Raw genomic sequence first — 59,225 nt, 5'->3', positions numbered from 1 at the left:
TTGAGAGAGAGAGAATGAGAGACAGAGAGCATGAGAGGGAGGAGGGTCAGAGGGAGAAGCAGACTCCCTGCCGAGCAGGGAGCCCGACGCGGGACTCGATCCGGGGACTCCAGGATCATGACCTGAGCCGAAGGCAGTCGCTTAACCAACTGAGCCACCCAGGCGCCCTGCCCGTGGTATTTTAATTTGTGGAAGTACCTGGGTAACAACAGGAAAGACTAATAATGCCTTTAAAAGACTTCTTAATGCTCAGTTCCCCCTGGAAATGAGGGGCACAGCATGCCGCGGGGGGCCACATGACGCCTGTCACATGCGGGGGTCCCGAAGCAGGAGAGGAATGGGGACCATGTCAGACCACAGTGGCGAGAAAACACTAGGTGCCAGCGGCCCGTATTTGGCAGGAAACGAAACACTCCATAGTGTGCGGCTGGGAGGTTTGTAGCAGGGCTTCCTCGCGGCCGAGACGCGCGCTCCGCGTGGGGGCGGGAGAAGCTCGGACGCCGGGCCGTGCGATGCAGATGCGTCCCGCTGACGTTCGCGCCGGCCGTCTGCGCCATCGGGGGGCCGCTCTTGCACCTGCTTCCCCCCGGAGCTCCGGCGAAATCGACAAGGGACGGGATTTGGCCGCGACACCCGAGGCGGATTCCAGGAGGCCGGCGGCGCTGGCGGGGTCGTCCCGCTCTCGCCCGCGCATCCCGCACATCCACTCGCTGGAGATTTGGATGCGCAGGTCTGCGGGGTGGTGGGGGCCGCAGCCGCAGGGAAGAGAGAACCTGTGGGGGCGCCCAAGGGGGCTCGACTAGCGCCCGCGTGGTGTTTCCCCGCCCGCGGGAGCTGAGACTCCGCGGGGCAGGGGGAGGGTGCCCTGCGCGCTGCGCCGAGACGCCTGCGGCTCCACGGGTGGAGACGGGCCCGGCGCGTGCGGGAAGGACGGGGTGAGGCGCGGAGATGTGGCTGCGGCTCCTCGGGGGGTCCGCCGATCCTTGGCGCCTCCACGGAAGTTCTTCCAAGTCCCAGCGCGTAGACGTGGTTGGACCGGCCCCAGCGCCCGTGCGGTGGAGGGAAGGCGGCCCGCGGGGGTCCACATCCCGGGGCGGGCGCGGGTCGCGCTCGGCCTTTAGAAGTTGTGCTCGAGGCGAAAACCGTCCCGGGCCTTGCGAGGTGGCGCAGATAAGGTGCTTAAGGCCTTTCAGCAGTCCCGCGTGGGGTCTGCTGGGGGGGCAGTGCCGCAGGGAGGGTTTTTCCCAAATCCCGAACTTCAGCGCCCCCGGTGTCAGCCCCGCCGCGTGCGCCCGTGGGCAGACCGTAACCAGCCCGCAGGGTTCTCCGTTCTGGAGACTCCCTGCGGGTCGACCAGATGGCCCCAGGGGCTCTTGGCTGGTGGTGGTGGTTGTTCTGGGGGTTAGTGGGCGGACCAAGCGTCCAGGAGGCCCCTACGATCCATAAATAGGTTCCTTCTTAAGAAACGTAGTTTTTTCGCTCAAAAATGGCATTTTTTGCTATTAGGTGAGCAGTGGAACGGCTTTCCCTGTGCTTCAAGGGGGTTAATCCAGAGGAGCTCGAAGTCTGACCTTGACGATAAGCCCGATCCGTGTTAGGGGTTGCAAGTCTGCCCTTCTGTTCCAGCCGTTGTGCACCCGGATCTCTAGTCCGTGGGGTTGATAACCCTGATTCACGTTGAGTTACTAGTCATTTCGTGGCAGCCCTTGTGCACCATGGGCCCGGATCTCGGGCTGCGGGGTTGTCTCCAGGCTCCAGCCTCCAGCACCCGGGGGCAGCCGGGGTCCTCTGGCCGGTTCGCTCCTGCTGCGGGCCCTGAAATGCGGTCCTAGGCAGCTATGCCACCCGACACGGTTAAGCGTTATGTCAGGTGGAAATCTCCAGACTACGGATCGTACTCCGGCGACAGAAGGGGCCTGGGGGCTGAAGCAGGCCCAGGGCTGTTGTCCGTGTTGGGCTCTCGCTGGGCGTTTTCACGAGCGGGCCGCGTAGTGAGCGCCCTCTTCGGCACCGGACGCAGCTCCAGGCGGAGGCGAGACGAATATCCGCGGCAGGGGAGGCCCGGCTCCTCTCCCCTGCGGGGCGGGTGCGCGGTGCGCGGGCAGGGGTGCGGAGCCTGGCCTGCCCCGCTCTGCCGCACGGTTGTGGCCGGCCCACGCTGGCCTTCATCTCTGCGTCGTCTCGCCTGCGGGCCGCTGTGTGCTCCCCACCCGGAGCCCCGACGGTACCCAGGTGCCCGTCTGCAGTGGCCTCTGAGCCCCCAGTACTCTGTAGGGCGGGGGTCGAGTGGGCGCGGCGGAGGCGCGCGTCCCGTGTGCGGTGGGCACCTTGCCTGCGAGGCCGAGGCCCGACGGGTGACACGGCCGACAGACGGCGGTGGTTCGAGCCCCCACAGGGCGCTGGCGGTGCTTCAGGTGGCTCGTGTTTTGCCCTTTCAGGGGCTTTGGGACCAGACGCGTCTCCTTGGGATTTATAAGCCTCGAGTGGCAAACGGATGAGCTCCCGAAGCACCGCGGATTGCCCGCCGGGCTGAGCCTCAGACGTGCGGGGCCGTGAGGGCCAGTGGGCGTCCTGGGTACCCGGGCACCACTCTGTGTCGGGGGCTCTAGGCCGTGAAGTGTCCTGGTGTAACCGGCCTGCAGCCGAGCTGTCCCCACTGCGTTGCTGTGGCCCGAGGCCTCCCGACCCCGTCGGCCTCGTGCCTCCCCGCCTTGCTGGCGGCGCTCCCGGGCCCACGGGGGTTCCACGGGGGTTCCTCTGGGCCGTTCGGGACGGCGGCCGTGTGTGTCCCCCCCCTTCTGATCTCGGAAGGCGGCGGGGTCCCGTCTGCCGTCCCGGCCCGTGGGCACGCCGCTTCCCAGGGAGGGGACCTTGCCCTGACCTTCGTCCTTGCGAGACGCCGGCCTGGCTTCGGAGGCGCCCCCGGGGCAGCTCTGGGGCGGCGCGCCTCGCTTCCCCACGCTGGCTCGGCAGAGGGGCGAAAACCGCCATCGTTCCTTTAGGCGCTCGCTTCCTCCCGTGAGGAGCGGATTCCGCTACATCTGCCCGGGCTTGGAGACGCCGTCGAGGGAGCGCACAGGCCGGCAGCAGCGCCCTCAGCCCCCGGGGCCCCTGGCCGTGCGCCTCTGGCGTTGGGATGGGACCTCAGGGTGGCCACACGCCCCCGGGGCGGCGATCATTCCTCTGATGCCCGCCCCTGCTGTGTGTTCTGCTGTGGCGGTTCCTGTGGCTCCTGGAGCTGGTCACGAGCGACGGACAGGGCGCCTGAGCAGCGAGCGCCCGTCCACGGGATGCAGCAGGGGCTCCGACACCTCAGTGTCGCCGCAGACCAGGGTGAGACTGAGGCCCCTTCCTCGGAAGGAGTGCCCTTGAGATCCTCCAGCGGAGGCCCGCGGAGGGTGACTCTGGGGCCGGCAGCCCTGGGGACGGCAGCTGCGGAGGCAGGTGCTGGGGAGGAGGACCAGCTCGCAGTGGGCGGGACGGCGGGAGGCAGCAGCCATTGTCCCCACCCCCTGCCTCTGGGTGCCCGCGAGCGGAGGGTCCTTGTTGGCCCCCGAGGGGCAGTTCCTTAGAGTCTTGTTCCAGGCGGCCCTGGATCCTGCAGCCGGTACCGTGGGCTGCGGACCGTGGTTTTGGTGGCTGGGTTTCTGGGCCTGAGGCGCTGGCTGACGAGGGCCGGTGCGGGCTGTCGTCTCCTGCGGCCAGAGGCTGGGATCGTCGCCGTGCCCGACGGCGGGCTGCCGCCGGTGTTTGCCTAGACGGTTGCCGAGAACGGAAGCCGGCGGCTGTGGAGGGAGTCCCGTCCTAGCTGCGTCCCAGCTGCTGCCCTGTGACAAGGCGCTGGGGCCTCCACGAGCCACTGAGGCGGCCGCTGGGAAAAGGCAGCCTGCGTGTGGGGCGTGCGTGGCCGGAGCCGCCTCAGGGCTGGAGCTGCGACCCTCGGGCTCACCAGTGGGGGCGGCAGGCGCGAGCCGGCGCTGGGTGGCGCCCCAGGGTCTCCCCGGGCGGTGCGGGCCGCGGGTGCGCCATTGCCCTGCGCGCCTCCCGCACCATCTCCCGCGAGGCGTGTCGAGGCCCCCACGTTCGTCCTCCGTGCTCCTGCCACCAGGTTGTCTCCAGCCCGGGCGCGTCGTGGCGCCTCGGCTGCCGGGGGCTCCGTGTGCGGCCACCTGCCGGATCGCGCCCCCAGAGGCTCTCTCCGCTCTCGCGCCCTGGGGCCCGGCCGGCTCCCCCCAACCCCGGCCTGCCTGCGCCCCTTCCCGCCCGAGTCCCGGGCTCTCCGCGCGGCCCTCACCCTCTCAGCGGCAGAGGCTCGGCCTCCGCGAGGCTGCGGACACTGGGGCCCCGCCCACTCCACGAGCTCACGTGCTTCTGGAAGGAACCGACTTCCGCCGCGCTTGGCGTAGTTCTAGAGACGGGAAGGCGCTGGGAAACCAACCGACCAGCCAGGCAAATACGGAAGCTGAAAACCGTAGCCTAGAAGGTTGCTCAGGGGGCGGGGCGCCCGGGTGGCTCGGGTGCCCTCATCCCACCCTTGGTTTTGCCCCGCGTCATGATCTCGGTGTCGTGAGGTCGAGCCCCAAGTCCGGCTCTTCACTCAGCTCCTCCCCCCACCGCGGCGGGGTTTAATTTTAGGCATCTTGGCTCCCAGTTTGTAACGTGTCTGTTTCAGACGTAGGAAAAATTGTATTCCTTTGGATAAAGGTGACATCTTGAGAACACGCTTTTGTATGTTAACGGCTTGTTTGTAGGTGCTTAGGCTGTGTTCTTAAATGAGCTTGCTTTTCTGCCATGATGACCTCTAGTGTATATTGTGCTGTAGTGCCGTATCTGTAATAAGGTGGTTTTCTGTTTTGAGTTTCTGATGGTGTGCAGGACACCGCCCCCCACGATGATCCTAGCACTCTACAGCACTTATCCAACGGGGTTGCTGCAAGAAGCAAAATTTAGAATGTGGAAATTCTTAGGAGGTTCAATGACCCTAGTTAACTTCAAAGTAGAAGAAAGACTAGCAGAGCCCTTTGATAGGTGATGTGGAACTTCTTTTCTGCATCCTGATTTTTTTGGAATGAATAAGTTTTTAAAAGCTTTTGTGCTCCTTGACCACCTTATGTATTGGTTTAACCTTATTAAGGAGCAAGCCTTTGCAAAGGTGGCTCTTGGCCTTTAGTGTGCCATCTTCTTGGAAACCACCTCTGCTATTTGAGAGCCAAGCAGAGGAAGAAATGTTGCAGGATTTTTTAGCCATGAAAGAAAGAGAAGGCAGAGCCAAGGTGTAAACTGCTGGCTGGTGCCGCCCATGGAGCCATAGGACCATGAGACAAGGAAAGCCAGAAGGCAGGGATGCTGATGCCAAGTGTGCTGGACTGCAGGCCTACTTTTTAGAGCGTGGATTCAATGGAATCTGCAACATTCCATGGGCATTGGGTTGCAATGAGAGACCTCTGTCTTCTTGCTCTGGATGCCTAGACCTTTTGGTCCATTGCCCTGGACCTCTCAGACTTCTGGGACTAATTATGTGTTTTCATTTGTGGCTGAATTGGTGATACATGTACAATAATAAAATCCTCTCCTGTCCTTTGGTGAAGGAAAAAAGACAAAGGCTTACCAAATGTTGAGTTTGAGGAGACTAACCTTGATTTTCAGCTGTTTGCCCCAGGTGATGCAGTCACAGGAAGAGAGACACTGCTACTCTACAAAGAAGTTTAAATTGGTGACTGGAAACTTTAAGGGGCTCAACTTTGATGAACATGAGGGGAAAGTGATCTTGAGCCAAGGATGAACATAAGGAAAAGGTGGCACCTCTGTGGAAAAAGGTGTAAAGGATGAGGATTCAACCCTAAAGCCGGTACCCAGGCCTGTGCCCCTCCGGAGGCCTAGACTTTATCCGGGGCCTATGTGACCACGCTCTTCTGAGCTCTTGAACCAGTTAAGAGGAACCAGGTGTATTTTTTTTTTTTTTTAAAGGTTTTATTTATTTGAGAGAGAGAACACAAGTGGAAGGGAGAAGCGGGCCCCCTGCCGAGGAAGGAGCCCAATGTGGGGCTCGATCCCAGGACTCCTGAGATCATGACCCCAGCTGAAAGCAGAAGCTTAACCGACTTGAGCCACCCAGGCGGCCCCAGGTATAGGTTTTTTATGCCACCCACATCTGTGGTAATTTGGTTTCGGCAGCTATATGGAGAAGTAATACAGTTTACACTTGTTTTGGTGTCCTGAAGTTATGAAATGCATTTTGAAAAAAAGTGTATTTGATTTTTAAAGAATTGAAGGATGTTCAGATCCCTTCAGATCCTATGTAAATTGGGTGTGTGTGGGTATGTGAGATGGAAGAAATATTAGGAGAAATAATGATGGGTTAAAAAAAAGGATAGAAAAGGGTGGAGAGGTGTGTCAGACAGAGACATTCCTTCCCCTTTCTGGCATGTACCATATGAAAATGCTATGAAGGGAGAATTTAGGTTTATGGGTTGCAAGGATTTTTAAGGCATGAGAAAATTTTGGTTTCAGAAGGGTGTAAGTGCATGTGCCAAAACTTTACCTGCATTTCAGGGGTAGTTGCTATTTAATTTTAGTGGAACGCTTTTAAGACACAGTAAGTATGTTTGAATCCCCCAAGACCACTCCTCAGGTTCAGTGATTATTCACTAGAAAGGCCTGCCCAAGAACCCAAGGGAGTGTTTTTTGGTTCATTTTTTAGTTAAATTATTTGAATAAGGACAATTTAGCACAGGGAAAGAAGCGTGCAGAGGCCGGGAGAGACTGGCGTGGTCTCTCTCACATGGTCATTAGGGAACTGTGTCTATAATACCTGTGAAGTTTGGCTTGCATGTAACTCTGGGGCCTTTTTGTGTGAGCTCTGTCTTGTGGACAAGGGGAGCCCTTTGGGCCTGGCCTTAGTCTCCCCCAGCAGCTCCAGAGGTCAAGTTGACAGGCCTAAGCTCTACACCACCCATAAATCACAGGATGAGCACACACTATTGGATATGGATGACCCAAGGCCGCAAGCAGTGTTAAACAAAGGGCATTTGTTTATCATGGCAGAAGTTCCCAAGGGCTCAGAGGTTAGGTCCCAGGATTTAAGGGCAAGTGGTAAATGTTTAAACCTTTCTCTGGAATGTGGAGAGAGATCAAGAGAACTTTTAACTGATTTGTTACGTTTAAATTGATTTAATCCTTTATTTGCATAGTAATATTCTTAAAACTTTTGTCCCTTTCATATATCTCAGTGCATTTTACTATTTGCTATGTTTGTGTAGCAGTAGTTGCTGAAAACAGACCATTTACTGACCGTTTCTTCTGTGGGCAACTTTCCTGCTCACAGCTGGAAATGGGAAAGATTTAAAAACACTTTTACACTTTTACATGCAGAACTATTACATGCAGAACTAACCTTAAAGTGTATGTGGCCGTCAGACTGTCAACAGCACAAACAACTGTGAAAGTTATTGGTTTCCTTTTTAATTTTTATTGTACTAGCAAACTTTTCCAACACTTTTTGTCTGAATTAGCAAATATTTATGCAAGGGTACAGGTGGCAAACTGGATTTGTTAGGGGAAATGCGTTAATTCAACCATGGTGACATACCACTACACACCTTTTAAAGCCACTACTGACAAAGACTGGGACAAAGGTGACCACGTTTCAAGTGGTGAGGATGACGGAAGAACCAGAGTAACCACCAGCACTCTAGAGACTCGGGCACTGCACTGCGAGCTGTATCAAAACCCACTTTGGGAGCATTTGTATGTTCACAGTCAGCTGCAGAAAACCCATGTGTTAGGTGAATGGATGAACAAGTAAGTGTATCACCTTGGCAATTAAAAAAAATCGCACTATTCAATGCCGTCAGAGTATTAATTATGCACTTATGTACCCTTAAGCCAACTTTTTAAGAGTAGTACCCACTTTAAGATTCCAATGATGTAAAATTCTAGACAACACAAAATAGTATTTGCCTGGGCGGCCAGACAGAGTTAAAAGATGAAAATACTTATGGTTAAAATTTACTAGTGTACCAGCTGTTGCATTTTTGTTTTGTGCACGCCCATTCTTAAGTGTGACCTTACAAAGTACATTTTAAGTATATTGCATGCCAAGCAGAAATGGTTTCACATAAAAATCTGAACCTCTCTTTGGAAAAAGTAGGAATTTGGCAACCCTAGGTTTGCTGGTGGGAGCTCTGCTGTGTGTACTAGCTGGCAAGCAATTCCACTGGAGCTCACCTGCATAGGTTCAAGGAAATGGGGAAGCCAAGTCTCCGCTGGTCATAAAAATCACATACCTACTGCCTTCGGAGGTCTGGACTTCTTAGTTCTGTTTTCAACTCTCCCTTCGCCCCACCTTTCTTTAACTGGAGAGCAAGAGGAGCAGTTAGCTCTAAAGGGCCTCAGAATTTCTGCAAGAACCTTACTGTAAACCACAGTCCCTCCAGTTTGCCGTTTTTTTCGTCACTGCCTACTGCCCCCAGTGTTTTTGTACTGAATGTGGTTCCTACCTGACGCCTGGAGTCAGGGAGACCAGCCTTCCAAACCTCTCTCTTGGGACCTGGGGACCTTATGTGAACCTCCAAGGTGAAAAAGAGAAGCTGAATCAAAAAACACATGATTCTTACAGCTGTCCTCTCAGGGAGACCTCTAGACCCACGGAAAACCCCAACATCTGGATTATAAGATTAGTCACACAAAAAGCACTGCCCTGTAGTCTATCCTAGGCGGCTTTGGGGCTGCAATGTAAATTAGGCCAAAACCAGAGTGACAGCTAGCCTGTGCCATGATACGATCTATCCCCACTGACGCATACAAAGTTGGGACACCCACCGAGAAACTTGCAGTGACAAATGTGGCAAGGGCCCTGGACAGGTTAGAAAGAACATCGCTCCCTACGACCTGCGTGTTCAGACATGTGGTGGTGGTAGGCTTCTGTGGTATGCTCCTGTGTTCAACACCTGGCTCATTCCCTGCCATCTCCACCTCCACTGTAAGGCCTTTCTCCGGTGTGCACTTTCTGGTGTCGAATGAGGTTAGACCTGCGGCTGAAGGCTTTCCCACATTCAGTGCACTTGTAAGGTCTAGCTGGGCTGTGAAGTTTCTGGTGGTCAATCAGAGCAGACCTCTGGCTGAAGACTTTGCCGCAGTTGCTGCACTCATGAGGGCTTTCTGTGGTGTGAACTTTTCGGTGCTGAGTAAGTTGTGTGCTCTGGCTAAAGAATTCTCCACATTCACTGCACTCATAGGGTTTTTCTCCAGTATGAACTCTCTGGTGTTGAGTGAGGCCAAAGCTTTGGCTAAAAAGTTTCCCACATTCATTGCACTTATAAGGCCTTACTCCAGTGTGAACTCTCTGGTGCTTGATGAGGGTGGAGCTTTGGCTAAAGAGTTTCCCACATTCACTACATTCATAAGGCTTTTCACCAGTGTGAATTCTCTGGTGTTTAATGAGGCTGGGACTTTGGTTAAAGAATTTCCCACATTCACTGCATTCATAAGGCCTTGTTCCTGTGTGCACTCTCCGGTGTTTAATTAGGTTGGAGTTGGAGGTGAAGAATTTTCCACACTCACTACATTTATAAGGCCGTGCCCCAGTGTGAATTCTCTGATGTTCACTAAGGCTGGAGCTTTGGCTAAAGAATTTCCCACAGTGGCCGCACTCATAAGGCCTTTCTCCAGTGTGAATTCGCTGGTGCCGAACAAGCGTGGGTTTGTTACTGAAGGCTTTTCTGCATTCGCTGCATTCATAAGGCCTCTCTCCGGTATGGACTCTCCGGTGCTGAACAAGTATGTGTTTGTAGCTGAAGGTTTTCCCACACTCATTGCACTCATAAGGCCTTTCTCCAGTGTGGACTCTGTGATGCTGAGCAAGTCTGTATTTGCGACAGAAGGCTTTCCCGCATTCGCTGCACTTATAGTGCTTTTGTCCGTTGTGAAAAGGCTCTGCACAGCTGGTGTCCTTAGGTGGTGGCCCCTGGCTGTGAATGAGCTGGTGCTGGAGAAGACCTGAGCTCTCGGGGAAGGGCTTCCTTGATGTGTGTGTTACACAGCTCTCTGCGTTCCTTCTGAGGCGTTTCTCTCCACTGTGCTGCTTCTGACGCTGGTGAACGTTCCCCTGTGTCCCACACAGTTTCTGGCCAGGGTTTGTTCCCAGGCACTCAGAAGGTGAATGCAAATCACCTTCTGAGTCCAGGCCACGTTCCTGGGTGTAGGCCTTCTTGGTAGAATTTATCTGTGACCCTCCTACAGGAACGTTCTGCTCAGAAGGTGCTGCCTCATCCTCTGTTCCACGCCCACAACCTGAAAGCAGAGAACAGTGACGAGCTTGGGCAGGAGGCCGCCTACCCTCCCCCTGCCTTGACACCAGGGGATCAAGACAAAAGGAGCTGGGGTGGGGTAGTTTGAAGGCAAGGGCTGCATCCCAGGACTCACCATGCAGAAGAAACATGGATGGGGTGTAGCACAGGGAGGAGGGGCTGGGTCCGCAACTCGTATCTTCGGAACTGTGTTCTTGCTAGTGCCTTGGTTATGCCAGTGTTCAAGCATTACTTTAAGGGCATGGCTACACAGACTGTACGACACAGTACGTGTAGGCCGGTGCTGGGGAGCACAGCAGAAGGAGCGATGATCAGTGGCGACCCCAATGAAGGGTGGAAGACGGGAGGGATATACTCCTAGGTCTCTTTTGAGAGGAAAAATGACAAGTGGGCAAAATGTCAAAAAAGGGGAGAAGCCTCTGACCTTGGCACCAAACAGTGTTTGAGCCCAGGACATGACATGTTCCTGACAGGATTCCCAGCTCTGTATCACATCCTCCCCCAGCTGGAGTCATGCCCACTTTGTCATGTTATGTGGTGTTCTCCCAGCTCCAGTTGGACAACATGGGATCTAGAAGATGCAAGCCTTTAAGGGAAGACAGGACAGGTAAGTGGGCCGCACTGGTCCAGGGCAGGCAATCCCAAAACCATCTCAGGAAACAAAACTATCCTGGAAATGGTTACTGAAAGAGCTTCAGAACTGGGGTTGGTTGGTAAGCTCTTTGTGAAAGCAGGTGTAGTATAGATGCCCCAGCGTCAGCAGCCAGAAAGAAGAGGAAAGACAGATTAGCCCAGGACACTGGGGTTGGTGTGAGGGGCCTTACCCAGTGACGCAACAAGTGCAAAGACCTCCAGCATCACATCACGGTACAGGTGTCTCTGAGCCTCGTTAAGAAGCCTCCATTCCTCCTGGGAAAAGTACACAGCCACTTCCTCAAAGGTCACAGAGCCCTGGGATGAGGGGGACAGTTATGTCCATGAGCAGCCTCTCTCTGCAGGACCCCAAAACTACCCCGAACCCCAGCCCACATTCACTCCCATCCCTGCTCCTTATCTGCCCTAGCTCTCCAGCTTAAGCAGTGGTACCGTTTCAACAAAGAGGCAGGTGGTCAGAGTGATGCCTTCTGAGCTCTGGGCCTCAGATGCAGGACCCCCATCCTTTTCCTGCAAGACATATGTGAGTCCCCCAGGATCATGCCTCCCAGACATAACCATGTTGGGCCTAGCATTCTCTCAAACTCCTACTCATTGGACCATACCTCCATCATACATCTGATCCCCACCACCAGTTAGCCCATAAAACTGACTCCGTCTGTGTGTGGCATCTAGAAGTGCATGGCAAGTGCAGTAATAAATCCCAACCTCCAATGGCCTCCAGCCCTGCATAGAAGGGGCTTCTCCACCTGACCTTGTTCCTGGCTTAGACCACATGCAGATCTAAATACCCTTGGTCACATTCTGCCTCTACATTGCACATTTTGTGTGTCTTGCCACTTTACCAGGTATAATCCAGGTCCCAGTAACACACTTTTTATGTAAGCTATCTTATGACTTCCTGACAGAACCACCACAAAAGCCTGGTTGGGTGAGTGCCTAGAAGGGTGATTAAGTACCAGTCTGACCATTATTGCTCTGGTATCATGTTCACTCCTCTGAAAATCTGGCTACCTGTTGGACTTTCCCCTCCCCATACCTCCCTCTGCATTTCCGATTACTGCTATTCTGTCTTGTCCATCTTCGTGCCATCTATCCTCCACAGCTCTCCTCCCTTGTCCCCCAGTGGCAACGCCACTGTAACCTGAACATGCCTCCTCCTATATGAGATCCAGAGTTCTAGATCTCTATCTTGGGATACACAACAGATGCCACAGTGTGGACATCTTGAGAAATGCAGGACCAGCTGTCCATTTGTCACCTATACTTGGGAATCTGAAACATCTGAGACTCAACATGGCCAAATCCTAATACCTTGATATTCTCACCAAAAACCATGGAGCCACCTGTGACCTGGTCAGCCCTACTTTAAAAACAAATTCAGGGGCACCTGGGTGAACCCAGCAGGTTAGGCATCTGCCTTGAGCTCAGGTCATGATCCAAGAATGCCGGCATCAGGCTCCCTGCTCACTGGGGAGTCTGCTTCTCCCTTTGACCCTCCCTGCTCTTGTGCTCTCTCTTGCAAATAAATCTTTAAACAAATCCAGGGCACCTGGGTGGGTTAGTTGCTTAAGTGTCAGCCTTCAGCTTGGGTCATGATCTCAGGGTCCTGGCATCGGGCTCCCTGCTCAGCAGGGGAGTCTGCTTCTCCCCCTCCCTCTGCTTGTGTGTTCTCTTGCTCACTCTCTCTCAAATAAAGAAATCTTAAAAACCCAAAAGACAAATCCAGAAGCCAAACAGTCTTCTACCTCCACATCTACCACTTTAGCCCAGCTACCAATCCTGATCTAACCTCGTTTAATGATCTCCTTGTCTCCCTCCTCCCCAGTCTGTGGTGTACTCTATCACCAAGGGCAGCTTCTCAAGACCTGAGCCAGACTCAGTTTTCTCCTCTTCTCCAGAACTGTTTGACTGCTACCATCACTCTCAGAACGGAACCCTGACTCGGCTCCCGGCCTCTGTTCTCAACAGACATATGAGACCTAGAACACTCCCCTGAACACTCTCATCTCAGTCTCACCTACAAGCCCAAGGCTTTGTACATACTGACACCTAAGACACCTTTCACACCTCACCCCGCTGCTTGCCGAAAGTGGGCACCTCTCTCCATATAACGTCTGACCCGGCCTTAGGGGCTTATCTAGAGTCTTGAGACACCAAGGGCAGGAAGAGTGGCAGCAAAAGAGTTCCAGGACACCTGACACTCACCGGTGCAGGGTCCATAAGTGCTTCTGCTGAAAGCAGAACCTGCAGGAAGAGCAGGGCCATGTTAGTTTAATTCCCATGAGGGATACAGACAAAGTGAAACACGTAATGTTATTTCACGTAAAGATGAAAGCTGAAGGGGATAAAGAAAGCATTTATACAAGAAAGTAGAAAGTGTGGAGTTATGCCAAAAGCATGTGTGCATCCTCAGAAATGTCTGTCAGGGTTGTGTTGTGTTTGAGGAATATCCCTTAGGCGAATGAACAACAAGAATAAGAGATAAATTATGTTCAGGTTTATGTGTGGGTGTGCTTCTGAACCTTCCATTTTATTCATTATTTTATTCTGATTCTTCCTGTGCCAAAAATACATTCTTCTCTTCCTATACCTTGTAGTTGGCGCTAATAGCTGGTTAGGTATGTGACTCCTTATACTTTTTTTTCAAGTTTGTCAATAAATGTTCAGAAAGATATTGCAAATATATTTTCTCCTATGGTAGAGAAGTAAACCAAACTCCTAGTCACTTGATTACACCTTCGAAATAAATCTCTGCTAAAGAGGTTGTCGCTGGGGCTCCAGTAAAGGTGCTTAGGGCAACTGCATTTCTGACTGTTTCAACTTAAGAGAAAGGAAAGGAAAAAAGCTAGGACCTAACCTTTCTTCCATCCTCATTATATAAAATTCTTTACTTTGAAGCATTACTTTCTATCCTTACAATGATTAAATTTCTGCCTATCTTAGCAAAATACCTTAACTGAGATACCCCATCATCATGTTCTCTTGGAGTAATACCAAAGGCAGATGATAGAAGAGTATAACCACTTAAAAAACAAAAATCTTGTGGGTGTGAGTATAAAAGTTTATGGTAATGTTAAGTGTGTGTTTAAAAAGATAAAAGATTGATCAGAAAGTGAAAATGTTAGTTTAAGCACAATAATTTTAATAAATTTAAATCACAATTTAGGAAAACTGCATCATTAGACAAAAAGAATCTCAAAAACAACAAACAACAACAACAAAAACCCAGCCAAAGAATATATCCATAAAGGGTAAGATTAATGAGAAAGGAAGAACAAATCTTGACAATATTCATAAGAGTACCCAAAACAATGTGGAGAAAAGTACACACACCTCACACCTAGATTTCATAACAAACTGGAGCCACAAAACCCGAACCCAACACTACTAAAAGATTCAAAGCAACCAAAGCCAAAACCTTTACGTTCTATGTGTTATTAAAGGATGCCAAGGGGCACCTGGGTGGCTCAGGTCATGATCTCAGGGTTGTGAGATCAAGTCCCATGTGAGGCTGCTTGGGATTCTTCCTCTCCTTCCTCCCCTCCCCCTGCTTCATGCTCTCTTACTAAAATAAAGACATCTTTTAAAAAAAAGGATGCCAGGATTGGAGGAAATATTCAAATAGGAAAAGCCATTAAGGTCCTGGAAAGTAAGAGGGAACAAAGCAGAAACAATGTGTGTTTCACCATAAAAATAAGTGCATGCTTGGTGTGACTGCAAAAGAGGTGATATAACATTATAAAGCTGTTCCGGTAAGAAAAGTACTGGCACAGAAATTAGGTTGAAAAAACTTGATCTCATAAAGTGGGGCACCCATGGGTCTTGATGCTTCAGTGGTGGTATGGAGCATTAAAAGAGCTTATAAATTACTCTGTGTGGCAAAACAAATTTAGACCTCCACTTTAAATGATGCACACACAAAAAAGTAATTCCAGCTGGAGAGGCTTAGATGGGAAGACAAAAATTACATCTGAGTTAATAAATGAACAGATTTCTCAAACCAAAGCATCGTAGTAAAGAACCCCACTACATTATAACAAAAGGGCTCCTGATGGGCGCCTGGGTGGCTCAGTCGTTAACCGTCTGCCTTCGGCTCAGGTCATGATCCCAGGATCCTGGGATCGAGCCCCGCATCAGGCTCCCTGCTCCGCGGGAAGCCTGCTTCTCCCTCTCCCACTCCCCCTGCTTGTGTTCCCTCTCTGGCTGTGTCTCTCTCTTGTCAAATAAATAAATAAAATCTTTAAAAAAAAAAAAAAAGGGCTCCTGTTGTCATAAAAACTGAAATGACAAACCACACAGGTGAGCAAAAATTACACAAATTCTTGAACCCCCCATTATTGTTAAAAAAAAAAAAATCTAAGATTTGAATATCTAATAAATTGAAATCTTGGGTATGTAAACAAGAATTCCAGCAAGCACTTTTTACAAATGTAATGGTAATCATTAAAGCAAAACTCAGCAAGGCTGACCTCGCAAGCCTGACACTGGCCCAGTGCTAGTAACACTACAGAAATTAGTAAATACTGTAAGCTGCTACGGGTATATAGATTTGGTAACATTCTGAAAACCAGTCTGGCATTACAAAGTAAATTTAAACCTTTCACTACTTGGAGAAATCTATCCCTAATACATATATGCTAGACAACTGTGTGCTTTATCCCAGAACACGTGGCTATAGTAGCAATGTATAAATGCAGAAAACCATGGGCAACACCTAAGAAGACATGTTATTCATATATTCATACCGCAGAATACTGCACAGAAAACGGACAGACGTAAAAAGTTAAAGTCACAACATACTCTTGTGATGTCAGTCCTTTCACAGAGTGTTTCAAAACACATGGAAACCAATACACATCAAGACAACAAAAGATGCTTACTTGAAACATCAGACAACAGCTTAACTCTGGAGACTGGGATAACTGTTGTGGGAAGACGTGCACAGCGGCTCCTGGGGTCCATTTATACCCCATTTCTTCACCTGGCCAGTGCGAACATTAATCAGAATGCAGCGATCAGCCGGCAGGGGGCGCTCTCAACCCCACCACGCGCTTTCCTTTGCAAACTCAACGGCAGACAGGTGGAATCTACTAAGAGCGACGACGTCACTAGCCCTGCGACAGCCCAGCCAATGAGAAGCCACCATACTCACAACGCCCACTTTGCCCCAACGGGCGGTACTCCTGCTATTCCCGAATTAAACCCAAACAAACCCATTCGTGGTGGCAAAATAACTAGCCGTTTTACTTTCTAAGGTTCACAGTAACAATTACAAGGACTAATTTTACAGCTGGTTACTTAACTGCACATGTACGTTCTGTGCAAGTCTCTTCAGGCATGTCTTATTTCAAAATTTGGAACACCGTCCCAAGAACAAAAACACGAAATTTTAAAGCAGAGCTGGGTGAGGGCCCAGATGCAAAGAAACGCAGCATTTACCTGAATTGGTATCACCCCGGCAGCTGCGGGGACGAGCGTGGCACCGCAGTCTTCAGCCCCGGCGACGGCTATGTCGGATCTCAGAGCAGCCGGCGCGGCGCCTCTCCTCCCGTTACCTCAGGCAGGCCCAGCAAGCCAGAGCTTCCGACCGCGGGAGGGAACCAACTTCACAAGATGTCGCTGGAGGCCAACGCCGGAAGGCCCGCCCAGATGCCGTCCTTAGGACGGAAGCGCCTCTCCTGAGCCCTCATTCGCCGTCAAGGGGACGCGCGGCGCACTGCCTTCCGGGTAATGTAGTTCTGAGGGAGCCAGACGGCCCGCGACGGTCTCCATTCCTGACCTCAGAACTGCCCAGCCACACCAAGAAAGGCGCTGGGTAGGGATGGCTGCAGGCTTTGAGGAAGGGGCGGGGCTCCAGCTTCTTGGGTCACACCCAGATTTCCATGGAATGTGGTCTGTGCTGCTCACAGAAAAATACTGAGACATACGTATGATTTCTGATGTTCCCCCAAACTACAAACGGTTACTCAGACACAAAGTGCATCCACGCACAGCTGGGACCTAAAATACTGTCTTACTGCTTTTCAGGTACATGTTAGACTGAAACTTCAGAATCAACTGGAGTTTTTCTATTAGAAACAAGGTAGAGGGGCTCAGTCCGTTAAGCATCTGACTTTGGCTCAGGTCATGACCTCAGGGTCCTGGGATCAGCTTGCCTCCAGCTCACAGGGGAGTCTGCTTGACCCCCTCCCCCTCCTCCCACTTGTGCTCACTCTCAAATAAATCTTAAAACAAAACAAGAAGCTGGTAATTATATCCAGCCCTTACTCCACATATTACATTCTTTCTTAGATCCTAAGACCAATCTTAAAAGAGTGACTTACCACATGGGGAAAGGGGGCTTATGAACACTGAGATGAAAAGGATGAGGAGAAACTGGACACCTCACACACAGTTAGCAGTAATGCAAAATGGTGCCAGCATTATGGAAAACAGTTCCTCAAAAAAAATGACCATATTACCATATGATCCAGCAGTTCTACTTTTGGGGGATATATGCAAAAATAATTGGAAAGCAAGGTGCTGAAGAAATCTTTGAAAGTAAGGTGTTAAAGAAATATTTGTACAAGCGTGCCCATAGTAGCATTATTCATAATACCCAAAAGAGGTAGAAGCAGCTCCTGGTCCATGGACAGATGAATGGATAGAGAGAATGAATGGATAAAGAAAATGTGCCATATACATACAATGAGATACTATTCAACCTTAAAGAGAAGGAAATTCAGACAGATTAACACACAAGATACAGCATGGATGAACCTGACGAGGATACTATGCTATATGAAACAGAACAGTGGGTTTCAAGGGATTGAGGGAAGGGGAAAATGGCGAGTTGGGTAATGGATTTAAGTTTAACAAGACGAAAAGAGTTATAGATATCCATTGTAGGTGAATGTACTTAACATTCCTGAACTGTACCCTTAAAAACAAGATGGCAAATTTCATGTGATGTGTATTTTACCACAACTTTTAAAACAAAACTATGTAAAACAAAACCATGTACGAGTTTTTTTTCCAATGCTAATTTAGAACACACTTTTGGCTGACATCTTTCCCCATCTGCTCTACTCATGAGTTCAAGTTCTTTCCCAGATGCTGAATGAGTTGGGAGTCTTGGCTAAAGAATTTCCCACATTCCCTGCATGCACGCCTTGCTTAATGAGATTGGTTTGTACCTAAATACTTCCCCACTTTAGCTGCACTTGTAAAGTTTCCTCCAGCGTGCATTTTCTGGTGACCGACGAAGCAAGACTTTCTAACAAAGGCCTTGCTATATGCTGAACTCATAAAACCTCGGCCTGGTGTATTCTTCGGTGTTAAGTCAAGATTTTTGTGTAATTCCCCGCATTTTCTGATGCTGAAGGAGATGGGAGTTTCTGATGAAGGCCTTCCCACATTCATGGCACAAACAAGGCCTTTCTCCAACGTGACTGCTCTGCTGTTTAAGGAGACTGGTGTTTTGTGTGAAAGACTTCCTGCATTCACTGCACTCTTTCTACACTATGAACTTCCTGGTGGCTAGTAAGTGTGGAGTTGTACCTAAAGATTTTCCCACATTGGCTGCATTTAAAAACCCTTTCTTGGGGCGCGTGGGTGGCTCAGTCGTTAAGCGTCTGCCTTCGGCTCAGGTCATGATCCCAGGGTCCTGGGATCGAGCCCCGTATCGGGCTCCCTGCTCAGCGGGAAGCCTGCTTCTCCCTCTCCCACTCCCCTGCTTGTGTTCCCTCTCTCGCTGTGTCTCTCTCTGTCAAATAAATAAATAAAATCTTTAAAACAAACAAACAAAAAAACCCTTTCTTTACTGTGATTGCTGAAATGTTTACTGAGGTTAGAGTTGTACCTAAAAAATGTCCCACTTTCGCTACACTCTAAGGCCCTTCTGCAGCGTGGACTTTCTGGGACTCTACAAGCATGCCCTGTGGCTGAAGGCTTTCCCATACCCGCTGCACTTACAACCATTTTGTCCACTTTCAAAAGCTTCTCCACTCGGTGTCCCTATGTGGCTTCAACCCACTGAGAGTGGCTGGGTGGGGTGGGAGGGTGGGGGATGGGGAGAAAGACTGTAAAGTCCGCTCCACCCTCCCTCCATACCAAGGTCTTCTCTGCCATATAAGCTGTGTGGTCCAAATGAAGGGCTCCCCTCATTTTCCTTTAGGGAAAGTTTCTCTCTATTCTCCTGCTTCTGCTGCTGCTGCAGGTTTGCCCCACAAGTGTGCAGACCTCGCTCAGGGTGTGTTCCATCATGCTCAGCCAAGTGCAAAAGGTCTTTCCAGAGCAGGTCACACATCTCCCAGGGCTGGGACTTCTGGATGGATGCGCCTGGCTTTGGGGTCCTGACCTGTGACCCTCCTACAGAAACATCTTGCTCTGAAGGGGCCTCCTCATCCTGGGCTCCATGCCAGCAACCTGTAAGCAGAGAAATGCTGGTGAAGTGCCTGCTGACTTCGTTGGGAGGCGGCGGCCCCATCGGGAACGTGTGCCAGACACACCCACGGACGAGGCCACGGGACTGCTGACGGGCGAGGGGGGACCCGAGACAGTGAGAGGAAGGCCTGCTGTGCAGGGCTCAGCCTGGCATGCTCCCATGATGGGAGAGCCCTGACTCTGGGGAAGGACACGAGGAAGGGGGAAGTGCAGGGAGGAGAGGCGGGCTCCCCAACTCCCTCCTCTGCAAATGACTTTCAACAAGGCCAGAGCTGCTGGTGACCGGTAAGCACTGACGCAAGACTGGGTCCAAACGCAGAAATGTGTGATTGCAACACAGCAGCTGGTGTTCAGAGACCATTTAAAGATATGTGCAGCCCTCCAAGGAAGCAGTGGAAGGCAAAAGATGAGAGCCCAACGTCAGAGTGGAAATATTAGTGGGAAAGAAAAGGTAAAAATGAGGTGTGGCCACTGTCCTAGGCATCACACGTTGGTGGACACGGGACAGATGCTCCGTGTGAGGGCCACATTCCTTTGAGCCTCTCCTGATGTTGCAGAAGTAATGTCCAACCTGTCAGGTACACGGGGCCCTCCTATTGCTCAATGTGAGCAACCACCTGGGCCTGAAGAGGCCAGTCCTTGCGGAAAGACAGGGAAAGCGAGTGGCCAAGACCCACCGAGAGTGACCTACCTCACATCGACATCCCACATTCTAAATTTACAATGCCTTCAGAGGAAGGTCTTTAAAAAAAACAACCACCCAAACAGTCCCTACAGTGGTGACCAGATCAGTGCCTGAAGTTACTGAGACAGGCAGTCCTGAAAGTATATTAGCAAGAGGGATGGGAAGGCCTGGGGCACAGAGGTTCCAAGCACGCAGAGAGAGGCACCCGACCACGGACAGGCAAGGCAACGGCGCCGAAACCCCCAGACCCACACAGGAGGCATTTCTTTGGCCTTCTCACGTGCCAGTCTGCACACAGAGCCCAGGAGGTACGCTGCAAATGCAACCAGCATCCTCATCTGCCCCAGTCCTGCATCAGAACACCAAAGTCCCCTGGCATGAGAGAACAGCTCTCATTTTCAGGTATCCGCCCCCAACTCTGTTTCTTGCTTTAGCTCAGCCGCAGAGACCTGTGTGAGGATCTAGCTCATAAGCAAGCTTGACCTTCTCTCACCACCTGACCCTTGTTCAAAGCCCTAGACTAGCAATGCTTCTGGCTGATCCCATTTCCCTCAACTACTCTACCAGCCTGAATGAAACAATCCCAGCAAGAGTCACCAGGAACCCTGCTGCATCCACTGAGGGGTGAAAGGCCCCGTCCTGCCCCGGTATCTGGCCTTCATTGGAGAGGCACTTCAGCATCCATCTTATGTCCACTCAGAAGGCTTTACGACCTCCACCCTTCACCTCACATGCACACCCCCCCCAACACGACTGTCCAGGTGCCCACCTGAGACACAGACTTAGCCCCCTCCTTCCCTTGCCTTGTCCCTAGTGGTGCTACCACCATAATATAAAGATGCCTCCTATGAAATCAGGCCCACAGCTTTACTGGGCTCCACATGCCAAGTACCATACTACGGTTGTCTCCAATCTGAAGGCCTCCACTGAACTCCAGATCTGTGGGTCCAACAGCCAACTGGACACAGCTAAAAGTCTCCAGAACATTTCTGACGCAGCCAAGAACGGATTATTCACATTTCCTCTGAAAATCCCTTCTACCACTGACTTCCCACATCCTAATTGATGGAATATCCATTCTTCCAAATAAGGCCCCAAACAACGGGCCTGTTCCTCACTCCCCGATTCCATGTCATCTCCCAACTCCCTCTCTCCCCACATCAGAAAATGTTCTGCACTCTGCAGAACGCATCCAGAAGGCAACTCCCTCCTGTCTGGCCACCACCAGCAGTCACTCGCTGCAGTGTCTATCTGCAGACCCCCAGTCTGTCTACCACTCTGTAGCCACGGGAATCTGTTAAAATCTGGATCAGATCACCTCTCTCCTCAGCTCCAAACCTTCCCTAGGTCCCACTGTCCTCAGATTTGAGGCCTAGAACCTAAGGCTGTCATTCTAGGCCTGATTTCTGTGTGCCCTGACCTCTCACCCCACCACCTCGCCACCACACTCCCTAGCCCATCAGGTATAATAGGAATGGGAAGCTTCCTAAACAACCCCAGCTAACTTGCACCTGCAGGCGTTTGAACACTCTGGGTCTGTGCCCAGGATGCATGTTACATCCTACCCAGTCGGTTGTCAGCAATGCAACTGACCCACGGAACCCAGACTGAGTTCAGGACCCTGGGCTTTGTGGAACCACAGGATTGTCCTGAAAGAGAGAGAAGAACAGATGAAGATTCTCAGAACATCACCATTCCCTATATTGGGTCGCCTTAACCACAGGGGTGAAAATTAGGGTGGGTGAGAGCCTGGGACACCCTCTATTCATTGTTGCAGGGTCCAGAAGCATTTCTGCCACCACCATGGGACCCTGTGGAAGGAGGGAAGACATGAGAAATGGGACCCATGGTAGGATCCTATAAGGTGAGCTGAACCACAGTCCAAACTGAGCTCCTCAGGCCTCAGTGCTGCCTCTTACTAGCTGTGTGACTCTGGAAAGACTGAACCTTCCTGAGCATCAGTGCCCTTATTCCATAAAATGGGAAGAAGACGGTTTTCCACCTCAGCGGGCTGACACTGATACCGCACCTACAAAGTACACACTATGTATCAGCTATCACTGTCCACAACATCAACGGTTTTGTCTATGTTTTCAGGGCAAGTGAAGTGGTAGGGCTTTAAAAATTTGATTGTGGGGTGTTATACACAAACAATGAATCATGGAACACTCCATCAAAAACTAATGATGTGGAGCGCCTGGGTGGCTCAGTCGTTAAGCGTCTGCCTTCGGCTCAGGTCATGATCCCCGGGTCCTGGGATCGAGCCCCGCATCGGGCTCCCTGCTCAGCGGGAAGCCTGCTCCTCCCTCTCCCACTCCCCCTGCTTGTGTCCCCTCTCTCGCTGTGTCTCTGTCAAATAAATAAAATCTTTAAAAAAAAAAAAAAAAAAACTAATGATGTAAGGTATGGTGATTAACATAACAGTAAAAAATTAAAAAAAAAATGATTGTGTATTCCTCCCACTTTTCAAAGGTTTAAGAGGATGTGATACACAAAACTTCTATCATAACCCAATACTTAAAGGTAAGTTAACATTTAAACCATTCATTAAGTATTTGGATAAATTTCAGTAATTCAGTGTGTTCATTTCTAATTGCCTGCCTCTGTGTACGTATTTGGAGGGTGGTTGCTTCGTTAGTGTTCAAAGGGAGGCACTGAGCCCTACTAGTCTTGTACTATAATCCTCTGCAGATAGCAGGCAGGGAGCCCTTGACTGGACGGTGGATGGGAGGTGAGGCGGTAGTACCCTGGCCGGGGACCCAGCTGCTCCACTAACCCAGGTGACCTTTGCCTTGTTCCATAGGGAGTGGTCTTGAAAGTCTGCTTAGCCTACAAGGCGGAGAAGCTACACCAACGCACACCTCAGTCTCCATGCCAGGCCAGCGCCTTACCTTACCTGGACCTCCCTTTCTACATACACAGGCCAGAATTCATCCTACACCAGGACTGCTCCTTTCTGAAGGAGCATCAGGGATACATGCCCACCTGTGCCCTGCCCTCTGGTCTCAGCCCCCCTGCCCCCGGCCGAACCTCACTGCAGAGCCCATCTGAAAGAACAATCTTAAGAGTCTCCTTCTTTAGGGGCATTTGAGTGGCTCAGTCAGTTAAGTGTCCAACTCTTGTTTTTGGCTTAGGTCATGATTTCAGGGTCCTGGGATTAAGCCCCACGTCAGGCTCCATGATGGGCAGGAAGCCTGCTTAAGATTCTCTCTCCCTCTGCCCCTCCCCCCTCTAAAAAACAACAACGAACTTCAGATGGTCTTTCACCTCCCTCCTTTTGCTCACAGACATATTGGATGCAGCAGGAAATCGTCGACTCTATCTTTACGATCTATCCAAACTCATCACAGCTTTGCTCTAGTGCTGCTCTGGTCTAGCCCTACCACAAATTCTCCTGGATCTATTGCAGCGTCCTCCTCATGGGTCTCCCTGCCTCCATTTCCTATCCGTTATTCAACAACTTTAAACTTCAAATCTGGAGACGCCTGTACGGCTCAGTCAGTTAAGTGTCTGCCTCAGCTCGGGTCATGATCCCAGAGTCCTGGGATCAAGTCCCACATCAAGCGTGCTGCTCAACAGGCAACCTGCTTCTCCCCTGCCTGCTGCTCCCCCTGCTTGTGCTTACTCTCTCTCTCTCTCTCTGGCAAATAAATAATATCTTAAAAACAAAAACAAACAAAAAAAAAACCCTTCAAATCTGGATATGCCCCTAAATTAGGTCCCTGGAACCAATTCCAAGAAGTGTGTGTGTGTGTAGACAGAGGGAGACAGAGTCGTAAACAGACTCTGTGCTTAGCTCACAGCCTGCGGTGGGACTCGATCTCATGACCCTCAGATCACAACCTGAGCCGAAACCAAGAGTCGGATGCTTAACCGACTGTGCCACCCGGATGCCCCAACACAAGGCAATTCTTAAAAGCCAGCAAGATGTCCAAGCATTCAATTCAATTCTGACACTATCAGGAAGTAGCATCAGATTCTCAGGTTAACGTCAGTCCTAAAAGAGTGCACTCCCACCTTCACCACCCTGCCATTCCAGATGCCATTTGCAAGCCAGGCTGTTCCTTGTGCTTCTCAAGACCCTCTCCTCAGGTTTAAGCGATCTGCTGGAATGGCTCACAAAACTCAGAAAAACATTTCTCTTGCTAGATTACCAGTTCATTATAAAAGGATGTAACTTGGGAACAGCCAGACGGAGAGACGCATATGGCCAGGCAGGGATGAAGACAGGGCGCAGTGTCCAGCTCTCTCCAGGCGCGCCGCTCTCCTCACATCTCCGTGTTCACCGACCTGGAAGCTCTCCGAACCCCGTCCTGCAGGGCGTTTACGGAGACCGCAGTATTACATAGCACGTAGATTAAGTCACGGGCTGTTGGCTACTGGTTCAACCTCCAGCCCCGCCCCCTTCCCCCGACGTGGGGGGAAAATGGGCAATGGGAGGGAGGACCGGAAATTTCCAGCTGTCTAGTCACATGGTTGGTCCCCCCTCCAACCGCCGCCCGCAAGCAGCTTAGGTGCTTCCAAAGTCTTCTCGTCCGTACAGCAAAGGACAACGTTATCACTTCCAACACTTAGGAAATTCCAAAGTTTTTGGAAGCTGTGAGTCAGGAACTACGGACTAAGACCAGATACACACGAGAAACACACTTCGGTCATCTGAATGAACCGGTACGTATTCTTCGTAAGGCCCCCTCGCAGCCCTCCACTCCGGCCCCCTCTGACCTCCCGCGGACCCGGGGGCCCACGCCGCCACCGCGGACAACACTCCACCTCGCCCTCTGTTCCCCGCACACAAGGGGCCCCGACTCGGGAGCACATGCCGGGAGTCCCCCCACCCGCGGGCCTGGCTGTGGGGAGCTGGGCGGGCGCCCCTCCATCCGGAAGCAGCGCTCGGGGCGGGGAGAAGGCGGCTGAGGGCCCGGGGGTCGCAGCACCCACCTCAGCCGGCTTCACCGGCGCGGCCTCCGCCTCCGACCGGTGGGAAGAGCGGGGCAGGGAGCGGCGGGCGACCGGGCGGGGACGAAGGCGCCTCGCAGCCGCCTCCGCGGCGGGGACGACGCCTCTTCTGAAACTTCCATCCGCGTCCAACCAGCCCGGAGATCCTCAGAGCCCACACCAGCCCAACAGGCCGAGAACGCGAGGACGCCCAACACCTCGAGGACGCCGCCGGAAGTCCCGCCTCACATGCGCAGCCGTAGGAAAAGGGCTCCATGCCGCGCTTCCATTGGCTCAGCTCCCCATCCGGCTTGCCGCAGAGCCTTCTGGGTAATGTGCATTTCCCTGGCTGCTACCCGCCCCCCCCCCATCTGAGAGCCAGGTCCTTCCTGCCTTCGGCGACGGAGGCCAGGGGACAGCATGGGGGTGCACCGGGAAATGGAGTTCCTGGGCTCCTATGATGTCGCGTGGGGTCGCTGGCAATTAAAGCGGTGTGCCCAGATCGCCTCTGAGTGGTCAAGTGCCAGAAACAGATCTGTTATTACAGACTCTAAGACGCACAGGAAATTCCCAGAGGCCGCACAACCAAAGGGACATACCATAGTATTTGTTAAAAAATAAAATTCAACCAAGTAGTTTTGAAGATCTAATTGGCTTTATTAAACATCTTATCAACCAGGGAAAGCATGCAGATGCATTTTCCTTTAGAGGATGGAGAAGGCCCATGTGGCAGATTCCTTCCTTGGTGCTGATCAGAAAATTCCTGACTGGTTAAGACTACATTTCTGGGGGAAGTGGAAATTGCAATTAGATTGGGTATTAAGCCCCAGTTTGGGGACTTAGCCTGAATGACAATACTTAGGGCCTGTGGTTTTCTTTTCTTTTTTTTTTAAGATTTTATTTATTTATTTGCTAGAGAGAGAGAGAGCGTGGGTGAGAGAGAGTGAGTGAGAGTACAAGAAGGGGAGCTGCAGGCAGAGGGAGAAGGAGAAGCCCCGATGCGGGACTCGATCCCAGGGCCCTGGGATCATGACCTGAGCCGAAGGCAGCTGCTTAACCGACTGAGCCACCCAGGCGTCCCCCTGTGGTTTTCTAAACTCCATAATAACACTCAGCATCCACTCATAGCTCTCCACTGACCTTGTTGCTTGCCAAATACATGTTGACTGAAGTTTTGGAGGCTGTTTTATGACCTTCAATATGCTAGGTCAGGGACAAGAAAGAAAAGACCCTAGACAGGACACGATGGGGAGTTGGAGGAGGGATATATTTCTGGCCTGGATAAATCAGTGACTGTTCGAAACCAGCAAGCAACACTTTTATTGAAATATATTTAGTACTTCATATCTTAGATATTTTCCATTTCTTTTGTTAACTTTAAAAATAAAACTGCCAGGGCGCCTGGGTGGCTCAGTCGGTTAAGCGACTGCCTTCGGCTCAGGTCATGATCCCAGGGTCCTGGGATCGAGTCCCGTATCGGGCTCCCTGCTCAGTGGGAAGCCTGCTTCTCCCTCTCCCACTCCCCCTGCTTGTGTTCCCTCTCTCGCTGTGTCTCTCTCTGTCAAATAAATAAAATCTTTAAAAATAATAATAAATAAATAAAATAAAAATAAAACTGCCGGTTATTTTGTGAGCAAAAGATGGGTTTATTCGAGAACAGCTCAGAATTGTAACCTGGTACAAGCAAGCTTTGGCAAAGTCACAGGCAAGTCTGGAGAACAAAGATGAATATCTGTCTTTTATAGAGGAAGGGATTTGGGTGGGCTGTTATAAACTAAAGGTCCTTTGGACTAAACTGGGAGTTGTAAGTATAGTGGATTCTCATTGGCTGGGCTGTTGCAGGTGGGGGTGGAGGAAGAAATGTTTCTTACCCCCGATGGGATAGTAAAGTAGAATGGACTTGCCTTGTCCACCTTTACTCTTCCTCTTGGGTCTGCAATTGACAACTAGTGCTGGGAGGCCCCTGCTGCCCTCTGAATCCATTCTAAATGAGGTTTTCTTTTATTAATTTTCACGCATTTAAGAATCTGAAACCTATCTGAAAATGAGAGCAGCTTATCGCATGTGATTTTCCTGCCAAGGTAGTGTGTGCCCTTCAATCATAGAAGCCTGCCCTGTCTAAAGGTAATATAGATACTCCTGCTTCTTTTGGTGTTTACATGGTATGTTTTTCTCCATCCATTTACTTTTATTTTTTATTTATTTATTTATTTTTTAAAGATTATTTATTTATTTATTAGAGAGAGAGAGAATGAGAGACAGAGCATGAGAGGGAGGAGGGTCAGAGGGAGAAGCAGACTCCCCGCCGAGCAGGGAGCCCGATGCGGGACTCGATCCTGGGACTCCAGGATCATGACCTGAGCCGAAGGCAGTTGCTTAACCAACTGAGCCACCCAGGCGCCCTCTCCATCCATTTACTTTTAATCTATCTAGATATGTCTTTATATTTAAAGTGGGTTTCTTGTAGATAACATGTAATTGGGTCTTGTGTTTTGATCCACTCTAACAGTCTTCCTTTAGATTGCATTTAGACATTCAAAGTAATTAATGATATAGTTGGATTACTAATCTACCACATTGATTATTGTTTTCTATTTATTGCCCTTGTAATTTGTTCCTGTTTTTGTCCTCCACCCTTTTCCTCCCTTTTGTAGTTTTAACTGAACATTTTATGAATTCCATTTTCTCTCCTTTTTACCATAACAGTTATACTTCCTTTTTTAAAAAATTTTGTTTAGTGGTTGCTGTACAGGCACAGTATATATCTACAGCTAATCCAAATCCACTTTCAAGTAACACTGCCATTTCACAGGTAGTGTGTGTACCTTAATATAACAAAATAATACTAATTCCTCTGTCTCATTCCTTGTATCATTGCTGTTATTCATTTCACATATATATATTTGCACACATACATACTCAAGTACAGTGTTGCTATTATTTTTTGACAAACTAATGTGTTAGATCAGTTAAGAATAAGACAAATAAGTTCTTATTTTACCTTCACTTATTCCTTTTTTGATGCTTTTTCTTTCTCTGTAGATCTGAGCTATGTCATTTTCCTTTTCTCTAAGGAACTTTTTTTTTTTTTTTTTTTACATTTCTTGCAAGGCAGGTCTACTAGCAACAAATTCTCTCCACTTTTGTTTTTCTGAGAAATTATTTCTCCTTCACTTTTGAAAGGATAATTTCACAGAGTATAGGATTCTAGGTTGGCGGAGTTTTTCTGTCAACATTTTAAATATTTCCCTCCACTCTTCTTGTTTGGATGGTTTCTGAAAAATTGGATGTCATTATCTTTGCTCTTCCAGAGGTGAAGTGTTTTCCTTCCTCTAACTTCTTTCAGGGTTTTTTGTTTTTGTTTTTTTCATCTCTGATTATCTGTAGTTTGAAAATGATATGCCTAGGTGTAGTTTTTTCTTTTAGCGTCTTTTCTGCTTGGTGTTCTCTGAGCTTCCTGGATTGGTACCTGAATGTTTAAATTTGGGTAAATTGGGGAGAAAATCTCAGTCACTATTGTTTCAAACCTTTCTTCTGTTCCTTTCTCTCTTTCATTTTCTTCTGGTATTGCCATTATTCATGTTACACTTTTCCAGTTGTTCCATAGTCCTTGGATATTCTATTTTATTTTTTTTTAGTATATTTTCTGTATGTTTGCTTTTCAGTTTTGACCATTTCTATTGAAATACCCTCAAGCTCAAGATTCTTTTCTCAGCAATGTCTAGTCTACCAATAAGCCCATCAAAGGCATTTTTCATTTTTATTAGTGTTTTTGATCTGTTACTTTTTTTTCCCCTCAGAATTTCAATCTCTTTGCTTACATTACCAATCTGTTCTTGCATGCTGTATGCTTTATCCATCAGAGCCCTTATCATCTTAATGACAGTTTTTTAAATTCCTGGTCTGATACTTCCAACATCCCTGCCTTGTGTGAGTCTGGTTCTGATGCTTGCTCTGTTTCTTCAAATTTTGTTTTTAGCCTTTTAGTATGTGTTGTAATTTTTTCTTAATACTTGGACATGAGGCACTGGTAAAATAAACTGCTATAAATAGACTTTTCACAACGTGGTAGTAACTGGTGGTAAGTTATGAGAGGAAGCATACTATAGGACTACAATTAGGACTTTCAGTAAACCTTTGCTTCTGGGCTATGAATTTCATACATTTCTCCCAGTTCCAGCACCCCCACGTAAGTGGGCCAAGATGGCTAGAGTGGCCTGCACTGGGGTATTTCCCAGGCTCTGAAAAGTCCCCAGCTGATTCTTCTGAGAGCAGTCCTTGTTAAGAACAGAATGTTCTGATGTATTTCAAATTCCCAAAAGTATGATGATTTATGTTCTCCTACCATAGCACTGGGGTTTGTGGAGGAGGGTCAGCTCCTGGGTTTCCTTCATTCTCTGTTCCTCTGTTGGACTAATTTGGGGAACAGCAGTTTGTCCTGCCACCTCACTTGTCTTACAGACCTAAGAAGAGTTGTTGATTTTCCATTATTTTCAGCTTACTTGTCAGGATGGAATGGCAACTTCCAGCTTCTTACATGCTGGGACAGAAAACAAAAGTCCCTGTCTTCTCATATTTTGTTCTAGTCTTTGACTTGTTTCTTACTAGGAATTTAGAATGTGCATGTCTATAATTACCTAAAACTAGGCTTATTTAGATATTTTAAGTATCTTCTCAATCACTCAAATCTTAAAAATTTGATGAAACAAAGTTTTTTTAAAATTTCAATTTATCTAAATTCTAGTTAGTAACATATATGGTAAAATTGTTTTCAGGTGTAGAATTTAGTGATTCATGAAACAGAAAGTGTTAAATGTAAATATAAATTTAGATAATTTTTTCATTAAATATTTTGTTCATGTTGAGATTTGAAAAATGCAATCAGAGAGTGGAATTGGGAATTGTTTCCCATGTCTCACTCTCAAACTGTTTTCTTTCCCTTTCCTATTCTATAATGCTTGTTGCTTTCCTTTCTAAATTTCAAATTTCTCAATAAGGCACCTGGTTTGAAGATTACATGATGAAAAGATGACCTCAAGCAAGAAGAAATCCTACCAGCAGACTGCCTTTGGGCCTGAACTACAACACTTCCTTGATCCCCAGCCTGTTGGCCTACTCTGCAGATTTTCAACTTGCCAATCAATCACAAATTTAGCTAATTCTTTAAAACACATATCCCCCCCCACCACACACACACCCTGATGGTTGTTTCTCTGGAGAACCTAATATACCACAGAACCGAACACTTAAAAATAACAAGATAGTACACTTTATGTGTATTTTACACAGTAACAAATATTTTTTTAAATGCCCTAAGAATTTTTATGACACAAAGACATAGCTTAAAAACACTGCTAGAAAAAAAGAAGTCAAACAAGAATTTTCTAGAAAGGTGGTTCAGATGGTTCAAAAACTTTTATTGATAATGAATTCATATGAAACTGAACTTAAATTTACTTTATTTAAACTTCACTTTCCCATTCTACACAACTCTTTTGCTCAGTGATTAGCACCTTTGTTGTTTATAGACAATGCAGCTCTAATACGTAACACAGAGCCTTGTTATTTGATGCCATGCTTTTGCACACACAACGTGGATAATACTAAAAATACATATATGCACTCAGTGTAAACAGCTATACAACAGTAACTGTAGGATTCCCTTTATATGAAATTCTAGAAAATGCAAACTAGAGTGTCCACCTGGGGATGGCAAGTTGGGTAGGGCCGGGAGAGAGAGAATATGAAAAGGTGCTAATGGAAACTACAGGGCCTATGGATTACTCATTATCAAGACTCTGGTGATGCTCCCATTGTGCACACATATATGAAAATATATTTTACACTTTTAATAAATGCAGTTTATGTCAATACCTCAATAAAGCTGTTAAGAAATAAAGATTCCATATAAAATCTGGATGTCCTCTTCCTCTAGAAATAATATAACATCTGGCAAATCTGTATTGACTCCATCAACACCCTTCCCTCTATCTTAGGTACGTCAACTCTGATTCCTTCTCAAAACAGAAGGAAATGCTCAGAGAAGAAAATGCTGACAAATGGAGAAATCATGCTAAGCAAAACAAGCCCGTCACAAAAAGACAAATACTGTATGATTCCACTCACGTACAGTACCCAGAGTAGCCGAATTCATAGAGATGGGGTATAAAACCACAGTAGCCAGGTGTGGCAGGGAGCGGGTAGGAGGAGCTGTTCCATGGGTATAGTTTCAGTTTTGCCAGATGAAAGGAATTCTGGAAATTAGTTTCATAAATATGTGAGTTTTTTAAACTACTAAACTGTACAATTCAAAGACAGGGTAAACTGTGCTACATGTACTTTGCCACAACATAAATGTAAAATATATATTACAGTAGTTCCCAGCAACAAGTAAGAGCAGGTATTTGGCTGAAGTCTTTCCCCCTCTACAATACTCTCTGGCGTGGTGTGAACTTTTTGGTACTGAACAAGGTTAGAGTTTTAGATGAACAAATGCCCGTATTTGTTGCACAAGTAAGGTCTTTTTCCATCGTGAATTCTCTGATGTGTAATGGGGCTGGAGTTGCACCTAAGACCTCACATTGACTGCACTCAGAAGGCCTTCCTCTGGTGACCTCTTGATGTCTAATGAATGGCGAGCTGTCCCAAAACAATTTTGCACATTCCCTTCTCATAAGGTGCTTCTCCAGTGTAATGAGCCTAGAATAGTACCTAAAGTCTTCACCATATTCTCTGCACTCTTAAGTTTCTTTGCCAGTGTAATTCTCTGGTCAATGGCTTGGAGTTGTATCTCAAGATTTCCCCACATTTATGGTGCTCATAGACCTGTTTTCATTGTGGATTTTCTGGTGATGAACGAGGTGGGACTTTCTAATGAAGGCCTTCTGACATTTGCTGCACTCATAGGGCCTTTCTCCAGTGTGGATTTTCTGATGCTCAACAAGTATATGTTTGTGGCTAAAGGCTTTCCCGCATTCACTGCACTCATAAGGCCTCTCTCCAGTGTGATTTCTCCAATGTTTAATAAGGTTGGAGTTATACCGAAAGAACTTCCCACAGACACTGCACTCATAAGGCCTTTCTCCAGTGTGAACTCTCTTATGTCTAATGAGTCTGCAGTGGTACCTAAAGGATTTCCCACATTCGCTGCACTCATAAGGCCTCTCTCCAGTGTGATTCTGCCAATGTTTAATGAGCTTCGACTTGTACCTAAAGAATTCCCCACATAAGCTGCACTCATAAGGTCTTTCTCCAGTGTGAACTCTCTGATGTCTAATAAGTGTAGAGGTGTACCTAAAGAATTTCCCGCATTCACTGCACTCATAAGGCCTTTCTCCAGTGTGAACTCTCTGATGTTTAATGAGTGTGGAATTGTACCTAAAGAATTTTCCACATTCATTGCACTCATAAGGCTTTTCTGCAGTGTGAACTCTCTGATGTCTAATGAATGTGGAGCTGTACCTGAAAAATTTCCCACATTCGCTGCATTCATAAGGCCTCTCTCCAGTATGAACTCTCTCGTGTCGTATCAGGCGATAGTTGTACCTAAAGAATTTTCCACATTCTCTGCATTCATAAGGCCTTTCTCCATTGTGGATTCTCTGATGTTTCATGAAGTTGGCATTGTACTTAAAGAACTCCCCACATTTGCTACACTCATAAAGGCTTAATCCAGTGTGAACCCTCTGGTGACTAGTGAGTGTGGAGTTGTACCTAAAGAATTTCCCACATTCATTGCACTTAAAGGGCCTTTCTCCAGTGTGGATTTTCTGGTGCTGAACAAGGTGAAACTTTTTAATGAAGGCCATCCTACATTTGCTGCATTCGTAAGGTCTTACTCCAGTGTGAATTTTCTGGTGCTCAACAAGTACCTGTTTTTGGCTGAAGGCTTTCCCACACTGAGTGCACTTGTAATCCCTTTGTCCAGTTTCAAAGGCCTCCCCACACTCAGTGTCCCTGTGTGGCTTCAAAGCACCGTGAGGGGCCAGGTGCTGGAGAAAGCCTGCACTGGCTGGGAAGTCCTTCCCACCTCTGCTGCATGTGAAGCTACTCTCTGCCATGTGAACATCGTCGTTCACAGCAAAGGAAGGACTCGCCTCATCCCTTCTGGAAAAGCTGTCTCCGATCTGATCCTCTTGGTGCTGGTGCAGGTTTGCCCCACAAATGGACAGCTCTTGATCAGGGTACATGCCACCATGCTCAGCCGAGGGCGAAATGTCTTTCCAGACTGGGCCGCACATCTCCCAGGGCTGGGACTTCTGGATGGATGGGCCAGGCTTTGGGGTCCTGACCTGTGACCCTCCTACAGAAACATCTTGCTCTGAAGGGACCTCCTCATCCTGGGCTCCATGCCAGCAACCTGTAAGCAGAGAAATGCTGGTGAAGTGCCTGCTGACTTCGTTGGGAGGAGGCGGCCCCATCGGGAACGTGTGCCAGACACACCCACGGACGAGGCCACGGGACTGCTGACGGGTGAGGGGGACTCAAGACCGTGAGAAGAAGGCCCACTGTGCAGAGCTCAGCCTGGCAAGCTCCTGTGATGGGAGAGCCCTGACTCTGGGGAAGAACATAAGGGAGGGGTCCTGTCTTAGTCCATCTGGGTTGCCACAACAAAATACCACAGACTGGGTGGCTTATAAACGACAGAAATTTATTTCTCGCAGTCGTGGAGGCTGGAATTCTGAGATCAGGGTGCCAGCATGGTCGGGTGAGGGCCCCCTCCCGGGCTGCCAACTTCTCACTGTGTCCTCACACAGCGGAAGGGGCTAGGGGGCTCTGTGGGCTCTCCTTTACAACAGCACTAATCCCATTCATGGGAGCTCTGCCCTCATGACCTAAGCACCCTGCAAAGGCACCATCTCCTAATACCACCACACCGGGCATGAAGTTTGCAACAAAGAATTGGTGGTGGGGTGGTGGGGCACAAACACTTAAAACAAAGCAGGTGCTATGCAGGGAGAAGAGGCAGGGTTTTCAAGTCACTCCTGTGCAAACGGCTATGGCTGCTGGTGACCGGTGAGCACGGTGCAGAAAACCGTAAACAGACCTAGAAATGCCTAACCACACGGAGATACTGCAACTCAAGAACTACTTAGGGATACGTGCAGGCCTCACAATATCCTAACTATAGCTCAAATGTTGGCGAGCTCTGCAAAGGGAGCAATGAAACAGAATCCGGGTGAAGGCCAACAGGTGTTGGACTGTGGTGGAAAGGGGATTCGAATTCAGCGTAGACATGAAAATGGAGAAGAAAAGGTAGAAACGAGGTGTGGCCCCTGGCCCTGGCATCACACAACGGTGGACAGAGGACAGGTTCCCCGCTCTGACACACACCCCTCCCCTGCTCCTTCCCACCAGGGCCGTGTACTTTGGAGTGTCTCCTGCCAGTGACACAGTAATGTCCACCTGTTAGGGACCTGGGGTCCTGCCCACTGCTCGAGGTGAGCACTGATGTGGCACCTGAGACAGGCCAGGCCCAGACGAAAGAAAGGAAAAGGCATGGCCAGTGTGCGCCCAGAGTAACCCAACACAGGATATCCAACATCTTAAAATTACAAGAACTTCACAGGAGAGACTGTAGAAACAACCCAGTGTTCCCCAAAATTAGTAATTAGGTTGGTGCCTGAAACTCCTAGCACGGGCAGGACCCAAGAAAAGTCAGCAAGAGGAACGGGGGAAAGCCCGGGGCACCAGGGTTCCACGCATCCAGACTAAATGACCCAACCAGGGACGAGACAGGTCTGAGGATCTCAGACAAACTTCAACATCTCTGACCTCTGAGCCTGATCTTGCAAGTGCTCAGAGCAGCAGGGACGGGACCGCGTGGGGAGAGTGGGTGCAGTGCGCACGGCCCAGTCCCGGCACCAGTAACCAGTAACTGGAGAGGAAGTCGTACCCACGGTCTTGTTGTGGAAAGGACAGCGCTGCCCCGGACCAAAGAGGAAGAACAGAGCCCAGCCCAGGACACGGGGCGGGGGTGTACGGGCCTTACCCAGGGAGGACAGGAGCGCAAAGTTCTCCAGCATCACAGCATGGTACAGAAATCGCTGAGCTTCATCAAGGAGGCCCCACTCTTCCTGGGAGAAATATATGGCCACGTCCTCGAAGGCCACATGGCTCTGCCGAAGTTGGAACATTTGGTTCATGAGCAGCTTCTTGTGTTACCTGTGTCTCGTGGATTCTCTAATTATCTATTTGCCATCCGTTAATTACAGGGCTAAACGAACAGCCAAATGTGTTTCTGTATCTCCCTCGCAATCCGGGGCCCACACTGAGCCACCTCCTTCACTAACTCACACACCGAGTCGACACTTCCCCTGCCCTAGATCAACCAGGGCCAGGTACCAGACAACCAGGGACACCCCTTCTACCCCGAAAATTATAGAAAAGGTACACGAAATTTATAGAAAATAGCCATCAGTAAGCTTTTCACCGTACCCTTCCGGCATTTCTCCCAGAAAGTTCCATAAAGCCTCTGACCTAAGGAGTCCCTTTGCTGGCGTTTGTCTCCTAACCCAAACTGGTGCTTCCTGTTACACGGTGTGCTCCCACCCCTCGAGAAACAGAATAAAAACCTTCTTTTAGTGTCGTTGGTCTCTCCATGTCATCACTCACCCACCTCCATAAATTAAAATCCTGTGGGTGCAAGTATCTGATACACTTCTCTCACCAGGCCCTTCGGTCCTTCCTGCACACATCCATCCCTGCTCGTCCTCCTCCCTGACTTCCCAATGTGGAAGAGTCACCAGCGGCTGGTGGCACTGCTGCCTGCTCTCGCCTCATTCCCATCGGTCACTGTGTCCAGAACACAGCATAAGACATGAGTAGTGAAGGAGCAGAAGAACATCATCTAGGTTGTGGGCCTGGCAATGCAGGGCTCTCCCTCCCTCCAGCCAGCCAGTTTCCCTGGGGTTCCCCAGGTCTCGTCTGAGAGGTAAGACTCAGACCCTCAAGTCAAACTCAGACTTGTCCCTCTCCCTTAAGCACCAGAGCCAACCACTCACACTCCACCTCACCTGCATATTGGATGTCGGACTCACGCCCCTCACAACTCTGACTCCTCCACAGACACCCCCAGCCCACACCACTGGCATTTCCTTCACGTCCTAACAGGCAAATACATCGAGGATCCAATTCAGCCCTGGCCCTGCCCCTGAACACCAGAAGTCCAAAGGCCCCTAGCGCCAGGTCCAGCCCCAAGCCCTGCTTTGAAGGCCTGGCTTCTTCTTCTTCTTTTTTTTTTTTATTTGAGAGAGAGCACAAGAGCGGGGAGCGGGAGAGGGAGAAGCAGACTCCTCACTGAGCAGGGAGCCCGATGCGGGACTCGATCCAGGGACTCCAGGATCATGACCCGAGCCGAAGGCAGTCGCTTAACCAACTGAGCCACCCAGGCGCCCTGAAGGCCCAGCTTCTTGCTTCATCCTCAGCCACCTGCCTATGGGAGGACGTCACACACTCTCGGCCCTTTCTCCCTTCCGTATCGCACCAACTGTCCCATAAGCAGTCAGAACCTTCCTTTCTCCTCATTTGAAGCCCAGGAACACTTAGCTCTCCACCCATATGCCCACTCCACATGAGGTCTAGCAATGCTTCAGGCTGACCAGTTTCCCCCTCAACATCTATCTCATGTGCACTCCAGTCTCAGAAGACTTTCTCACTCCTAAACCCCTGTCTCTCTTTCTCTCTCCCCGTGTTTCTCTCTCTCTCGCACACACACACAAACACAGAAACACGGCTTCCTCAGCTTTGTGATGCCCCCCACCACCACCCAGGTGCCCAATGAAGAAACCCAGTACTCAGGGCGCCTTGGTGGCTTCAGTCAGTTAAGCATCTGACTCTGAGTTTCACCTCAGGTCACGATCTCATGGGTCATGGGATCGATCTCCACGTTGGGCTCTGCGCTCAGCGGGGAGTCTGTTTGGGATTCTCTCTCTCCCTCTGCCCCTCCCACCACTCACGTGCTCTCTCCCTAAAATGAATCAATCTTTTAAAAACAAACAAATAAACAAACCCAATACTCAGGTCCTTCATTCCCATTCCTGCTCCTCTAATGGCATCGCCACCATAACCTAGAAATGCTGCCTCCTAAATCTGATCCCTAGCTTCATCCTAGCCCGCACCCCAGCCAGCACGCTGTTGCTGTCTCCAACTTCAATCTATCCCCAGAACTCCAGGACTCTGTGTTCAAGTGCCTACTTGAGGGGCGCCTGGGTGGCTCAGTCGGTTAAGCGTCTGCCTTCAGCTCAGGTCATGATCCCAGGGTCCCAGGATGGAGCCCCACGTTGGGCTCCCTGCTCAGTGGGGAGTCTGCTTCTCCCTCTCCCTCTGCGCCCCCCCACCCCCAGCTCGTATTCGCTCTCTCTCAAATAAATAAATAAAATCTTAAAAAAAAAAAAAAAAAGTGCCTACTTGACACTTCTCCTGGGAATCTCTGGGGCATTTGTGACATAGACAAAAACCGACTCTTCATGTTCCACCTGCAAATTCCTCATACCACTGACTTCCTCCATTTTAGTTCAAGCATCCATCCTTCCTAACAAGGCCAAAAACCTGGGGGCATCCCCAACTCTTCCCTCTATCCCACCTCCTCATCTCCCTGAGTCTCCACATCCTGAAACACGAGCAGCTCTAGCTGCAAACACATCCGGAAACCAGTGCCCCCTCTGCTTCCACAACCACCACTCCTTGTAGGCACCGCGACAACACTCCCCTGGAATGCGGCAAGCATTTCACTTACACCGCCGTCTGTCTTCCACTCTGTAGCCAAAGGGAACCTGTTAAAATCTCAGTCATAGCACCTTCCTCTTCTGTTTCAAACCTTCCCTACCTCCCACCAACCTCAGACTAGAGGTCCAGAGCCCCAGGCTGTCACTCAAGGTCTGATACCTGTGCACCCCTACCCAACCCCAAGCTGGCTCCCCATTCTCACCAGCTAGAAAAGAGACGTGCAGTTTCCTGAACATCCCAGCTAAGTCTCATCTCCAAGCATGTGAACATCCTGAATCCTGTGGCCAGGATTCCCTGCCACTCTTGCACCAGTAGTTAGAAAAGGGAACTGCTCTACATATAATCTAAATATAGGATCCTGGGCCTGGGGAAAGCCCATGGTCTTCAGACTTAAGGGAGTGAGAAGGATAAGAGAAGTTTCAGGACACTACCACTCCCTGAGGGTATATATATACTGGGTTGCCAAAAAACACCTGGGTGACAACCGGGATGGTTGAAAAGTGGGACATCCTCCACTCACCTGCACCGGGTCCATAAGCATTTCTGCCACCTCCGTGGGACCCTATGGTAAGAAGGAGACCATGAGAAATGGGTACCATGGAAGGATCTTATGAACTGAGCTGGACCACCACCCCTGCCCTGTCCTGGAGCAAAGTGATCTCAGCCTGGTGGTCTAAGTTCAGCTCCTCCAGAAAACAGTGCTGCCTCTTATCAACTGGGTGACAACTGTTACTGTCCACAGGATCAACAGTTTTGTTATATTTTCAGTGCAAATGAAGTAGTAGGGTTTTGAAATTTGAGGTCTTTATTTTTACCGCTTTCTAAGATTTCATAAGATACTATACATAAAACTTCACACTGTAAACAAACAGGTAAATTAATGTCAAATCAATCATGAAGTGTTTGCATAAATTTAACTTGTTGAATAGGTTCATTTCTAATTGTCTACCTCGGTGTACATATTTAAAAGGATATTGATTGAGTACTTAAGTCAATAACTTTTTTATACGTTCTTAAGGAGTTGTAGGAAAAGGCTGAACAGGCAGACAAGCTACTAGTCCATACAGCAACAAGACCTGCCTGTTACATAACCCCCAAAAGAGAGCTTGTTGGAGGCCCTCAACTGGACGGCAGCTCGCCCCTCTCGCCCTGAGGGCTGGGGGCGAGGAAGCAGTCCCCTGTCTGGGACCCTGAGGCTCCATCAGCCTGGCTGACCTTGCCCTTGCTCCACTGGGAGTGGCCCTGAGCTGAGCTGCAAGTGGAGAGTCAACAGCAGCACAGAACAGCGGCTGCACCGAAGGGAAACTCCTCAGCCCACCATCTCCCTTCCTAAAGACACAGGCGAAAGGTCTCTCCCACAGCAAACCTCTTTTTTGAAGGAAGCATCAGGGATGCCAACACCTGCTTCCCATACCCTGCCCACCAGTAACTCTCCAGCCCTTGCCTCCCTCACCATCTAAAATCACCTTGAGACGCCCTCCTTGATCCGGCCCTCCGGCCACGCTCTGGTGCCGTCCACGCCCTCCCCACCTGTGACAGCCCAGCCCTTCCCCGGCCTCCAGACCTTTACCTCCACAGGCTCCTGTCAGGTCTCCCCCTGAGATATCTCAGCATCAACACGTCCAGAATCAAACTCATGGTCTCCCCGACACCCGCTCCCTGGGCTCGCTCACCCCACCTCCGCCCTTCAGATGTTCAGGCAAAGAAGCCTAACAGGGCCCCTCACTCCCTACTTCTGCTCACACGTGTGTGCGAGGCAGCAGGAAATCCTGTCGGCTCTGCTGTGCAACTCTACGCAGCATCTCCGCGCATCCCGCTCTGCCGCCGCCGCCCTGGTCCAGCCCCCCAGAACCCCCCGGGGGGGGCCTGCATGCCCCGTCCTGCTCCCCCTACCTCCAACTTCCGACTCGGGGCGCGCCCCTCCCATCCCCGGCCCCTTGCGACCTCCCGCGGACGCCGGCGTGGCCACTGCAGGCGACACTCCACCCCGCCCCCTGTTCCCCGCACACACAAGGGTCCCGGTGCCCCCACCCCTGGTCTCGACTCAGGAGCACCTGCTGGATCCCCGCCCCCGCCACGCCCCACCGCACGGACGGAGCCGGGACCCCACGCCGGGGCGCCCTCTGCTCCCGCCCCGCGGGCCTGGCTGTGGGGAGCTGAGCGGGCGCCCCTCCATCCGGAAGCAGCGCTCGGGGCGAGGGGCGGGCGGCTGAGGGCCCGGGGGTCGCAGCACCCACCTGAGCCGGCTTCATCTGCGCGGCCTCCGCCAACGACCGGTGGGAAGAGCGGTGCGGGGAGCGGCGGGCGACCGGGCGGGGACGAAGGCGCCTCGCACAGGCTCTGCGGCCGGAACGACGCCTCTCCCCGCGTTCTCCCGCCCTGTCACCTCCGCACCCGCCAAACGCCTCGGAAGCCCTGAAACCCCGAGCCCGAGAGCAAGCAAACTGACGCGAAGGCACGCCGGATGTCCCGCCCCTCGCGATGCGCACGCATGCAGGCGCCACGCCCTCACGGCTCCATTGGCTCAGGGGCCGCCGCCGCCGCGCTCCGCAGACTCACGGGGTTCGTAGTTGCCACCGCCCTCCCTTCTCAGGCGAAGGCCCGCCCCCTTCTGCGGCGGATGAGACTCGAGGCTTCGTCAGGGGCTCTGGGAAATGGAGTTCCGCGGCTCCAACGGGGGGCGGGGTCTCGCCTGCTCTTAAAGGGGATCTATCCAGGTTTCTCGGAGCGCGGTCCCGGAAGTCACAGAACGGTTAGGGACCTGTTACTTCATATGCTAAGGAGCTCGGGAAGTTCCCAGAGGCCACACAGCCAAAGGGACACACCGTGTCACGACAGCACGGCCGCTTAGCTGTCTACGACCTTGTCGCTTTTCAAATACAGACTGAATCTCTGGAGTCCGTTCTAACGAGGACACGAAAGAAAAGGCTTCAGACGGAGCCATGGAGGGGAAGACGGGGGAGGCACGACGGGGCACCGAAGCAGGGAGAAAGGGTGAAGCTGTCCTCGGATTCCCAGAAAAACATCTTTCCCGCCTGATCAGTCAGTGGTTGTGTTGGAACAGTGAGTAGCATTTCTTCAACTACTACTACTCCATACCTGAGGTATTTGTCAATTCCTTTAAGAATCGGATCTCTGCCTGAAAAGAATAGTGACTTCACACACCCGTCTCCTGCCAGGATGCTGTGTGCTCCTTTCATAGTTGGGGCACCAGTAAAAAGGGAGCATCCTGTTCTTCAGACAAAGGGAGGAATCCACTATCGCATCTCCTTGCCGGGAAGAGATTGATCAGTTCACTGAAACTCTAGCAACAGTGTCATCTCAGGGAGTAGAAATTACCTGAGAAAAACACTTGTGAAATGGAAATTACTGAAGTGATCAGTTATTTATATTTTTATATTTTAAGGATGTCTTTATTTATTTATTTTAGCGAGAGAGAGCAGGGGGAGGAGCAGAGAGAGGGACAAGCCGACTCCGTGCTGAATACGGAGCCTGATGTGGGGCTTGATTGCAGGACCCTGACATCAAGACTTGAGCCAAAATTAAGAGTCAGGTCAGTTATTTAGACAGATTAGCAGAAATACTTCTAGGGAAACATACCTGTAATACATTAAACACACACACACACACACACAACTAAACACATGGGGCGCCTGGGTGGCTCAGTCAGTTAGGCGTCTGCCTTCAGCTCAGGTCATGATCCCGGGGTCCTGGGATCGAGCCCCGCATCGGGCTCCCTGCTCAGCGGGGAGTCCGCTTCTCCCTCTGCCCCTCCCCCTGCTCATGTTCTCCTTCAAATGAATAAATAAAATCTTAAAAAAAAAAAAACATTAAGAAAAGTTAAGATCTCAGTGAAGTTTGAGAGACAGTGAAATCTGAAAAGCAAGAGGATGAAGCCAAGCCTATGGCTGTGCATGAATCTTGGCCACAATCAGGTTTTTTGCTGAGATTCTTTTTTATACTTGACAATGTGGCTATTAACTGCTTGGAAGGGATAGAGACGATATTTTTAAAGAGTTACCTCAAAGGTGAAAATGAACAACCATCTGTGCTGTGCTATTTACTGATCTTAGAAATGTACGGTGCATACCTGCTGGATTTCAGGCACAATGGTGGGTGCACAGGACACACTGGGGATAGGGTTGCCAGCTGTTCTCTGTATACAGGATTGTTCTGTGTTTTCTGTAGTTGTTTATTTAGCATTCATTTATCTGAAGGCCAAACTAATAGTCAAAGATGTATACTTCTCACAGACTTGCAAAACTGCTCTTATAAACACAAGAACAAACCCTAATCTGTTTTTACTTCCTGCCCAATAAAGCACTTTAGTCTTAAAGGCATACTCTCAGTTCCTCCTCCCGCCCCCTCCTTCCTGCATGTCACATGGTTTCATGTGGCCCTCCATGGTGTGCTGTGTCTCGTATTTCCAGGGTGTTGAGAATTTAGCTAAGTTACTTCATGCTGTCACTGTCTCAGCATCCATTTTGTTTGGCCAAGCCGCCTGCGGGGACACTGACATTCACCCCCTCATGGAAGCACATGCCCTACATGACAGCCCAAAGAGCCACAAGCAAATAAAAGTTCCTGATAGGACTGCCAAAGACCCTTGTAATGAACCATCCCTAGCCTCCCAGCACTTGTATGCCTTATGTTCACCCTTAGATAAGACCTCCTTGGAGCTTACCAAAACCCAGCTCTTTTTGGTTTTAACTGAACACCTGGGTGACTCGGTCAGTTAAGCCTCTGCCTCTTGATTTCAGCTCAGGTCTTGATCTCAGGGTCATGAGTTCAAACTCCGTGTTGAGCTCCATGCCCACCGTGAAGCCTACGTTAAAAAAAAAAAAAAGAATTGACCAATCTGGGCTTAACTGGGAAATCTGGAAGCACTAAACCCATGGACCCTAGTAAAGGCATGTGCCCCAGGTCATGCCTTTCTTTCTGCCTGCACTCTGCCTTGATGTCCCTGTGTGGCCCCTGGAAGTGTGCCATGTAGTTCCTCCAGGACCTGTGAGTATAAACTTCTCTTTTTCAATTTCTCTTATGGTCTGTCACTGAACCACAACCTGACCCACCATCCAGCACCCCGTGCTATACTTAGCAAATGTTAATTTACCAGTCATAACACAGGAAACTGTTGAGTAGCACAACTTTCCTTTCAATGGCATTTACCCCTCCATGTTGCACTCAGTCACCTTTATAAATCAAGACTCTGTCACAATTCAAGGACATGTCCTGTGTTTAATGATTTGGTCCTGATTCCTACATTGACTTTGTCAGGACACCATAAATATCCGTATCACAGCTTTTTACAATATGTTACAGAAAAGTCATGCAGATGACATGATACTCTATGTGGAAAACCCAAGAGACTAGACCCCCAAATTGCTAGAACTCATACGGGAATTCAGCAAAGTGTCAGGATAGAAAATCAATGCACAGAAATCAGTTGCATTCCTATACACTAACAATGAGATAGAAGAAAGAAAAATTAAGGAGTCGATCCCATTTACAATTGCACCCAAAACCATAAGATACCTAGGAATGAATCTAACCAAAGAGGCAAAGGATCTGCACTCAGAAAACTATACAACACTCATGAAGGAAATTGAGGGAGACACAAAGAAATGGAAAAACGTTCCATGCTCATGGATTGGAAGAAGAAATATTGTTAAGATGTCTATGCTACCTAGAGCAATCTATACATTCAATTCAATTCCTATCAAAATACCATCAACTTTTTTCACAGAGAGAGAACAAATCATCCTAAAATTTGTATGGAACCAGAAAAGACCCCAAATAGCCAAAGGAATGTTGAAAAAGAAAACCAAAGCTGGTGGCATCACAATTCCAGACTTCCAGCTCTATTACAAAGCTGTCATCATCAAGACAGCATGGTACTGGCACAAAAACAGACACATAGATCAATGGAACAGAATAGAGAGCCCAAAATGGACCCTCAACTCTACGGTTAACTAATCTTTGACAAAGCAGGAAAGAATATCCAATGAAGAAAAGACAGTCTCTTCATTGGACAGCCGCACACAGAAGAATGAAACTGGACCATATCCTTACACCATACCCCCAAAATAGACTCAAATTGGATGAAAGACCTAAATGTGAGACAGGAATCCATCAAAATCCTAGAGGAGAACACAAGTAGCAACCTCTTTGACCTTGGTCACAGCAACCTCTTGTTAGACACGTCTCCAAAGGCAAGGGAAACAAAGGCAAGAATGAACTACTGGGACTTCATCAAGATAAAAAGCTTTGGCACAGCAAAGGAAACAGTCACAAAACCAAAGACAACTGACAGAATGGGAGAAGATATTTGCAAATGACATATCAGATGAAGGGCTAGTATCCAGAATCTATAAAGAACTTATCAAACTTGGGATGCCTGGGTGGCTCAGTCAGTTAAATGTCTGCCTTTGGCTCAGGTCATGATTCCAGGCTCCTGGGATTGAGCGCTGCATCAGGCTCCTTGCTCAGCAGGCAGCCTGCTTCTCCCTCTGCCTGCCACTCCCCCGCTTGTGTGCTCTCTGACAAATATATAAATAAAATCTTAAAAAAAAAAAAAAAAAAAGAACTTACCAAACTCAACACCCAAAGAACAGAAATTTCCTCAAAGACATACAAATGGCCAACAGGTATATGAGAAAATGCTCATCGTCCCTAATCATCAGGCGAATGCAAATCAAAACCACAATGAGATATCACCTCACACCCGACAGGACAACTATTACCAAAAAAGCAAAACACAAGTCTTGCCAATGATGTGAGAAACTGGAACCCTTTCACACCGTTGGTGGGAATGCAAAATGGTAGAGCTGCTATGGAGCGTAACATGGACATTCCTCAAAAAAACTAAAAATAGAACTACCATATGATCCAGTAATCCCATTTCCAGGTATACACCCAAAAGGACCTGGAAGAGATATTAGCAGTTCCATGTTCACTGCAGCACTATTCGTGATAGCTAAGATGTGGAAACAAACTAAGTGCCCATCAACAGATGAATGGATGATGAAAACATGATATATACAAATAACAAAATATTATTCAATCTTTAAAAAGGAAATTTTAGGGGCGCCTGGATGGCTCAGTTGTTAAGTGGCTGCCTTTGGCTCAGGTCATGATCCCAGGGTCCTGGGATCAAGCCCTGCATCGGGCTCCCTGCTCAGCGGGAAGCCTGCTTCTCCTTCTCCCACTCCCCCTGCTTGTGTTCCCTCTCTCGCTATGTCTCTGTCAAATAAATAAATAAAATCTTAAAAAAACTAAAATAAAAAGGAAATTTTACAATACATGACAACGCGATAGACCCTGAGGAGATGATGCCAAGTGAAATAAGCCAGACACAGTATAAAGACAAGTACTGCATGATTCCACTTAGATGATGAGGAATCTAAAATAGTCAAGTTCATAAAATCAGACTGGAATGGTGATCAGGAGCTGGAGGGAGGGGGAAATGAGAAGTTACTAATCAACAGGCATAAAGTTTCAGTTAGGTAACATAAAATGTTATTTTAATAATTTTCTTTGCTATTAAAGGAAATCCTACATTTCTCAAGTTTAACTGTTAGTATATACTGGTTTATATCTGTTGGAAAACGTCACCAAAAAGATGTGACTGCCAGTTGACCTGTGAGCTAGACCCCAGGCACTCCGAGGCTCCTCACCCCCTCCCCTGTCCTTGAAATGTGGGTCCTGCTTGTCTTTCTCTCCCAGAGACTGCTCCAAGGACACAGCCTTGAGATCATGATGTGGTGTTGAGAACACCTGCACAGTGTATGTGACTGAACCCAAGTAAGGCCTCTTTATAAACTTAAAAGATTTGGCAAGCGGTGCAGGGATCCATTCGTCTTGCAGCTACCCAAGACAAGCCTCGTACGTAAGTTCCCTTTGCTTATTAAAACAGCACCTACCAATCTGGACTGGCCTCTCTCTTTGGTCTCTCCCCACCCTCTGCATACAGGAGCTGGTTTTAGACTACACCTGGGAAAACTCCTGAGAGAACTGTGAACTTAACTACTCATCATTTTCAGTATTGAGTGAACAACTGCATACCACACAAATACATTTGAAAGGAAGTTTTATCATCTAATGCCAACTCTTCAGAAAACTCACCACAAATTGACATATGCATTTTGGTATTTGCTATTCGATACACACGAAAAGTAGATAGCATAACCTCCTTGCCTTTTCATTTTGTTGTTTCCTTTGCTGTGCAGAAACTTTTTAGTTTGATGTAGTCCCACTTGTTTATTTTTATTTCCTGTGCTTTGCTATTAATTAAAAATTATTTCCAATACCAACGTCAGAGAGCTTTCCCTTTATGTTTTCTTCTAGCTTTACTGTTTCAGGTCTTTAAGTCTTTAATTCATCTTTAGTTGATTTCGTGATGGTGCAAGATATGGGTCCAATTTAATTCTTTTGCACGTGGATATCCAGTTTTTCCAACACCATTTATTAAAGAGACCATCCTTTCCCCCATTGTATATTCCTGATTCCTTTGTCAAAAATTAGTTGACTTTGTATGTGCAGGTTTATTTCTGGGCTCTCTCCTCTGTTCCATTGGTCTATGTGTCTGTTTTGATGCCCGTATTGTACTGGTTTCATTAATGTAACTTTGTAGTGTAGTTTGAAGACAGGAAGTTTGATGCCTCCAGCTTTGTTCTCCTTGCTCCAGATTGAGCTATTCAGTGTCTCTTGTAGTTCCATATAAATTTTAGATTTTTTTCCTATTTCTGTGAAAAGTGTCATTGTAATTTTGATAGGGATTGCATTCAATCTGTAGATTACCTTGGGTAGAATGGACATTTTAACATTATTAATTCTTCCGATCAATGAACATAAGATATCTTCCCATTTATTTGTCTTTGATTTTTTTCATCAATGTTTTATAGCTTTCAGTGTTCAGATCTCTCACTTCCTTGGTTACATTTATTCTTAAGTATTTTATTCTTTTTGTTGCTATTGTCAGATTGTTTTATTAATGTCTTTTCCAGATAATTTGTTAGTGTGTAGGAATGCAAAACTGACTTTTGTATGTTGATTTTGTATTCTGAAACTTTACTGAATTCACTTACTAGTTTTTACAGTTTGTTTTGGTACAGCCTTTCAAGTTTTTTTTCCTTTTTTTAAAGATTTTATTTATTTATTTGACAGAGAGAGATAGCGAGAGCAGGAACACAAGCAGGGGGAGTGGGAGAGGGAGAGGGAGAAGCAGGCCTCCCGCCGAGGACGGAGCTCAATGCGGGGCTCGATCCCAGGACCCTGGGATCATGACCCGAGCCGAAGGCAGACATTTAATGACTGAGCCACCCAGGCGCCCCAGCCTTTCAAGTTTTCTACATATAAGATCAGTTCATCTGCAGACAGAGACATTATTTCTTCCTTTCCATTTTGGATGCTTTTCAATTCTTTTTCTCACCCAATTGCTCTGGCTAGGACTTCCAGTACTATGTTGAATAAAAGTGGAGAGAGTGGGCACCCTTGTTTATAATCTTAAAGGAAAAGATTTTGGCTTTTCAACGTTGAGTATGATGTTAGCTATGTGCTTTTCGTATATGCCTTTTATTATGTTAAGGTATATTCCTCTACTTAATTTGTTCCAAACTTTTTATCATAAAAGGATGTTGAAGTTTGTCAAATGCTTTCTGCATTTATTGAGATTATATGATTTTTATCCTTTGTTAATGTGGAGTATTACATTTTGCATAAATTGAGTCATCCTTGTATCCCAGGGATAAATCCAATTTAATCATAGTATAAAACTTTTAAGGTGCTGCTGAATGTGGTTTGCTAGCATTTCTTCGAGGATTTTTGCATTTATGTTTATCAGTCTCCAAATATTTAGAGAAAGTTCTGCCTCAATTGTTGAAATGCTGTATCGTACACCCAAAACTAGTACAACACTGTATGTTAACTACACTGGAATTAAAATTTTCAAAAATTGAAAAAAAAGAGAAAGTTCTATCTGAAAGTGGAAGATAGAAGTGGGTGTTGTTACCAGCAGTGTTGGGTTGTGAGGGGTTTATTCTTGCCAGCTTCAACCGTACTCAAGGGGCAAAAACTAAGGCCTGAACTCAATTGTGGAGTTTTTAGAAAATATGATTTGAGGGGCGCTTGGGTGGCTCAGTCGTTGAGCATCTGCCTTCGGCTCGGGTCGTGATCCTGGAGTCCTGGGATCGGGTCTGCATTGGGCTCCCTACTCCGCAGGAAGCCTGCTTCTCCCTCTCCCACTCCCCCTGCTTGTGTTCCCTCTCTCGCTGTGTCTCTCTCTGTCAAATAAGTAAGTAAAATCTTTAAAAAAAAGGGGCGCCTGGGTGGCTCAGTCGTTAATCGTCTGCCTTCGGCTCAGGTCATGATCCCAGGGTCCTGGGATCGAGCCCCGCATCGGGCTCCCTGCTCCGCGGGAAGCTTGCTTCTCCCTCTCCCACTCCCCCTGCTTGTGTTCCCTCTCTCGCTGTGTCTCTCTCTGTCAAATAAATAAATAAAATCTTTAAAAAAATAAAAAAATAAAAAAAAAAAAGAAAGAAAATATGATTTGACTTCTGGGCATGAGTCCAAGGCATTTACTGAAACCTCAGCATCAGCTTTGCCTCAACCCGTCTCACGCGATGGTATTTGAGACAAAGCTCTCATGACCCTTACAAGGCTCAGGAGGGCAGGGGTAATTATAACCAATCTTTTTTTCTATACGTACTTTCTGAATAACTGCACATATCCTATGGATGAGTTAGTAGTTAATGTTTAAAAGTAATAGCTCCCCTTTGTTCTAAGCCTTCCCTGCTTTGAAGCTCTTTGATGAATTTGTCTGATAAGATTTTCAATAAAAACCATGTTTAAGGGGCGCCTGGGTGGCTCAGTCGTTAAGCGTCTGCCTTCGGCTCAGGTCATGATCCCAGGGTCCTGGGATCGAGCCCCGCATCGGGCTCCCTGCTCAGCCAGGAGCCTGCTTCTCCCTCTTCCACTCCCCCTGCTTGTGTTTCCTCTCTAGCTGTCTCTCTCTCTGTGTCAAATAAATAAATCTTTAAAAAAAAAAAAAAAAAACCATGTTTAAGCCTGTGCAGCTGCTTTTCTCCTCTGGAGGCAGTCCTGCATGTCTGCTCAGTATTAAGTCTGAATGTTTTATTTTCAGTGCGTGGCGACACTCAATCCCATCCTCAGCATATGGCTGGACAGATACCCCCTAGTGGGCCATGACCTCATAGGAAGTATTTTAGGTACGTGAAAAGTAAAAGCATTATAAAGTTTACTGTATAAATTTAAAATAGTTTGATTAAAAGTTATAAAGCATGCATATAAATTTTATTAAAAACTGGAAAGGACAACAGCAGAGTCATGTAAGTAATGAGGATTTCAACTCAAAATAACTATAAAATACAAAATATGTGAAAAATAGAGTAGGTGGGATGAATAACATAATGGATACAACTAGCTATGAATTAAAATGCTGTAACTTCAGATCACAGGATGCTTTAAAAATCTAAAAACATTTAAAAAAATAAGGGACATGAACACAGAATCTATGAATAAGGAAAATTTAGTGAGACAAATACTTATAAAAGAATAACCCATAACTACTGTACTTTCAGGGATCATTTCTATAGTTTGTCACATTAAAATAAAGTATCACAGAATAAAGAAAATCTTGCAAGCTGACAACAAGAAAAAAATAGATCACTTTAGAACAAAAATGGGACTGAGCCATGAATTTTGATCAAAACCAGTGGATTCAAGTCTAGAAAAATAGCTCTTAAAAATGAAGTGATAGACTTTAATTCAAGATCTTTTTTTCTATGCAATGTATTCATAATAAAAATGTCCAAGATGAAACTATTATGCTAAATGAAGTAAGTCACAAAAGGACAAATGCATGATTTCTCCTATACGAGGTTCCTAGAGTAGTCAAATTCATAGACAATAGAGATACAAAGTAGAATGGTGGTTTCTGGGGGTTGGGGGGAGTGAAGTTGGGAAGAACGTGTTTAATGATACAAAAATATGTTCAGTTGGGGAAGATGAAAAAGTTCTGAAGATGGATGGTGATGTACTTAATAATACATGTGATGGTTGATTTTGTGGGTCTACTAGGCTAGACCATGGCATCCAGATATTTGGTCAGACATTATTCCGGATGTTTCTTTCAAATGCTTTTTGAATTAACATTTAAATCAGTAGACTCTGAATAAAGCAGATTACACTCCGTAATGAGGGTAGGCTTCAACCACTCAAAGGCATTAATAGAAAAGCAGTAACCTGCATAAACTAGAAGGAATTTTGTCTGCTGACTGCTTTGGGCTTGCCCTGCAATTCTTTTTTTTTTTTTTTTTAAGATTTTATTTATTTATTTGACAGAGAGAGACACAGTGAGAGAGGGAACACAAGAAGGGGGAGTGGGAGAAGGAGAAGCAGGCTTCCCGCAGAGCTGGGAGCCCAATGCGGGGCTCCATCCCAGGACTCTGGGATCATGACCTGAGCCAAAGGCAGACGCTTAACGACTGAGCCACCCAGGCGCCCCTTGCCCTGCAATTTCTTACCTGAGTCTCCAGTCTGCCAGGTTACCCTGAAGATTTTGGACTTGCTAAGCCAACATAATCGTGTCACCCAATACTTTAAAATAAATCTCTCTATATATGACATATATGGACAGACATACACTAGTTTGGTTCTGTTTTTCTGGATAATTCTAATATGCGACAGAACCAAATACTTAGAAGTGATTAAAATAGCAAATTTTATATTATTTATTTTTATCACTATTAAAATGATTAACTATTTAAAACGTTTCTAAGAAATTTTATGTTACAAAAACATACCCTGAAGACACTAAAAAAAAAAAGTAATCAAGTAAGAGAAAATTCTAGAACAATGCCTTGGTGGACATTTGTGTAGAGGGCAGATGGTTCATAAAGTTTTTTGGTAATCACTTCATATGCAGCTGAACTTAAATTTGAGTGACTTAGCTTAAACTTTACTTTCTTACTTTACTCTTTGCTCAGTCACTGTCTACCCCTAAAAGTCCTTTTGTTGTTTATACATAATACAGCTCTAATACATAATGCAGTCTTGTTAGCACATAAAAAATACTCAATATCACTAGTTATTACAGAAATGCAGATTAAAATAAGACTATGACACACTTATTTTAACTTAAAAAAGACAGACTATACCTATTATTGACAATGATGTGTTCCAAGTGGTAGGAGTATAAAATGGCACATTCACATTGGAAATCAATTTGGCCAATTCTTAAAAAGTTAAACATTCATCTATGAGCAACACTCTATTCTCAGGTATTTACTTATAATAGTGGTTGTTCTGGTAATAGGTCAACACTAGAAACAACCTACATGTCCATTAATAGGTAAACACATTGTGTTATATACACCCAATGGAGTACCACTCAGCAATAAAAAGGAATGAACACAATAGGGATAAATCTCAAAATAGCTATGCAAGGATATACTTTAGGATTCCATTTATGTAAAAACAGAATAACAAGCAGGCATGCAAAAGTAGACTGTAGGATTCCAAGTATATATAAATACTAAAAAAATGCAAATTAGTGTAAAATGACATAAATCAACAGACTCTCCCACATTCACTGCACTCATAACGCATTTCTCTATTGTTGCAAATTTCACAGTGTTTAACGAGGCCAGAGTTGTAAGTAGATGTCCCCATACTCGCTGTTCTCATAAGGACTCTCACATCAGTGTGAACTCTCTGTTGTGTAATGAGACCGGAGTTGTACCACAAAAACTTCCCACATTTGCTGCAGTAATAAGGCCTTTCTCTACTGTGATTTGTCTGACGTCTAATGAGTGTGGAGTTGCAACTAAAGGATTTCCTACATTGCTGCACTCATCAGGCCTTTCTCCAGTGTGAGTTCTCTGGTGTCTAATGAGCGTGAAGCGGTACCTAAAGAATTTCCCACATTTGTCACACTCATAAGGCCTTTCTCCAGTGTGAACTCTCTGATGAATAATGAGTGAAGAGCTGTCCATAAAGGATTTCCCACATTCTCTGCACTCATAAGCCCTTACTCCAGTGTGGATTTTCTGGTGCTCAACAAGTTTATGTTTGCGGCTGAAAGCTTTTCCACATTCACTGCACTTATAAGGCCTCTCTCCAGTGTGGATTTTCTGGTGTTCAACAACTTTGTCTTTGCGGCTGAAGGCTTTCCCACATTCACTGCACTCATAAGGCTTTTCACCACTGTGGATTTTCTGATGCTCAACAAGTTTATGTTTGCGGGTGAAAGCTTTTCCACATTCACTGCACTCATATGGCCTTTCGCCAGTGTGAACTCTCTGATGTCTAATGAGTGTAGAGCGATTCCTAAAAAAATTCCCACATTCACTACAACCATAAGGTCTTTCTCCCGTGTGGATTTTCTGGTGACCAACAAGTTGGGAGAGTCTAAGGAAACCCTTCCCACATTGGTTGCACTCAAAAGGCCTCGGCCTGGTGTGAATACCCTGGTGGTCACTGAGGCCAGGTATCTGTGTAAAGAATCCTCCATGTTCTGGGTTCTCATAAAGCTGATCTTCATCATGGCCCTTCTGGTGCTGATGGAGGTGGGACTTTCTAAGGAAGGCCTTCCCACATTCCCTGTACTCATAAAGCTTTTCTCCAGTGTGGATTTTCTCATGGTCAACAAGTATATGTTTATGACTGCAGGTTTTCCCACACTGGGTGCACTTATAATAATTCTGTTCATTCTGAAAGGCCTCTCCACCTGCCATGTCCCAGTGTGGCTTTCCTACAACATGAGGAACCTGTGGTTGGAGAAGGCCTGAGCTGGCTGGGCAGTCCTTCCCACCTTCCCTGCATGTAAAGGTCGTCTCTGTCACGTGACCTCTGCAGCTCTTCACAAATGAAGGCCTTCCCTCATCACTTCTGAAAAGTTTCTCTCTAATTTGATGCTTTTGGTGCTGGAAATGCTTTCCCCCACAAGTGTGCAAGCCTCGCTCAGGGTGTGTTCCATCATGCTCAGCCAAGTGCAAAAGGTCTTTCAAGAGCAAGCTACACGTCTCACAGGGCTGGGACTTCTGGATGGATGGGCCTGGCTTTGGGGTCCTGACCTGTGACCCTCCTACAGAAACATCTTGCTCTGAAGGGGCCTCCTCATCCTGGGCTCCATGCCAGCAACCTGTAAGCAGAGAAATGCTGGTGAAGTGCCTGCTGACTTCGTTGGGAGGAGGCGGCCCCATCGGGAACGTGTGCCAGACACACCCACGGACGAGGCCACGGGACTGCTGACAGGCGAGGGGGACTCGAGACAGTGAGAGGAAGGCCTGCTGTGCAGGGCTCAGCCTGGCATGCTCCCATGATGGGAGAGCCCTGACTCTGGGGAAGGACACGAGGAAGGGGGAAGTGCAGGGAGGAGAGGCGGGCTCCCCAACTCCCTCCTCTGCAAATGACTTTCAACAAGGCCAGAGCTGCTGGTGACCGGTAAGCACTGACGCAAGACTGGGTCCAAACGCAGAAATGTGTGATTGCAACACAGCAGCTGGTGTTCAGAGACTATTTAACAATATGCCATCACAGGGGCGCCTGGGTGGCTCAATCATTAGGCATCTGCCTTCGGCTCAGGTCATCATCCCAGGGTCCTGGGACCGAGCCCCACACTGGGCTCCCTGCTCAGCGGGAAGCCTGCTTCTCCCTCTCTCACTCCCCCTGCTTGTGTTCCTGCTCTCGCTGTCTCTCTCTCTGTCAAATAAATAAATAAAATATTAAAAAAAAATATGCCATTACAATACCTTAGGATAGATCATATGTCAAGTCTACTGCAAAGGGAGTAAAAAGGGAAAGGATGACAGAGGGAAGCCACAAAGGTGGGGGAGCTGGGGAATGCAAGATTGGAAATGATGACGGGAAAGAAGAGGTAGAGATGAGGTATGACCACTGTCCCTGGCATCATACAATGGTGAACCCAGCTCTGACAACAGACCCATTCCCAGCTCCTGAGCCCCAGGGCCATCTCCTGTTGCCATTGATGGAGTAATGTCCACGCTGTCAGGCACCCAGGCCCCTCCCACTTCTTCAAGATGAGCACTTACATGGGACCTGGAATGGGCCAACCTCGGTGAAACACAGGAAAAGGGAGTGGAAAGCATGCCTCCGGAGTGATCCCTCTCACAACATCCCACATTCTAAAACCAAAAGAACTTCAAAGGAGGGTCTTGCAGAACCAGCGGTCTCTACAAATAGAGACTACATTTGTGGCTGAAATTTCTGGCACAGGCATGCCCCAAGAAGTGTCAGCAAGGAGGAAGAAGGCACGGAGCACAGGGGCTGAACAGAATAACCTGACCAATGGCAAGCAAGACCACTGGGATTTCTCAGACAAACCTGGAGCAGAAGTGCACTGGGCCCAGACCTGGCTCCCATAAGTGCATGCTAGGAAACCAGAAGGGAAGTAGTGACCGTGATGTGGGCGTGGGAATGACAGAGCTACCCCCTGGGAAAGGGGAAAACCAGCGCCCAGCCCCAGACACTGCAGCAGGTGAGAGGGCCTTACCTAGTGATGACAAAAGTGCAAAGTTCTCCAGCATCACAATGTGGTACAGGCTTCTCTGGGCCTCATCAAGGAGCCCCCATTCCTCCTGGGAGAAATGTATGGCCACGTCTGTAAAAACCAAGAGCCCCTGCCAAAATGGGGACAGTTCAATCAATGTGCAGCTTCTCTCTCCAGGATCTTCAGTACGGCCCCCCACCCCCACTTCCATCTCCTTGCCCTCCACCCCAACTTCCCCATGTGGAAGAGATACAAGGTCTGGTGGCACTGGTGCCTGTCTCTCGTCACTGCCACTGATCACTGTGTCCAGAACTCGGGAAAACAAGTGGGGGAGGGTGCAGAAAAGCCCCACCTAGGCTCTGGTGCTGCAATGGGGCTCTCTCTCTCTTATCAGTAAATTATGCTGAGGTCCCCCAGTTCTTGCCTCCCAGACAACACAACTTGAACTTCTCTCTCTCCCATAAGCACCCCATCCCAGGACTTGGGGTCAAACATTCACACTCCTCCTCGCCTGCACATTGTTCTTGATCTGAACCTCTACAGATCTGGTCCGTCCACTTCTGCAACTCAGTTACTGAGACCCACCAGCCCGCTCTGCAGGTAATTCCATGGCTTCCCAGCACACCACTGTGCACGTGGAACCCAGGTAGTATTCTGCAAATGGAATCAACAGCCTATTTGGCCCCCTCCTGCCCCAGAAACCCAAGTTTCCTAGCACCACAGACCACGAGGGTCCCTTTGTGGTTCTCCCCACCTGGCCCTGCCACCTGTGTCACACTCACCCTCCCAAACCTAACGTCAGTACCTCACGGACCCTTGGTCCTCTGCGATGTCACCACTACACACGGTGTCCTACAAGCAGTCACAAACAGTCTGTGTTAACCTCACCCACATTCGAAGCCCAGCTACACTGAACTCTCCACCCCAGGCCTAGCAATGCCCCAGGCTGATCCCTTTTAACCTCAACTGATCTACCAGCCTGAAGGAACAATACAGGTCTGACCAAGAGTCACCATAAAACACTGATGAGTCCAAAGAAAGACAGAGTGTCCTGCTCTGAGCTCAGTGACCTCCTTCATGGAGATGCTTCAACACCTATCTCATATCCTTGACCCCTTGGAAGCCTTTCAGACTCCTCACCTTTATTCCTCATAAGCACAACCCCCCCACAGCGACTCTGCTTTCTCATCTGCCTTTGTGACATCCACTACCACCATCCAGGCTCCCAAAAGAGATTCAAATCTCAGCCTCCTTCTTCCCCTTCCCACGTCCACAACCTAATGATGCCCCCTCTGAAAACTGAGGCATGGCGACACTTCAGTCCACATACCGGCCACTATGTTGTGGCTGTCTGCAACCTGAATGCCTCCGCTAAACTCCAGATCTGTGTGTCCACCTGCCGACCGGGTACCTCTACTCGGGAGTCTCTGGAACATCTGGACATCAGTAACAAAACCTGACTTCCAATTCCCTCTGGCAAGCCCTCTGACTACTGACTTCCCCATCTCAACTGACAGAACATCCAAACTTCCAGAGAAAGCCAAAAGCCTCGGGGCTGTCCCTGACCCCCTTCCCTTCACACCTCCTGGCACCCTCACTCACCACATCACTAAGCGTGGGCAACTCTGTGCAGAACGCATCCAGAAGGCACCAGTCCTCTACCTCCACAGCCACCACGCCCTGGCCAGCCATCAGCAGGACTCACCTGCACTGTCACAGGAGCTCCCTCCCAGGTCACTGTTCCCACCTTCACTCCCGCCTCTCCCCCACACTGCAGCTAGACATAGCCTGTTAAAATCTGGATGTGATCACCTGGCTCCTCTGCTCCAAAACTTCCCTAGCTCCTACTTCCTTCAGATCAGAGGCCCACGACCTCAGGATTAATAGTGGATCTGATAACTGTGTGCCCCTGACCCCCAACACTCCCCCCGCCATATTCCCACCATATATAAGAGCCTTGCAGTTCCCCGAACATTCCAACTCACTCTCACCCCCACCACTTGAACATTCTGGAACCTGTGCCCAGGACACCCTTCCACATCTTACCCCATCAGTTGCCAGAAATGGGAAACGCTCCATAGAATCCAGGGCTCAGTTCAAAACCCGGGGCTTTGGTGAAACCACAGGGACTTTAGACCCAAGGGAGGGAGAAGACCAGGTGAGCAATCTCAGGACACCATCATTCTTTATATGAGAATGGCAAAACCATCAGGGTGATAACTGGGTGGATGAAGGTCTGTCACATCCTCCATTCACCCGAACAGGGTTCATAAGCATTTCTGCAAATGCCACGGGAACCTGTGGGAAGAGGGAGGCCATGAGAAAGGGGCAACCATGGTAGGATCCTACAGACTGAACTGGACCACCACCGCCCCTGCCCTGCCCTGGAGCACAGAGATCTCAGCCTGATAACCTAAGCTCTCAGCTCCTCTGACTTCAGTGCCGCTCTTATCTGCTGCGTGACTTTGCAGAAGGACTGAAGCTCCTGAGCCTCAATTCCTTTCCTGGAAAATGGGGTTAACAATGGCCCCCACCTCATAGAGCTGATAACAGTATTAAACACAAGTAATACACACTACCTGGCAGCCATAACTATCCACGGGATTAACAATTCTGTATGTTGTCAGTGCAAATAAAGGGACAGGGTTTTAAAAATGTGGGTGTGCATTATTTCTGCTTTTTAAGACTTTCAGAAGATGTGATATATAACATTCTACTGTTAGCAAATACAGATAAATTAATTTTGCAATTTTATAAAGTACTGCCATGCTTAGTTTGTTGAATGAATTAACTTCTAGTTGCCTACCTATATGTACATATTTAGAGGACTATTGGTTACCTGATGTCTTAATCGATAAATGTTTCAAACATCCTGAATTTAATGAATTGTAGGGAGAGCCTGAGCAGGCAGCTCAGCTACTCTTCCTTTCAGCAAACAAGCCCACCTGCTACACGATCCCCTGAAGGACGCTTGCAGGGCCCCTTTACTGTAGCACGCCTTCCTTCCTCTTGTCCTCAAGGTGGAGGAGGAGAAGACAGTGCCCCTGTCTGGGACCCATCTGCTCCCCAAATCTGGCTATTCCTTTGTCTCACAGGGACTGTCTCTAAGGATCAGCGGACCTGCAGGGCTGAGAGTCCATACGTCCATCTCCACCCAGGCCAGCAAACTTACAAACCCAGGCATTCTCTTCTAGACACAGGCCAGAACACCTTCTAGGTCAGGTACGCTCCTTTACGGAGGGAGCATTAAGGATGCTGAATCCCCTACACACTCAAAGTCTCAGCCCTCCTGACACCACAGAGCCCATCAGCAATAGCGACCTTAAGACGCCCTCCTTGATCCGGCCCTCCGGCCACGCTCTGGTGCCGTCCACGCCCTCCCCACCTGTGACAGCCCAGCCCTTCCCCGGCCTCCAGACCTTTACCTCCACAGGCTCCTGTCAGGTCTCCCCCTGAGATATCTCAGCATCAACACGTCCAAAATCAAACTCATGGTCTCCCCGACACCCGCTCCCTGGGCTCGCTCACCCCACCTCCGCCCTTCAGATGTTCAGGCAAAGAAGCCTAACAGGGCCCCTCACTCCCTACTTCTGCTCACACGTGTGTGCGAGGCAGCAGGAAATCCTGTCGGCTCTGCTGTGCAACTCTACGCAGCATCTCCGCGCATCCCGCTCTGCCGCCGCCGCCCTGGTCCAGCCCCCCAGAACCCCCCGGGGGGGGCCTGCATGCCCCGTCCTGCTCCCCCTACCTCCAACTTCCGACTCGGGGCGCGCCCCTCCCATCCCCGGCCCCTTGCGACCTCCCGCGGACGCCGGCGTGGCCACTGCAGGCGACACTCCACCCCGCCCCCTGTTCCCCGCACACACAAGGGTCCCGGTGCCCCCACCCCTGGTCTCGACTCAGGAGCACCTGCTGGATCCCCGCCCCCGCCACACCCCACCGCACGGACGGAGCCGGGACCCCACGCCGGGGCGCCCTCTGCTCCCGCCCCGCGGGCCTGGCTGTGGGGAGCTGAGCGGGCGCCCCTCCATCCGGAAGCAGCGCTCGGGGCGAGGGGCGGGCGGCTGAGGGCCCGGGGGTCGCAGCACCCACCTGAGCCGGCTTCACCGGCGCGGCCTCCGCCAACGACCGGTGGGAAGAGCGGTGCGGGGAGCGGCGGGCGACCGGGCGGGGACGAAGGCGCCTCGCAGCCGCCTCTGCGGCGGAGACTACGCCTCTCCCCGCGCTTTCCATGTACTTCAGTCAGGACTTTGGTTCGCATTAAAGGAGAGGACAGTCCCGAGAACGAGAGAACCAGACGCTTTAGGGACGCTGCCGGAAGTTCCGCCCCCGTGCGATGCGCAGGCACGAAACCGCTCTCGGGTAAGACTGGCAGACTGGGCGGTCCCCGCCGCTGCGGCCGCACGGCCTTCTGGGTAATGTAGTTTCCGCGCCATTACTGCGCAGACTCAGAACGTAGGTCGTGCCTGACAGAGGATAAAGGCCACGCAAATTATGAGGAGCTCTGGGAAATGGAGTTCCGGGTTCTAAAGGGGGCGGGGCTTTGCTGGTTCTTAAAGGGGCGATAGGTAGCTTTCCTCCTAGTGCAGCGTAGAACAAGTCACAGAAATGTTCAAAGACCTGTTGTTTCAGATTCCGTGAATCGCAGCACACTTCCAAGAGCCTGCACATAGCCCGGGACACAGCATACAGTAATGTTACTCGCCGTCCCCTCATAGCTCTCAGCTATCTTGTTGCTTGCCAAAGACGTGTACACTGACCCTTTGGAGTCCTCTTTATGGGCTTCAATAGTTTCAATGAGAAAAGCCTCCAGGGGTGCCTGGGTGGCTCAGTCGGTTAAGTGTGGGACTCTTGATTTCAGTTCAGGTCTTGATCTCAGGGTCATGAGATCCAGCCTTGCCTCGGGATCCATGCTCAGCGTGCAGAGTCGGCTTGAGATTCTCTCCCTCTGCCCCCAAATAGA

The 59,225-nt window shown here is 48.8% G+C and overlaps 3 protein-coding genes and 1 long non-coding RNA gene across 10 annotated transcripts; all 4 read right to left on the bottom strand.

The window, feature by feature from the left end:
* Positions 1-7,445: 7,445 nt before the first annotated feature.
* LOC118535568 (uncharacterized) lies at positions 7,446-17,368 on the bottom strand. 5 transcript variants are annotated; one of them, XM_036091921.2, is made up of 5 exons: positions 16,404-17,368; positions 15,845-15,945; positions 13,170-13,208; positions 11,132-11,258; positions 7,446-10,290 (listed from the first exon to the last, which is right to left on the bottom strand). In XM_036091921.2, exons 2-5 carry the CDS (start codon positions 15,935-15,937, stop codon positions 8,954-8,956), a joined length of 1,596 nt encoding a protein of 531 aa, XP_035947814.1. In that variant the 5' UTR covers positions 15,938-15,945; positions 16,404-17,368; the 3' UTR covers positions 7,446-8,953. The 5 variants fall into 5 exon arrangements, with proteins under 5 accessions (XP_035947814.1, XP_077919184.1, XP_077919185.1 ...); XM_078063058.1 differs by lacking the exon at positions 15,845-15,945 and having other exon boundaries at positions 16,404-17,367; XM_078063059.1 differs by lacking the exons at positions 13,170-13,208; positions 15,845-15,945 and having other exon boundaries at positions 16,404-17,367.
* A 1,376-nt stretch (positions 17,369-18,744) lies between these two features.
* On the bottom strand, positions 18,745-25,244 carry LOC144380253 (uncharacterized). Its single transcript, XR_013444242.1, has 2 exons — positions 25,012-25,244; positions 18,745-19,370 (listed from the first exon to the last, which is right to left on the bottom strand). It is a non-coding gene; the product is annotated as an uncharacterized LOC144380253 (long non-coding RNA).
* Positions 25,245-30,404: 5,160 nt separating this feature from the next.
* On the bottom strand, positions 30,405-40,199 carry LOC118535581 (uncharacterized). Of its 2 annotated transcripts, XM_078063050.1 has the most exons (4): positions 39,972-40,199; positions 38,255-38,296; positions 35,000-35,126; positions 30,405-33,367 (listed from the first exon to the last, which is right to left on the bottom strand). In XM_078063050.1, exons 1-4 carry the CDS (start codon positions 39,984-39,986, stop codon positions 31,800-31,802), a joined length of 1,752 nt encoding a protein of 583 aa, XP_077919176.1. In that variant the 5' UTR covers positions 39,987-40,199; the 3' UTR covers positions 30,405-31,799. The 2 variants fall into 2 exon arrangements, with proteins under 2 accessions (XP_077919176.1, XP_035947845.2); XM_036091952.2 differs by lacking the exons at positions 35,000-35,126; positions 38,255-38,296; positions 39,972-40,199 and adding an exon at positions 34,425-34,736.
* Positions 40,200-49,022: 8,823 nt separating this feature from the next.
* LOC144380252 (uncharacterized) lies at positions 49,023-58,677 on the bottom strand. 2 transcript variants are annotated; one of them, XM_078063055.1, is made up of 4 exons: positions 58,355-58,677; positions 56,309-56,560; positions 54,266-54,392; positions 49,023-52,894 (listed from the first exon to the last, which is right to left on the bottom strand). In XM_078063055.1, the coding sequence occupies exons 2-4, from the start codon at positions 56,339-56,341 to the stop codon at positions 51,447-51,449; spliced, it is 1,608 nt and encodes a 535-aa protein (XP_077919181.1). In that variant the 5' UTR covers positions 56,342-56,560; positions 58,355-58,677; the 3' UTR covers positions 49,023-51,446. The 2 variants fall into 2 exon arrangements, with proteins under 2 accessions (XP_077919181.1, XP_077919182.1); XM_078063056.1 differs by lacking the exon at positions 54,266-54,392.
* Positions 58,678-59,225: the final 548 nt, after the last annotated feature.

Source organism: Halichoerus grypus, chromosome 15, assembly GCF_964656455.1.
Source record: "Halichoerus grypus chromosome 15, mHalGry1.hap1.1, whole genome shotgun sequence".
NCBI lineage: Eukaryota > Metazoa > Chordata > Mammalia > Carnivora > Phocidae > Halichoerus > Halichoerus grypus.
This window is presented reverse-complemented; position numbering and strand designations above follow the sequence as displayed.

Bases quoted from the DNA above. Each gene is read 5' to 3' on its own strand.
- LOC118535568 (XM_036091921.2), bottom strand. From the start codon at position 15,937: ATGGGGTATAAATGGACCCCAGGAGCCGCTGTGCACGTCTTCCCACAA. The intron at 11,259-13,169 runs GTGAGTGTCAGG...CCCTCATCCCAG, and splicing joins CACTTATGGACCCTGCACCG to GGCTCTGTGACCTTTGAGGA. The intron at 10,291-11,131 runs GTAAGGCCCCTC...CTCTGCTTTCAG, and splicing joins TGCACTTGTTGCGTCACTGG to GTTGTGGGCGTGGAACAGAG.
- LOC118535581 (XM_078063050.1), bottom strand. The intron at 35,127-38,254 runs GTGAGTGGAGGA...CAACTTCGGCAG, and splicing joins TGCTTATGGACCCGGTGCAG to AGCCATGTGGCCTTCGAGGA. The intron at 33,368-34,999 runs GTAAGGCCCGTA...CTCTGCTTACAG, and splicing joins TGCGCTCCTGTCCTCCCTGG to GTTGCTGGCATGGAGCCCAG.
- LOC144380252 (XM_078063055.1), bottom strand. From the start codon at position 56,341: ATGGAGCGTTTCCCATTTCTGGCAACTGATGGG. The intron at 54,393-56,308 runs GTAAGATGTGGA...CCATTTTGGCAG, and splicing joins CATTTCTGGCAACTGATGGG to GGGCTCTTGGTTTTTACAGA. The intron at 52,895-54,265 runs GTAAGGCCCTCT...CTCTGCTTACAG, and splicing joins TGCACTTTTGTCATCACTAG to GTTGCTGGCATGGAGCCCAG.